This window comes from Centrocercus urophasianus, unplaced genomic scaffold (genome assembly GCF_019232065.1).
Source record: "Centrocercus urophasianus isolate 14NV4802_14NV808 unplaced genomic scaffold, USGS_Curo_1.0 seq_831, whole genome shotgun sequence".
NCBI classification, from domain to species: Eukaryota; Metazoa; Chordata; class Aves; order Galliformes; family Phasianidae; genus Centrocercus; species Centrocercus urophasianus.
Genome location: NW_024885457.1, coordinates 1 through 52,843, shown reverse-complemented (window position 1 = coordinate 52,843; position 52,843 = coordinate 1). Strand labels below are relative to the sequence as shown.

At 53.2% G+C, this 52,843-nt stretch overlaps 1 protein-coding gene across 11 annotated transcripts; it reads left to right on the top strand.

The window, feature by feature from the left end:
• Positions 1–11,636: 11,636 nt before the first annotated feature.
• MBNL1 (muscleblind like splicing regulator 1) lies at positions 11,637–43,159 on the top strand. Of its 11 annotated transcripts, XM_042838530.1 has the most exons (10): positions 11,637–11,931; positions 22,312–22,482; positions 24,105–24,305; positions 29,125–29,382; positions 30,249–30,302; positions 31,217–31,370; positions 35,123–35,158; positions 35,851–35,945; positions 38,835–38,909; positions 39,897–43,159. In XM_042838530.1, the coding sequence occupies exons 1-9, from the start codon at positions 11,758–11,760 to the stop codon at positions 38,889–38,891; spliced, it is 1,200 nt and encodes a 399-aa protein (XP_042694464.1). In that variant the 5' UTR covers positions 11,637–11,757; the 3' UTR covers positions 38,892–38,909; positions 39,897–43,159. The 11 variants fall into 11 exon arrangements, with proteins under 11 accessions (XP_042694464.1, XP_042694475.1, XP_042694468.1 ...); XM_042838535.1 differs by lacking the exon at positions 24,105–24,305 and having other exon boundaries at positions 11,638–11,931; XM_042838532.1 differs by lacking the exon at positions 30,249–30,302 and having other exon boundaries at positions 11,638–11,931.
• The last annotated feature ends 9,684 nt before the right edge of the window (positions 43,160–52,843 follow it).

Below are 52,843 nucleotides of genomic sequence, written 5' to 3'. Positions count from 1 at the left end.
ATGAGTGAGCGCCGTGCGGCTCGGCACGGCACTGCGCCTCGCCCGCGGCCTAGTGCGGGGCGGGCGCCGAGGGGCCGCGAGAGGAGGGCGGCGGGAGGCGGCGGAGGGCCGGAAGGGGGGGCCGCGCAGTGCCGGAGGCCGCCGGGCCGAGCCCTGCCCGGGCGCGGAGCTGCGGGGTGCTGCGGGGCTCCGAGCGGCCTCGGGTGGCTGCGCGGCTGTCGGCGCCGGGCACGTGGCGCGCTCGGTGCGCCCGCTCCGCGCTTCGGGGCGTTCAGTGTCAGCTGGGGCGGACGGAGCCTCTTGGCTGTTCCTTTGTTGTTTTTTTTTTCTTCCCTTTTTTTCTTTCTCGGCGGGGGTTGGGGGGGGGAGAGGGGGCTGAATTCGGAGCTCCGCTTTGCAGCTGGGGGCTGGCCGGGAGGTGAAAGGCCGGTGTGCGGGAGGGGAAAGCGCAGGGGTGGGCAGCTCAGGGAGACGCGGGGCGGCGGCTTCGAGGGAGCGTTTGGCGGCAGCGGGACACAGGTGTCAAATAGAGAAGGAGACGAAATGGAACCGTGAGAGCGGCTTTAACGAGGAGCTGCGACGGGAAAGAGCGATGTAAAAATTAATAATGCATTAAGTGGCTGGACTGCTTATTGGGTACAGCATTTAAAAAGGGTCTCTGCCATCGCACTGCATCCCAGGGCGCTGAGGAGGAGGCTCTCTGTGTAACGCTACGCTAACGGCGGTGCTGGGCTGTTACTGCGGGGCCGGGTGACCCAGCGCTGGCAGAGCAGCGGCACCGGGCGTCCCGGGTGCCTGCGCAGGGTGCAAGGCCGCGTGTTGCCAGGTGGTGCTGGGCTCCCCGTGTGCCACGGCCGGGCTGCTGGGCCCCAGGGCTGCCTTGCTAGGCTTAATGCAGACAAAAAGCGGTGGCAATTTGTAGTGTTATAACCAAGTCATCTCTAGACTTGAGAACATTTTGAAAACATGCCACCTTGTGCGTCGTATGTGTAGATTTATGGTAATTGTGACATGTACCTGGCTTACATGCCAACTAAAATACAGGGCTGTGCAACCACTGTTTCCTTGTTGAGGGAGGATGTGCAGGCAGCATGTTTTTTGGTCTGATGTATCAGAGAAAAAGCCACAGGCTTATTTACTGTGTTGTTTGCTTAAAGCCATCGTTAGATTAAGTGTATTTTGAAGGGCAGGGTAGGGTCTGAGCCCAAAGGTACTGGTTTGGAGTGAGGCAGTGGGATAGATGGGCAAAGCAGAGTGGTGTGTGAGCACTTTGTAGCTCACCTGAGGCACAGAGCAGCACCGAAGCTGTCCTGTAAGAGCCGCCATCAACTGCCACAGGTGGAGTTGTGTCTGTATGCCACCCCACAGCGCTGGCACTTCGCACTGTGCAGTAGTGCTGTCATTTCCTCTTTTCCCAGCAGATCCCCCTTTGAGTTTGCTCCTTGCAAAGCGCTGTGAGGTGCATCGGGCTGTGTGCTGGAGAGCCGTGTGCTCAGTGTGGTGCCCTGGAAGCCTCCTGCAGGCACAGCAGGGCCAGACTGATTGCTGCCCTGCGCACAGAGCTCCTGGTGGGCGGCCGCGCTCCTCACCCTCACAGCAGCAAAGGGCACGGCTTTGGGTCCTGTGAGCAACGGGGCCACGGATAGGATCCCTCTTCAGGAGCACTAACAGGTCACTTCAGCTAGTGGAAGCAGAGAGTTTTAGTATTAAATTTCTCTGCTGTACGATTATCTAACTGCTGGAGGAGTCATAACAGTCACTCAGAACAGGCTGCGTGCAAAGGCTCTGTGGGTAAACGCGGCCAGAGGACGTTTCCTTCCCGTGTGGCGGCAGTCGGCGTGCGGTGCTGTGAGCGCGCGTTGGCCGGGCCAAGGAGACACAGTGCTGAGCTGAAGGTGTGAGTGGCTGTGCAGTGGGACGCGAGGCAGCCAGCAGCCTCTTCTGGCCCTGGGATTGCATGGGAAAGGCTCGGGGTTCGCTGCTGATGTTCGTCGGGCTGGGAGTGTCAGGCAGTTGGTTCACCGTGCTTTGGGAAAACTAAGTAAGGAAGGTAAAAATAAGTGGGTGTGAACTGAGCTGTTCCAGCCGAAGTTCAGAGTTTCATTTTCAGTTCTGGGGAAAGGTTAGCTCTGTTTTGTGGTGTTCCATCTCTCAAATTCTGGCACTCTGACACCTTGTTAAGACTAAGATACTGTTCATCATTTGCTGGTGATGCTCAGCAACAATTAAGGAGTTCATCTTCATTCCACTTCCTATGGAGTGGCCAAGGGTTGAATTAGCTGACACCCTGGTGACAAATATCACGCCCTGGCCGAGCGTTTGAGGGCAGTGAATGATTTTCTTGCCTTCCTTTAAGCCCTGCCCTTTCTGGAGGGCTGTACTGCTTGCTCGGTGTGCTGCCCAGGGAGCACTGCAGATGTGCTGCCCTGTGCTTTTGAAGCAGAGAACATGGTACTGAGGTCAGTAATGCAATGCAAAGGACTGCAGTCCATCTTGCAAGAGATTTGCAGAGGGCTGATAAACCTCTTGTTCTGTGCCCTCTGTACAGTGTCCAAGCTGCACTGTTTTGCATCACGGCATCCTCTCTCTTTTTGTTTCTCTCAAGGACTCACTTTATTCTGCTTGCTCAGGTTTAATGCAGAGGTAGCAACCATGCAGGGATGCCTGTGAGGACGGTGAGCCCTGGCACCTCCTGCTGCAGTGCTGCATGCACAGCAGGGGCAGGAAGTGCTCCATGCTGCATGTTGTGGTCCCCACCGCCCTTGGGGAGCAGCGTCCTCAGATTTTTATTAATAATTGTCTATTGTAAACTTAGTTTCCCAACTAATGCAGCAAAGTAAACAACATTTCCTTCCTACTGGCCCATAATTATTTACCAAAAGAAAAACATCTGAGTGCTTTTTTATTGCTACCCACTCTGCAGCGAGCGTGTACCGCTGTAATTCCCATCGGTGTCAGTGAGAGCTTGGAGCACTTAGCAGGGCAGGAGAACGGCACTCATAAGCTCACCACAGTCGTGAGGCCTGAGCAGCTTGTGAGACAGTGCAGTGCACTTCTGGTGCCTGAAGCTGGGAGCGTCCTGGCAGGGCTCAGCTGGGCTCCCAGCAGCCGGCTGCACTCCATGAGGTTTGGTGTGGGCCGGCTCCGGGTGAGCCCAGCCCCAGGGCAGAGCTGCCATCCCTTTGGGTGCATGTCTGGTTTGTGCATGTTTGCGTGCTGTCAGCTGCTATGTGCTGAAATTTCTCATGGTTTGAGTTATGTGTGCATGTTGCGTTGTTACAAAAGAGTATCTTCACCTGAAATATCCTTATTTATATAGCACTGGAAACTCTTTTTAATGTACTGTAAAAGCAAAACGTCTGCTGTGGATCTCATCTGTTTCTTCTCACTGGGTCTAAGCATCCACTAATGTGGCTTGAATTGCTGTTTGTTACCAATTAGAAGCAGGAGCAGCTTATAAGATAGAACCATACTGATGGCCCTGGGATGCTGAGTGCACTCAGTGAATTTGCATTAGAATCTGCAGATTGCACAGAAAACGGGAAGCTGGGATGGGGTAACCCTGAGCTGTGTGTGCTTTCTGCAGCCTCAGACAGCCTAAAATCAGAATTTTATGTCATTTGACATTTGGAAAAGTGAGGCTTCAGATAGCACTGGGTTGCCAGCCCAGCTGCATGTGCCTCGCCTGTCAGTTCTGTCTGAGCTTACAGGTGGCAGCTGGAATCTCAGTCTGTGCGGGGTGTTTCTGCTGGAGGTACAGCTCACTGCCTGCCTGGGTGGGGGCTTTTGTTGGAAGGGGGAATTTCTCACTTATATACTTGCCATAAAACAAACATTTTTTCACTTACATACTTGTCATCAGTGTTGTGTTTAGAGTTGGTTTGTACAGAGAGCTTTGCTTGCAGTCACGTGGAGAAAACGGAGGAGTGCGCACTGCATTTCCCCTTATCTCACTGTGCCACATTTTGTGTATCTCATGGTAAGATGTTTTGTTTCTACAGTTGCGGACTGGTTGTGTTTCAGAAGATTAATAGACTTATCCTCCCTGTTTGTTAAGCTCAGTGATGATAACACTGTCATAAGTCATGAGGCAGCCGTGGAGCATCAGGCAAAGCACAACGCGCCTTGGGCTGAACTTAAAGCAGGTATTTCTTGGAAGGAAAAGCGAAATGTTGCAAACGTAACTAACAGTCCCCAGCTCGGGTGGCCTTTTGGGAGTTCGTGTTTGCCAGAGGAGCCCAGTGGTGCCCACGGGTCAGGCAGCCCCCAAGCAGCATGCCCACGGTCGGGAGCAGGGCACAGCACCGCTGCCCACGTGCTGCACCGGGGGAGGGCGTGGGGCTGTGCCGGGTGAGTAAGGGCTCAGGAAGCCAGGCCGTGTCTGGGCTCCAGGCCCAGCCTGCTTCCAGAGAACTTAGTGGGAATTCACTCTGCTAAAAAAGGCAGCGCAGGCACAGAGCGCCAGCACGGCCACAGCACGCTGCACGGCCACAGGCTCCTGTGCTCGTGTCCTGGGGCTGTGTGGGCTGCGTGTGCCCGGTGGCACGGGGTCACTGCTGCTGCGTGGCCTTGCTGCGGAGGAGCGCTCCTCTCTCAGTACCTGGCTGCTGTAGGGGAAGTGAGCTCAGTGCATTTGTGGGTCTGGGCAAACGCCCGGCCCGCGAGCTCCTACATCCCCTTCCCATGGAGGTTTCAGGCTTTGGGGGCTCAATGACACAGACAGATCTGTCAGGTTTTCCAAGCAGGTTGAGAGGCTGAAGTGTTAGGCCTGGATTCACCGCAGAAAAAGAAAGGGCAAAGCCCCATCCCCAGACGGCCCCTTATCTGCACGCGCTCTGAGGGCCGGTGCCCAGCTCCCGCCTGCTGAGCCCGGCAGCCCGGCCCTGCGGCTGCAGCACGGCGTGCCAGCTGGTTTCCATGGCAGAGCTCCTGCCAGCCACGCAGGCTGATAAACACGGCGCAGCTTCCTTCGCACAAATAAACCATAGTATTTTTTCTGTGACTCTCAGAAGCTGGAGAAAAAAAAGAAAAAAAAGAAAAAAAAAAAGAAAGAAATAGCTTCTTCCCATGTTTGGAAGCTTTATTAGTGCCTAGACAGCATTCCTGTCTGTGGGTAGTTCCTGTCTGTAGGGTTCTGTATGGGAGCCCTTCGGTGCCCAATAAGGAGGCAGAACCAAAGTTGACTTGGGGGTTGGACTCGATGATCTCTGGAGGTCCCTTCCAACCCCTACAATTCTGTGATTCCTACAATTCTGTGACTTTGGGATCCCTTTCCCAAGCAGTGACAACAGAAGGCAGCAGTGCAGGCAGAGTGGGACCACGGCCCTGTGTTGCTTTGTGTGCGGTGTTCTCCAGGTGTGGGGGCTCTGCTGCCTGGCTCTGTGTGGAGGAGGTCCCTGGAAAATCTCTGGCTGCCCACCACTGCTTTGTTGTCTGTAGATGTCTTCCTTAAAGGACTCTTTACGAGTCTGCTTTCTGTGAAAGCACATGCAGCCCTGTTCCTTCTTTCAATGGTGGCAGCTCACATACAGTGACTTGAACTTTTTTCACTCATTTTTTGCCTGAGTGACAGAATTATCGCTGTGAGTTTTTTGTGTTCTTGTTCTCTATGATTTGTATGCATTGTCTTTTGTCATGGTAAGTGTCAAAACTACTTTGTTTTCCTTCAAGCTGTGCAGAAGCTGTTTGCAGGTACCGTGTTGGTGTAAAGGCAGCGCTGCAGTGTGCTGTGCAGAGCTGTTGGTGAGCTGTTGGTGTTGGTGATGCCAGTGAAGGAATGTCATCCTTCAGGGTGAGCAAACGCAACAATAATTCTAGCAAATTGATTTTAAGAAGGTCTCAATGGTGTTTCGCTTCTTTCCCCGAATAAAGCATAGCCATTTCTTGATGTTGTTGACTGATCAGAGCTTCTGCTATCCAAAGGCATGGCTCTGAGCTGGTGTGAGGCTGTTCAGAGGGAACCACATCAGGGTGTGTGCCCCGAGCACTGTCTGTAGGCATCTCTGTGGAGTCAAGGGAGGCTCCCCTACACCTGGCTCTGCCTCCTACCTGCACCGCTCCGCTCTTGCGTGGTTCACAAGAGCTGCCACAGGCACCTCAGGTGGGGACAAACCATACGGTTTGGGTTTTTGTCACAGAATGATTTGAGTTGGAAGGGACCTTTATTTTTCCGTATGTAGTGCAAGTATGTCATTTGAGGTTCAGCGTATGGGTTGTACGAGTTTTTACAACACCAGCAGGATATGCCTGACATAAATCAAATGTAAGGTCGCAATGTGATAAAAAATAGAAACTACTCTATTTTGGACATGAGATCCTTTGGGAAAGAGAGCTGGTTGGCTTTCTGGGCCTGGCAGCAGACATGGGAGCAGCTCGCAGTGCTTTCTCGTGCTTTGGCAGAGCCGTGCGATGGCCGCAGTGTCACCGCTGCTCCCCACAGCTCTGCACGAGTGGCCGGGCTGTCCGGGTGGAAGCTGTGCTGAAAGCAGAAGTACCCACAGCTCCTTCCTCACCACCTGCACCCACAGCCCTGCGTCCCACAGCTGCGGGCACAGGGGCGGCCGGGCCGCACGCCTCCTCCAGACAGAACCATCGCCGTGCCCTCAGCCGCTCCCGTAAGAATTGTGCTCCAGACCCTTCGTGGCCAACGCGCCCATCCCTGCTTCCTGAATGCAGTCGGCCTTTTGGTCTGTAGCTGGTCAGATGTCTTAATGTGCAAGAGCCTGGTTGTAAGTAGCATTTTGCCTTTTGGAAGTGCATAGTTGAATAGTTGATACAGTTGATCACTTTCGGTTTTGGAGTAGAGCTTCTGGTTATTACAGTTTCTGGTTGTTTCAATTTGTGGTGTAGCTTTCAGCATTTTAAGGTAGATCACTGTGTTTTTTTTTTTTAGTATAAAGCTTGTTTTTAGACTTGTTTGGGAAGTGTCATGCTTATTGCATGGCTTAAATTCCCCCATAAATCCCAGGAAAGTGCAGGACTTCCTATTTGTAACATACAGTGTAAATGCTGTGGTGAAGGAATAATCACGTCGGTAAGCTTTTACTACCAGGAACAACTTCTGCAATTTTAATGTTGGACATGTGAGTGCTTTGTAATACATCAATCGATAGCGATGGATTGAACGCACAGCAGTCCTTCCTGCTGGACAAGAGGCAGCCTGACCTTTTCTTGTTTTCATTTATGAGTACGCATCCATCGAATGCTTTCAGATAATGAGAACTATTACCAGTTTTGTGAAGGAGATTGAAATGTAACAACGAATACAAAAAAAATGTTCATCAGTCATATTTCTTTATCCTGCTGTATTTTATTTAGAGTTGCTCCTTGAGGAAAAGGGGCTTTTTAAACTTTTTTTAAAGTTTATGGACTTTGCAGTACAATTCCCTGGCTGGAAAATAGCATTAGTGTAAATTAAGACAAGACTGGGTATGGGCTTTGTACTTGGTACAGGAATGGCCCTGACTGCTGGTAGGAATCAGGTTGCAGTTTGATGAGGGATATACATCTTGGAGAACTGATGTCCGAAAAAACACCTTATTTCTGCACGAGGCAGTGATGGATGCACTCCTGGGGGCACTTTCTTTGTGATATTACCTCTTCATTATTTATCCAGGCTTCTCGCACCAAGCTGGATGCATTCAGTTCAGGTGTAATGCTGCTTTGAGGTGGCTGTGCTGAAACCGTACATGGGACAAAGGCATCAGAGGAGGGCTGCCTGGAAGCCCCCTGAGCTCTGGAGTTGTGCTGCCTTCCCACTACTGCCACAGCAAGACCCTCACGGAAATAGCCTTTAAAACACCGCTCCCAACACTGCAACCAGCAAAACATGTATCTTATGCAGAATATCTGGGTTGTCAGTGACCTTACAGTAATGTTCACAAGAATCACACGGTTGGAAACGACCTATAAGATCATCCAGTCCAACCATCTCCTCATCACCATTGCCACCACTAGTACTAAACCACATCACACAGCACGTCATCCAGATGCGTCTTGAGCACTGCCAGGGACAGTGACTCCACCACCTCCCTGGGCAGCCATTCCAGTGCCTGACTACTCTCTGAGAGAAGAAGTTCTTCCTTATGTCCAACCTGAACCTCCTCTGATATAACTTGCGGCCATTGCCCCGTGTTCTGCTCGTTGCCTGGGAGAAGAGGCCAAATCCCTCTTTACCACAGCCTCCCTTCAGGAGGTTGTACAGTGCAATGAGGTCTCCCCTGAGCCTCCTCTTCTCCACGCTGAACAATCCCAGCTCCCTCAGCCGCTCCTCATAAGGTTTGTGCTCCAGACCCCTCACCAGTTTTGTTGCCCTTCTCTGCACACGCTCCAGGATCTCAACATCTTTCCTGTAGTGAGGGGCCCAAAACTGAACACAGTACTCGAGGTGCGGCCTCACCAGTGCTGAGTACAGGGGGATGATCACCTCCCTGCCCTGCTGGCCACACTATTTCTGATGCAGGCCAGGATGCCGTTGGCCCTCTTGGCCACCTGGGCACACTGTCGGCTCATGTTCAGCCGAGCATCAACCAATACCCCCAGGTCCTTCTCTTCTTCACACTCATCCAGCCACTCATCCCCAAGCCTGTAACGCTGCATGGGGTTGTTATGGCCAAAATGGAGGACCCGACACTTGGCCTTGTTGAACCTCATCCCATTCACCTCAGCCCAGCGGTTCAGCCTGTCTAAATCCCTCTGAATGTTGGCTGGTATCTCACAATCTCGGTGTGGGACTTGCTGTGCAGTTTAGTGCTGATGTGTCTGCAGTTGACAGGGCTGTAAGTCGCTGCCGGGTGAGGGGCTCCGAGATGCATCTCGAGGAGCGGCGTGTGGCTGGCGGTTCCCTCGCTGTAGCTGTAATGGGTGAACACAGAAGCACTGGGGAGCAGCGTCCCTTTGGCTGTGCCTGCTGCCCTGACGGCACGGAGAGTGGTTTTGTGGGTGCAATACAGGGTGCTTGTTCAGCAGCGGGGTTGACTAGAGGATGTTTCTCTTTAACCGATCCTTCGCTGTTAGGTGGCCAAGATGTTAATTAGCTCATTGTTTCGGCTTAATTTTATGATGGTGCTATAATTGCAGCCCTCAGTTGTGCCATGAATAACTGCCGCATCTTTTCCAAATTTTATGCTGAGATATGTTATTGGTAAACTTTGCATTTGGCCGAGGAGTTTTGAAAATACTCTAAGGCAGTCGGTAATTTTTGTATTTCTTTATTTAAAAGACAGCTATTTGGCAGTTTCAGGCTTTGAACTGTACCGACAGTGTAAATAGGATATTGATTTTATCCCATTTCCTATCTCATTAGAGTCATTGTCATGAGGATGGATCCATGTTGTGTAATTATCTGCTCTCACTGACAGTTCCCGTGTCACTGAGACTCCTTTTGCAGCTTCCACTTTCTATGAGCACAAAAATAGCGCCCGTCGCTGCCGTGCTGTTATCGTTGCTCGTTCTGATCATGCAGCCTTGCACCTCTTTCTTTAAGAGACGTGTGTGAGTTGAGATAGAGAAGACAGGAATGTCCAGCCATCCCCTTACAGGAAGAGTGAAAACAATGGCTCCTGCAGAGCCACTTCCAGCGCCTTGCTGCTGTGTCAAGGACTGTAACGAGGAGGAAGAGAGCATCGTTAACCCCACTGCACAACATGTCCTTATGGAAACAACGGGAAGTAATAAAAATCGGACCCATTTAAGCAGAACACTGTAACCATGTGCTCCTTTTTCTGTTGGGCATTTTCAGATTGCAATTTCATTGATTTTTTGAAGCTGTTTCTTAATAATTTTCATCGACCCAGCTCAGCAGACAACTGAATCATCTCCATTACCCCCTTAAGGAATGACTGCTCAGTGTTACTTAGCCTACTTCTGCTTCTGCCCTTTCTGAGAATAGCCTCTTTATTTGCTTTTGATGTTTCAAACTTTGTTTTCACCACTTGTATTTATTTTTCTCAGTGAATACAAAGTTATACCTTGGCAGTCCCAGGACAAGTGGCAAAACATCTGGGGGAAAAAAAAAAAAGAAAAAGGCAGTTCCACATGGCCTGTGTGTGTGTGAAGTTCTCCTGCAGTAGGGACAGCCCGTAGGTAAATCACAAAGATGTGCATCCATTCTGCCCCGTGCTCCCTCACAGCCACTTCTGCCCTCTGGACTTGTTGCAGCGTTTCCCAGCTGAGTGCAGACACCTCCAAAGCGACATCTTATGGGCCTGCTGGCTTCTTAGAGACGATGGTATCCTTTAGGATTTGAGGCTCGCCAGGTGACTGCTTTGTTGGCTTGGAATCACAGGAGAATTTCAAAGTGATAGGAGCACAGTTTATGCAAATCAAAAGCTGTAATTGTGTGCCGAGGGTTTCCTCCAGTTTGCTTAGTGGAGAACTGAGCACGCGCCGCCGGCCCGGAGCGGTTTTTGTTCCTGCTAGAGGATTGCTTTAAAGGCTGTCGTTTCTGGCTGCTTTTGGGTAGATAACAAAGTCCAACAAAGCGTCTTTTCTTCAAGAAACTGCGCAGACAGGATTTCTTCTCATTCAGACGATTTCCCTGTGGGGCGGCACAGCTCCTCGGAACCGTCCTGCTCGGGGCCGGCAGAGCGCAGGGCGAAGCTCAGCGCCGTGCGTGCAGCCCCACTTGGTCCCGGCCCGGCCTGCAGCGTTTCCCTGCGGGCGGCGGCCGCTCCGGCCGCTAAGAGAGCGCGTGCCGCGGCTCTGGGGGCGAATCGCGCCGCTTCCTGAGCGTCACCGGATTTGCTGCCGCCGCAGAGCTCGGCTCTCATCTGCTTTCGCTCTGTAATCCGCCGCCTTGCCTTCGTGCGTAGCTTTCTTTCCTGGCCGGGGCGAGCTCGGCACGGCGTGGCTTTGACCTGGCTTCGGCTTTGGCGCATAGAGGACGCGCGGCGCTTCTCCCCGTGCACATGAGCGTTTGGCGCGGATCGGGGGCAGGACGTCCCACGTCGCTCCCCGCCGTTGCCGCGGCGCCGTGCGGGTCCGCCGTGCTGCGTCGCGCCCCGGCTCGGGGCTCCTCGTGGATTCGCTCTCCCGTCAGAGCGCACCGTGCGGAAGGCGCTGCACGGCGGCGCTTGAAGGCCGCTTAAGCGCCGGGTGCGGGCCCAGTGGTACGGACGGGGGAACCCGGCCCGGAGCTCCGGCAGGAGGGGGCGAAGGCGGCGGCGCTCAGCGCGTCCCGCGCTGCTGTGCCCGGCGCGGCGGCGGCGGCGAGCGTCTGACAGGCGCGACCTTTCATAAGACGGCCCACGCCATTGGCTCGCCGCCCGGAGCGCCGCTGCAACGCCGCGCGCCATTGGCCGCCTCTCCGTCGCGCGGCGGGTCACGTGGCGCGGCGGGCGCACTCACCGCTGTCCTCTCTCTCCGCAGGTCGGCCCTGAGGGCCCGCCCGACGCCGCGCCGCTTCGCCCCGCTCTTGCCGCCCGCAGCGGCACCCGGAGCCGCCGCCACCCGTAACCGAGAGACGCTGCCGGGCCGCCTCTGCGTCCCAGTAAAAGTTTGCCGGGAAAGCCGGAGCCTTCCGGCGGAGCGCAGCCGGCCGCCCCCGCCCGCTCCGAGCTGCCCGTGCCCCCCAGCGGCCGCCCCGAACGGCCCCGGCCCCGCCATGGGGTGCTGAGCCCGGCCGCCTCCCCTCCTTCCCCCGCGCGGTGACCGCTCGGCGCCCCCGGCCCCATGTGCCCCTAGCGGAGCGGGAACCGCCTGGAGCCGCTCTGCTCGGCCCCGCTGCTGTGTTGGACGTTGACCCCGTAGGACCTAACGATGGCCGTCAGCGTCACGCCCATCCGCGACACCAAGTGGCTCACGCTGGAGGTGTGCCGGGAGTTCCAGAGAGGGACGTGCTCGCGGCCGGACACAGAATGTAAATTTGCACACCCGTCGAAAAGCTGCCAGGTGGAAAACGGACGTGTCATCGCCTGCTTCGATTCATTGAAAGTGAGTAAGCCTTATGTTGTTTCCAAGGGTGTGCGGTAAGGAGAAGCAGGCACGGTGGTGGAGACCCCGGAGCCCCAGGGAGTGCGGCTGCCTGCTGGCTCGGGATGTGCTGCTGCTGCTGGCATTGAGGGCTGCTGTCGTTCTCCGGGCCCAGGGAACGATGGACTGGCACAGAATGAGCTCCGCGGGGCTGGGGTCAGCTGGTGTGGCTGCAGCCGGGAGTCCTCTGGCCCCAGATTGCTCTGTGTGTAGATGGAGTAGAGGGCATTTCGTTCAGAAACAGCTAAGTCACTGTGGGGACTCGCTGTTCTTAATAGCACAGATGCGTAAGCAATATGGTGATTGGTTCCCACCATGGCTGCAGGCAGGCTTGTGCTGTCCCCAGCAGCGGCATGCACATCTTGGAGCAGTGCTTTCCCTCCGTGTTCCTTGGGTGCCCTGAATGCTGTGCTTACGCTGGTGCTCAGGACACACAGTTAGTTTCTGTTTCCCACTGAGGCCCAGGTGTGGGGAGGGCTGATTCCCAGCAGTGCGTGGTGCCCCTGGGTGCAGGGAGGTGACAGTGCGGTGCTGGTGCTGGGGCTGGGCCTGAGCTGGGCTCTGTGTATCTTGGCTGTAGCAGTCAGTGCTGAGAACGTGTATTTGCAGCTCCTTCTCTTGTTTTTTGGTAACTTCAATTATCTTAGCACATAAAGTGCCGTTTGCAGGATGGGCATTTTAGTTCAACGTAAACATAAAAATCAAAAGTTGGGAAGCAGAAATATTGGTCTCTTCCTTCTGTGTAATTTTCTCCCAGTCAGCCCCAGCCCCAGGAGCAGTGGGCAGCTGCAGCAGCAGGGCCTGTGGTGGGCTTGTACAAAGTGACAGATCTGAACTTCAAACCTGGCTCAGGTGGGAAAATGTGGTGAGCCTTCAGGATGTCCCCAGGTCCAAAATGCGCAGCCTCACCGCGCCAGCCTGCTCTGTGTATGGGAACTGAAAGGTGTTTGTGTTGCTTCTTCAGTGGTAAAACAGCAATAATTATAGCACATGGTGTCCTCACTTTGTCGCTGATGGCAGAAGCCCATGCTGGGTGCTGTTGCGCTTGGTGCGGCCTATGCGCCCGGCTGGGTGCTCTGAGTGGCACTGCACTGCTGCTGCTCTGCCCCTCGGCAGAGTTCCTCTGTGCCTTAATGAAGGAGATAATTATCATCTCTGTCAGGAGCTGCGAGCCCTGGATAATGGCTGTAGGTGATGTTATGGTGCTGTGCTGCTTCAGGGTGTTCTGTTGAGGAAGGCTGCTCTGTTGCCCACATCAAGTCAGTGTGGTTAATTGAGTTGTAAGCCAGGGAGGATTCCCAGCCAGATATGTAAGAAATACACTGCTTCACAGGAGTGCTTACTTGTGCTCATGGTAAAGGCGTGCTGCTGGCTTGGGGCTGGGCCACAGTAATGGCTCTGTATTGTTTTATTCTTTTTATTTAGTTAGGTAGCTTGTCTAATGTGGGAGAGTGTCTTTATCAAAGAGAAAACAGAATATATCTCAGCACTGAATTCCCCGTCCAGTCCCAGCAGTTACTCCTTGTGTTTGTGTTTCAGATTTTTGCAGATTTCTGCACACGCTAAGCTAAACAAGCTCTGGTCACTGTGTTATGTTTGCTGCAGTATCACAAACATAAGATGTTATGCAAAAACAACTCAGAAAAGTGTTTTGCCAAGTTGGTCTGGCTCTGGAAGCTCAGTGAGTAGGTTACAAAAAAAGAGGTTTTTCGTTTGGGACATTGTAACTGTTACTGCCTCACTCATTCAATGTGGATCATGGGTGTCCAACCTTTGGGCTTGCTCTGGGCCACATCAGGGGAAGGGGAATTGTGTCGGGCCATGTATGAAGTATATAATATAAATCATGTATGTGAGTAACAAAACTTATATTTACTTAAGTTTTTTAATAAAACGTAAAAAAAGATGGCAACAAAAATATAAAACCTGCACATAAGATGGCAGGCTGGGCAACGGGTGTGTGTGGGGGCCAGCCCTTGGGTGGCTTTGGGGTCTCTTTAAGACAGAAAGGTTGAGGCTGAGCGTTCTGGTTGGGTGCTGGAGTGGCTGATTCAGCTCCAGCTCTGGCTCTGCATTGTTCAAATTCCATCAGATTTTCTTCCTAAATTTGGACGCCTCAAAGCCTGTTGAACTATCCACAACAAAAATATGCTCTTGAGGTCCCAAGTCAGGAAACTGGTTTGCAACAGAAGTCTGATTTTATGCATCATATTACAACGCTTTTTTTTTTTATATTTTCCTGGAAAAATCTGCCCAAGTAGGATTCACTGCTGAAGTTCTGGTCGCTTCCCGAGAGCCGCACTGGGGATGCTGTGCAGAGGGACGGCTGCGTGCCGCAGGACCTGCCTGCAGCCGTGTGCCACCTCCTGTGCTGCTCTGCTGCCTTTCCTACCGTGCAGTTCAGAAATTTAAAAGCACAGAGGAAGGCAATGGGAAAAGGAGTGACCTGGATTCAGAGCGTGTTTGCTGTGGCCGCTGCGTTCGGCACTGCTGTCAGCAGATGCTTCTCCACTCCTGATGGCCGTTCTGTGGAGTACGAGCTGCCTCCATCCAAACCGCTTTGGTTCTCGCTAATGTGAGCCCCATTGGTGTAAGGATGTGGTGTGATTCATTCGCTGCTTTACAGCTGGTGCACACTGTGGGCACGGCTGCTTTCAGTTCTCCTAAGTTCTTTGCCACTAGGGCTGCTGCTTCGTGTTTGTTGGATGTCCCAGTGCTGTGTGAGAGCTCGGCCGTGCTCTTCCTGCAGCAGAGGACAAGTCTCAAACATCCTCGTTCCTCTGTTATTTGCAAGTTGTCAGAACAGTTCCAGGCTGTCCTGTCGTGGCAGCGGGCAGCTCCCTTGCCCTGTGTCTGGCTGCTGCTGTGCCAGGTGTCAGTGTTTGGTTGGGGAACGGCTCACGTCTCAGAAACTCCTGAACTCTTTAATAATGACGTTTCACTTTTTGTAGAGCGGCCTTAAAAATGGCTAACAATATTGTTATCGCAGATGACGCTGTGACCGCCCTATTGCTGCCACCTCACAGATGTTGTTAGCATCTCCCTCCTTTGGCACTGCTTCAGAAAGCAAGAGTACATTTTTGACTTCTCCTTGCCTATTGCGTTAGAGTGCAGAAGAGTGCAGGGTCCGGACCCTACTTATTCACATAGAAAGAAAAGAAAATTGCAGTAAGTTGATTGCACCAAAGATGTGAGAATGGCGGATCATTTTGTCTTTCGTTAAGGCAGGAAAAAGATGCAGACACCTGCTTGAAGAGCATGGCAGCAGGCCTCAGTGCCTGTGTGTGCAATGCTGTGCTGCGCGGGTAAGGCACAGGCAGCACCCAGCAGCGTGCCGGGCTCGGGGCATGCAGCTCACAGAGGAACCATGGAGAGAAGTCTGAATGCGTGAACGCTGCTCAGATTCCTCAGTCAGCTCCTCTTTGCCGTAATGACCATAGCCGGGCAGATTTGTCTCCTCTTCAGCCTGTGTGTGCCTGCCAGCAGGACAGCTCCAGCACAGGGGGCAAAGGGGGGCGGCAGGCTGCTCGGCACCGGCACTGCCGCTCGGCTGCGGGCTGCTGATGTGTATGGCGAGGAGCTCTGCTATGCACGGCCAAAATAAGGAGGAAATTTCTGAAGTAATTTGTGGGAAAAAACGTAAGGAGGCCTACAATCAGAATACCTCATGTGAAAGGAACTCTGCCATTTGTCCTGAGCCTGCAAATGAGCCATCAGAAAGGCTGAGGGAGCCGGGTTTGTTCAGTGTGGGGAAGAGAAGGCTGCAGGGAGACCTCATCGCAGCCTTCCAGCTCTTTAAGGCAGCTGGCAGGTGGGAGGGGACCGGCTTTTTACACAGTGTGACAGGACGAGGGGAATGGCTTTACAGTACAAGAGAGAAATTGGGTTGGATGTCGGGAAGAAATGTTTTATCAGAGGGCGGCGAGGCGCTGGCACAGCTGCCCGGAGAGCTGTGGGTGCCCCATCCCTGGAGGCGTTCAGGCCGGGTTGGATGGGGCCATGGGCGCTGATGGAGTGGTTGGCAGCCTGCCCATGGCAGGGCTCGGCACGGGAGGATCTTTGAGGGCCCCTCCAGCCTGAGCCGTCCTGTGATTGGCAGCAGCCTGCCAGGCCTCTGTCCTTCGAGGCTGACCCCAAGTCAGAGTTCCTCAGTTCTCCCGAATACAGAAGCTCTGTTGCCAGGGCTCACACCTGAGTTTGCTGGAAGCAACAAGTAAATCACATCCAGGACCGAAGGATTACATCTGGTTTCTGACTTTGGAGCAGTGGAGGTGTATTTGCTGGGGCTGCGTGGTGCTGTGAGCCCAGCAGCATCCCATGTGGTTCTTGGAAATCCAGCTGGTGTTGGGCAGGGCTGTGCAGGGTGGAACCGAGCGCATGAGCCTTCCTTTGTGACAGCACTGTAGGGGAAGGGAAAAGGGACTTTGCAGAACAGGTGCACGTGGGTAAGTGCTTGGCTGTACTGAAGTGGTTATGGGCACAGCTTAACGGAGCTTCCAGGCTCCAAAGTGAGCTCAACTCTTCAGTGCATTGAAGGACACCTGTATCTGCCCCTTCCTGCTGGCATTATCAAGGTAATATCAGTGCAGGCTCAGCTGATGGCTTAAAATATTGCCAGAAAAAGCATGTGCTGGCATTCCCCAGCAGCCCTGTGCCTTCAGCCAGCCCCTGCCCATCATTCTGGGCTTGGTGCAGCACCACTGCTTCCCGGGAAGGCCCTGCTCTGCCTGCCAGTGCCGGTGTCAAAGTAAACAGTCAGAGGGAGCTCTGGCTGCAGAGCGCTGTTCTGGCACATCTCGGGATGGTATGACTTTAGAAAAATAAATCCTGCCGGCTGTGTTTGCCACTGATTCGTACCCAGTGACCTCCATTCAGCAGCTCGAGCAGAGCAGCAGGGACAGCTCCATCCTCGCATCCTTACTCCGTCGGAGCCCCAGCGTGCTCTAAGAGCTTCCAGCTGCCGAGCAGTGCTTTCTGCTGTTTGTCTCCTTCCTGCCCATGCGGTTCCCAAGCTTTTTTGGGCTCCTGGCTCCCACATTCCCTGCTCTGGGCTCAGTGTTAGCAGGCTGCACCAAGTGCTCGCTGCTGGGCCTATCCACATGCGCTGCAAGTCCCCTGTGGGTCTCTGCGGAGTGCTGCGAAAAGCCAGTGCTGTCCAGGGCTGCTTCTGTGTTTGGGAAGCTGTGCTGTGCCGTAGCACTGCCCTGCTGGTCCAAGCAGCCCTGCTATGTCTGCCTTCATTCCCCACCTCCCTTCATTTGCTTAAACTCTTTCTTCTTTTAAAGGCTTCTGACTCCCCTTTCCCTGGCATTATCAAACATACCAAGGTTACTGGTTCTCTGCTTGCCACCGAAATCCAAACTACACAGAGATGTTCACTGCAGTAGCTTTTAAATCATAAAGTTTATGGTCAAGTCCTTTCACTTCTTGCTGTGTAACCATTTGCTCATTATGTCCTTTTCTTCCTTTGTTTGCCTATGCCATAAAAAACGATTAACCTATCTTGTCTTTGTTTTGGCTTGCTGTGATTGCTTTCCCTCTCAATCTATTATTATTTAAACTTGCCTTTCCTTCCTGCTGTGTATGCATGCCCCGCAGGCTATGCAGTCAAATACTGAACTGGTTTTCTGGCATTGCCCTTTTACCAACATCTGCTGCTGTCCCTTCACTGGTGAGTGCTGCAGTGTGGTAGCAGTGTTTTCTGTGCAGAAGATCATCACTGGGGCAATCGGATCCTCCTTTCCCCCCACTTCTGAAGCTTCCACAAAATGCCATTACAGCATGGGAAGCACGTAGCTCTAGAGCCTCCAGCACTGCTCCGTACGGCAGCAGGATGCTCTGTGGGCCGGGTGGTGTCCCGTGGTTGTGTGGGATGTGAGCAGCTGGGGGCTGCTGCCCTGAGCCGCTCTGAGGCTGCATGTGGGCCGCATGCCTTGCACTGCTGGGGCTGCTGCGGGGGTGCAGGGAGCGCCAGGGTGCTGTTGTGTGGGTGCTCCTGCAGCACACATTGCTCAGTGGAACTGCTTCTGCCATGAGTGCCCGGGGTGGGTGGTGGTTCTCTGGGTGTTCGGTGCACCTGGCAGGAGCAGCGGGCTGCAAGCAAGCTTCAGATGGCACTAAAGCTGATTTTGGTAGGTAAGCACTTACTGCAGCAGTGCAGTTCAGAAGCAGCCTCTGAGTAACAGGTGATCAGGGTGACGCTCCTTGGGGCAGCTGTATGCAGTGTAAGGGAGCAGCCACACTGCTCTGCACCCACACTCAGGACTGAGCCACTGTGAGCACATGTGTAAAAATGGCAGCAGGAGCCATAAAGGTGCACTGGAGGCAATGGTGCGTGACTGCCAGCCCTGCTTGGCTCTGCCCGTTGGGCTCACTGTGTCACCTGGACTTGGTGACAGCATGGGGCATTCCTCCTGGTGCTGGGCCAGGTGCGGTGCATTGCTGTGTGCTGCGGTGTCTGGAGCACTCCGTGCTGCTGGAGGTCGGCCTGAGTTAGCTGATGAGACACTGATCCCTGGTTCTGTAAGTGGCAGTGTTGGTTCTGCTGGCCTCAGAGCTGGAAAGGGGAGCAGGTGCTGCAGGGCTGTGGCTGCTGCAGGGTGCTCAGCAGGATGTGCTCTGTAGGCAGGACTACAGCTTGGCTTTCCTTCAGAGAACCTTTTTCTAAAAGTTAAGGGACATAAAGCTGGTAGATAACAGTAGTGCCCAGCTGGTCTGGAATGATATGGAATGTAAAGCAGTTTCTCACAAAATTGCAAGTCCTGGTGATCTACAGCATGCAGGCCTGGCTGAGCATGGGCAGGAGCCTGTGCTTTTTTTTTTTTTTTTCCTTTTGACTGCACCATGGCACTATAAAAAGTACTAATTGCAATTGTTTTAATTTTTGCCTGCTGAATTCTGCACGTTAATAAATTACACAGTAAAGAACACATCCCCAGTTAAGTTCCACAGTTCTTGTGGTGATGAGCGATGACCATAAAGCAAAGCATTCCTCTGTGCCTGCTGTCCAGATCATGGCTTTGTCAGCACAGCTGCACTCCTGCCTGTTTGTATTGGAGTGCTGCAGGAACTGCTGCTATCCCTGCCTCACACCACAGCCAGCAGCCCTCAGCCCTTCTGCATTCCTGTGCCCTGCTTTGCCCCACACCCCAGGCAGTGACATGGCCCCTGCTGGGGCTTTGCAGCATCTTGGTGGCTGCGCTGTAAGCAGCTGTGCTCACGTTCTGCATCCCAGCTGTATGGCACGTTGCACCTCGCTGGGTGCTGCCAGCCCGTGGGTCTATCTTCAGGTTTTGAATTAGTCCTAAGTGCACTGCAGTTCTGTGCCTTGAGAAACAAGCGCGCATTTCAGCAGTTATGGCGAGGCATAACGTGGTAGCTCCAGGTACTGATTTATTGCTAAGAATTCAATGGCTTCTGCTCAGTTTCCTGCATTATTTCTGCATGTTAGAAATGCTATTACGTGTTTCACTCCTTGAGTGCTCTAAGGTTTTGCATTTAGTAGCTGTTTTTCCCCCACTGCAAAGAGCACCAAAGCTGGGTGCTGCTCAGAGGGCAGGAGGGCTGGGGCTGCCAGGGCTGGGAAGGGGCATCCATAGGAACATCATCAGGGCAGCCAGCCTAGTCTAGTGGTTGGTGACCCTGTCCACAGGAGAGGTTTGGAACCAGATGATCTTTGAGGTCCTTTTCAACCCTGGCCATTCTATGACCTGACCTGCAGCAGAGCTGCACTGCAGCAGGGAGTGGCCTCAGCATTTTACAGTGCTGGGAAATGAGAATGTGGGCAGCTGCATGGTGTTTCCTGAAGGACTGCCCTCGGGTGGCTGTGGGTAAAGCAGGTGGGTGCAGCGCAGTGTGCTGGGATGAGATGCAACACTTGAAGAGGGCCATTGGTCGCTTGTGTAATAAGAAGCACTCTGAAAATACTTCGTATATTTGCAAAGGATGATTTGGCTGAGCAGTGGATATATGGGGCTGCTCTCGGATGCCCCTGTGCAGAGGGAAGCACAGTGCTTTGCAGCTGCAGCCCTGCAGTGTTGCTCACGGCACAAGTGCTGCAGAGCCGTGCGCCGGGTCCTGCTGTGCACTGTCTCTGCCTGCTCCTAAATCACAAAAGCAAGGTTTTATTTTTGTATAATAGCAATTCAGTTTTAAATATAGTGTCCATAATGGTGAGTGCCAGCGTGTTTACCCATGGTGGGATCACCAATGACCGCTCTGCCTGCCCTCTGCCTCCCGCAGGTAGCACAGCCACACACCGCACCAGCGCTCCACTAAAACATGTGCAAGCAGTTGCATCTCCTTTTTCAGACCTAGGAGTGCACGCAGCCTGCTTCAAAGTGGAGAAAGAAAGCAGTGCAGGCCCAAGGGGAGGCAGGAGGCCATCCTGCTGGGGCTGCAGGGCAGCAGCCCCACACAGAGCAGCAGGCTCATGGCCTGCAGGGGCTGCTCTCCCTCCTCCCAGGGCAGAGAGCAGTTTTTAGATCTGCTGGCTGTTTAACAAGTGTATGATGCTATCCATTATGCCATCCCTCTTATGGTGCTCTTTCCATTAACTTGGAGTTAGGTAACGCAGAACTGTTTCCAGGCTCCTCGAAGCAAGGTCCCTGTTGGGTGCAGGGTGTGCCAACCTGCCTGCGTTCTGTCCTGTGGCACCAGGAGGTTGGGACCCTGGACATCACACTCAACGTTAATGCTGCTGCAGTGCAGCCTTTGGGCAGCTTCAGCAGAACCCAGCAGACCTGCAGCTGGTGGCAGTTGAAATAGGGGAACTAAGCAGGAGGGAGAGCGACTTGTTATCACACTGTGCTGAGCTGTGCTCCATGCCTGCAGCTGGCAGCCAGGTGCAGTGTGTGGGTCTGCAGTGCTAAATAACTGTAAATCCATTACACCTTGCATCTGCTTCTCTATCCAGACACAAAGATGCCCCTTTTACTCTCAGAATGTTGTGCATTATGTGCCTGAGTGAGGACCATGAGGTCACAGGGACAGCTTCTGAAGCACTGCCCACGAGCATCCAGCAGCTGACCTGGCCAGGACAGCTGGAAAACGGGGCTGTTCCTGCTCATCCTGTGCCTGGGAGGTGGGACCAGCACCCCAGTGGAGCGGCTGTGGGGCACAGGGGGCAGAGCAGCACTGTCCATTCCCGGGGTGAAGCTGGGGGCTGGGCCAGGGGCAGCCTGCAGTGTCTCGGTGCACATCCTCATTTGCTGCTGTTGCGCTCAGTGTCAGGGTGGCTTGAATTTGCAGAGGTGAGTGGTTTGATTAGACCACCACAGTGACTGCTGAGTGTCAGTAAGCACCCATGTAGGCCCCGCTGTGGGAAGGGGAGGTGTGACATTCGGCACTGTGCTGTGCTGACACAAATCTGCCTTCCCAGAAACACAGTGTGCATCCTCACTGCTGGGAGCCAGCATCAGGGCTGCCGCCCTGTGCATCAGCTGCGTCTTCTGCGCAGGACTCGGGCAGAGCCAGCGGGCAAGCCATGAGATTGTGTTGTAGGAGCCTGGGCCTGCAGGCAGCGCTGAGCTGGGTGCCCGGGCTGCAGGGCAGAGAGCAGTGCAGGCTGCTGGCAGCTGCTGCAACGAGAGCGCAGTCAGTGTTCTGAGCTGAATTGCAGGATAAGGTCAAACTGCACTGAATTGATTTGTTTCCTGATAAAAATGTCTTTTTTACTGAACGTAAGGCTCTCTTTTGCCTTGTCACTGTTCCTGCTTGGATTTGTTTCAAAGAGGAATGAGTAAAGGAGAAGAACTGTAATTTGAAGGATCTGTTTTTCCAGAAGAGGATTCAATTCTCTTCTCCCTTTTAACTTTTTTTTTTAATTACTTCATTATCTCCTCATCAGTGAAAGCTGAAGCTGCTCTGTCACCCTGCAAGCAGTGCATGAAATGTATCTGCTCAGTGCATGCAGGTGACCCCTCTGTCCCTGCTCTGAGATGGCTGCAGTGGCCTCAGTGCCACCCGGTGACCCTGGTGCTGTACAGTGGCTCAGAGCTGCTCAGTGTGGGGCCAGCACCAGGTGAGCCTTTTCCAGCCCCACTATGTGCTGCAGTCATGGGGCAAAATGCATCCCTGTAAGGAATGTGCATGGTTTACTTTACAACCATTGCTGCTTGCCTGGTTTCCAGCAGCAGCAGCATTTTATTAGCATTGCTCTGCAGAAATGTGTGGTTTAGAGAGGCGAGTGTGAGACCGCAGAGCTGTGCGGTCACTTCTGTCCACACCTGGCTGCCCTGGAAGGGGCTGGGGCTGCATGGTTGGCTGGGTTGGGCTGATGGGGGCTCCCCAGGAGATGTGCCTCTGCCTGCCTAAGTCTCCTGTGCTCCTTCTCTTCCTCAGGGGCGATGTTCGAGGGAGAACTGCAAGTACCTTCATCCGCCGCCGCACTTAAAAACGCAGCTGGAGATCAATGGCCGCAATAACCTGATCCAGCAGAAGAACATGGCCATGCTGGCCCAGCAGATGCAGCTTGCCAATGCCATGATGCCCGGAGCTCCGCTGCAGCCTGTGGTATGTGCCTGGGGCCAGGGCAGTGAGTGCTGGGGGGTGGGAGCCTGTAGGAGCCCATAGATGTCAGGAACCAATGGGGAAATCCAGTGCTGGGCTGCATGTCTTTGTGCTACTCAATTCCTCCTTGCTTGAGACTACACTGTTTCACTTGTTAATTTAATTCTCTTTTTTATAATACATTTCTTAATTTTAGGAATGTGAGCGATGTGTGTGTGATTTTAGTAGACAGCTATTTCCTTTGCAATTTCATATGCTTTGAGAAATTGTGGGGAAGATTCCTGCTGGCTGTATTCCACCCATTTAGGGGAGCCCTCCGGGTGCTCTGTGTGGGCTTTGGTTTGGCTGCATGCTGCGGGGCAGAGCTCAGAGTGTGAGTCACGCATGGAGCTCAGCCTGCAGCCATGGGGCTGGCAGCAGGGGGACAGATGCAGAGAATGGCCCTCTTGCACTCTGTGGCCTGTTTGGTTTATTTAATACAACTTCTCCCATAGAACTTTATGCCTCACCTATTTCAAGAAAAAGTGTATGTAGCTGGGAAGATCAGAAAGCGCTGTGGAGGGATCTTCACAGTGAATTGCCTTTGGTTGCAGTTACCACAGTGTGGGAAGACAGGGCGTTCTCCGTGCTCTGTTGAGCATCCTTCAATACAACTGCACACCGAAGTGAGGGAGCGAGCTGAGGCCGTGCTGCCGTGTGAGCACCAGTGAGGCCACACTGTGCTGCTGCGCGGGCGTTAACTCCAGAGCTGCCTCCCCGTATGTTTTCAACTGCACAGTATGCCACAGTTTTGTTTTTCTTTCCTAACTGGAGTACAGTGATGCCACACTGGTGCCAATGCAGTCTTACTATGAAGGGGGCTATGAAGAAGCTGAAAGTCAACGTACAGCAGATGGTGAAAGCCATTGCTTAAAAGATTCTTCTCTATCATCCTACTAATAGGTTCATTATTGCGTAGACGATAGCACAGTAATGAAAAGTATGGTTAATTAATAGCAAATTTAATATTATTTTGTTTCTTGTGAAATTTACATATTTCTTCCTTGTTCAGGTGGATGAAAAAGCAAATACATCGAAGAGAGCCCTCTGGTTTATGCAAATATCAGGCTTTCTTTCTCCAGTAACCTTTGCATATATTTTTGTGCAGTGTTTCAGACAGACTTGCTCCTTGCTTGCAAACAATTGGGTCATTTCCTCAGGAACTCAAAACCATGTGGTGCTCTGTGCTGGCTGGCCTACATAGATAGGAAAAAGAGAAGAAAGTTGCATTAACTCCGTTGTTTTTCCTTCTAAAAATTTATGTGGAAGAAAAATGGAAACGCCTTGAGCAACTGCTTTATTTGGATCTGGAGACAAAGAGCTGGGCAGAGCCGAGGGGCCGTGCCAGCACCGTGCCCTGCCCTCGGTGGGGCAGCAAGTCCCGATCCGCGCTGCAGCGCTTGATCCTGCAGCTTGCTGCCGCGTGCCGCAGCCCTCGTGCCGGTCCTTTCTCACCAGCACCAGACACCTGCACGTGCTTTGGCTGCGTTCCTCCAAGACCCGCAGACCAGTCCCGTGCCCACGAGCGCCGGGTGGCAGCGCGGCAGGTGCCCGTACTTACGCGTGTGTCTCTGTTCTGCTTGCAGCCCATGTTCTCCGTCGCGCCCAGCCTAGCCACCAATGCCTCGGCTGCCTTCAACCCCTACCTGGGGCCTGTGTCCCCAGGGCTGGTGCCGGCGGAGATCCTGCCCACCGCGCCCATGCTGGTGGCGGGCAACCCTGGTGTCCCGGTGCCTGCTGCCGCCGCTGCTGCTGCGCAGAAGCTGATGAGGACGGACAGGCTGGAGGTAGGAGCCCAATGGTAGCTGCTCCCGCAGTGCCAGCCGCTGCGTGTGCCAGGGAGAATGTAGTTCTCTGGCAAAAGCAAACCGCAAGCGTCACTTCAGCTGATGGTGTCCTGCCTTGGCTGAGGGCAGGGAGAGCGCGCAGCCCCATGCCGTGCTTGTGGCTCTGCTCCTGGCCCTGCAGCCCAGAGGGAAGCGGAGCACTGAGAGTGTCCTGAGGCCGCATTAATGTGTGCGCAGCAGCTGCTAATGGGCACGGGCGCAGGGCCTGCTGCAGCTGCCGGCTGGGAGCCGCTTCCAGCTCTGCCGTGTTCTTGCTCTGGGCACGTGCTGCTGGCATTGCCCGGCGCCTCTGTGTGCTCCTTTGCTGTGGCCCTGGCAAGCGCTGGTCCTCGCTGGCTCTCGCTCCCCCTTGCCCTGAATCTCTCTGATCTGAAAGTCTTGGCCGTGTCCTCGGTACCATATTGGCGTCGTGTTCGGAGGCAGCGCTGTGCCATGCAGTCGTTGTACTGGGTGGTGCAGGTGGGTGACGTCCCAACAGGCAATGTGATGCTGTGTGATGCTGTGTGTGGTGCCCTTGGTGCCAGCACAGATGTGAAGCAGCACCCAGCAGCTCCCGGGGTACCCAACGGCTCCTTGCACCACAGGTGTCTGGGGGCACAGGGTGAGCTGATGTTGTAGAGGTCATCCCTGCGTGTGGTGGGAGCAGTGGCAGGGATCTGTTTTAGAGTGCAGCCAGCCGTAATGGTAGTGCCTTTCTACCTGCCTAGGCGTCTGCGGTGATGGGGCATGCGTCTGCTGATGGGAGCCATGAGTGCCTTCTCCTCAGTGGTGTCACCTCAGAAGCAGCATGCTGTGAGCGTGTGGTGCGAGGCACAGAAGGCAGCAAGCTGCCCGGCACTGCTGTTCCCAGGCCACATCCACACAGGTGCCCTCCTGCAGGGTCACAGCGCTTCCCCATGGAGTTGGTGTATCAAAGGAAGGAGCTCCATGGAGCACATTCAGGTTGCAGGAGGGGCAGCTTTCCCGGGCAGGCACGTCCTCCACTGTAAGAGATTTCTCCTCCGCCTGCTCTTTATTTCACAGAAGAGATTTAACGGAAAGGGATTAAAATAAAATGCTGTCAGATAAACTCCTAAATAAACCACATTGGGCTCAGAAATAAAACTTGGAGATGGGTATTTCCAAGCACCCTACCTGCAGCCAAGGGTGCAGGGGAAGGGGCTGCAGCAGGTGAGCCACTGCCTGTAGGCCCAGCCCTCTGCTGGCAGCCTATTCTGTCAGAGGTTCTGAGCTGCTGGGCCACACTTTTCCATGCGTCAGGGAGCTGTGAGAGTGTTACTCTCACAGTTAGAAAAAGGTCTGCAAAAATACCTGAAATCAAACAAGTTCCCTCTCATTTCCTGACATCCCAGCCTGCCAGCATCTGGCAGCTTCTCTGGTGTGATTGCATGTACCTCAGCTGGCTGTGCATCTCAGTGATGCCTTTGTCCTTGAAGGAGAAGCTATCCCACCTCCTCTCCCCTCAGCCCATGCCTCCCTAGCAGGCCTTCCCACGGCCCTGCCTTCACCCTGCAGCTCCCTGAGCCTCCTGCTCTCCTCAAGCTGTGTGTTCTGCTGTGACAAGAAGCCTGCCTCAGTGCAGCCGTTCTGCAGCTCCACGCCTCTCCCACACACGTGCAGTGCCTGCTGTGGGCAGGGGCTGCTCCTCCTCCTTTTTTCCCCTTGGCAAATGCAGTTTCAGTAGTTTAATATGTAGGGAATGTGGCATTGCTGTCCAGTGTAGTGGCTGTTTAATCTGAGCTGTCAAGATTTAGTGTACAAATGATGAATCAACGCATATTTTTTATGAACAGTAAGTCATTGTTATGTATTTTATTGATTAGAAGAATGCAGAGCAGATTGGGAAGATTTTACCTCCCAGCAGCTGGCACACCGCAAGCAGCGCGTGGCTTCTGCTCCCTGCACTGCCACCGAGCTGCCGTTTGTTCTTCCTGACTGCAGAGCTTTATATGGTTGGCTCTCTCTCGGAATGAGCTGTCCCATGAAAAAATAACCATGTGATGTTAGCATCTAATCTTGGAATATGATTTGTTCTGGTTAGAATTTTAAATACTTATTTTCAAGACTGATGTACTCGGTTGTTAATTCAGCTGGCACACGTGTTCCAGGCTACTGAATCACACTGTCCCACAGCGGAGAGATCTTTGCACGCGTGCCCAGGGCTCAGGAAGGCAGCAGGGCTCAGTGTCGTCCTGGGCAGCTGTGGGTGCTGGTGGGGCTGGGCTGGTGCCTGCTCCTGCAGCACGGCTCCTTCCAAAGCTTTTGGGGTGCACTGCCCATGCTGATGGTGAGCAGATGTGCAGGTGGTCAGCAGCCACTCACTGAAGGCATTGGGCTCAGGGTGGAAATTTCCTGGGTTCAGAATTTCCTTCAGCTCCCCTCATGTTCCTGCCCAGCCATGGAGATCCTGAACAGAAGTTGGCTCTTCTGGTAAGCAAGAAGAGAGCCCTCAAAGGAGGGGAGGTGGAGGAGGAAGAAGCCACTCACCGCCCTGTTTGCTCCCTTTGAGTGCTATCTTTTTATATTCAAAGTATTTGAAAATCAGAGCAGCCACATGTTTCCTGCATGCTTCACAGATGCCACTTTTTTCTGGATAAAAGCAGCTTATAAGTTCTCAGAGACTTGCAGATACACACAGCGTGCTGGATGACAGTGCAGCCCTTGTGATAAGTTCGGTGCAGGGAAGGAGGTGAAAGCACAGGCTGCTGGGGGTGGGCTCGCGCCGCGCCGTCCAAGTGAGATGCGGTTCCCTTGGCTGGCAGCTGGAGTCCTGCGGCTCCCTGCCAGCGTCTTAGGTTCTGTTTGTGCTTCTTAGCTTACCAAGTGGAAAATGATGATGCTAATTACGGAGCTACTAATAAACAAACAGATAAACACTCTCCAGATTGAAAGGCTAGACCACATCTCGTGCTTCCATGCTTCTCTGTGCTCCAGCAAATGAGTGGTATATTACTGTGTGCCTATGGCAAGAAGTAACACCATTTTCATTGTTTGCTTGTAAGTAAACAAGAATTGGAACCACTTGGCTAGCATCGTAGTGGCTCCAAAGCCAATGCAGGTCATCCTGGTTAGAAGGCACAGTGGCTTCATGGCTTGTGTCTGGTGCTGTGAGTTGTACTCAAAGATGGGCAAGCAGCGCTGTGAGCCCTGTTGCCCTGTTGGCCACCATGTGACAGCTCTGTGAAAGCTGGCACTGTGTATGCCAAGGCCTTTGCCCAGCTATTCCAGGCTTCTGGTCATTTTCCTTTGGCTTTTAACTGGGTTAAGTTTCCTTACCTCTATGTGTGTTTTCTTTTTCTCTCTTTTTCTGTGTATTTTGTGTGTCATCCTTGGGTTATTTGTTGAGCAGTTCCTGCTTACATGCAGAGTTGTTCTGAGACCTTGGTTCTGTGCATTACCAGCGCAGAAGATGAGCAGAGGCAGCCAGCTCTTGTTTGTTGCATCTTTTATCTTCAGAGCAAAAGGCTTTTCTAGACTTCTAGCAAATAATCAAACGAAATTATCCACTCCTGTCTACTTAGGAGGCCTGTGTTTGGGTAACAGACACTGATTTACAGCCCAGAAGGGAACTAGGGCCTGGTTAGGAACTAATCATCCCAAAAGTCATCCAGCAAGCAAGTGGTTGTTTGCTAGCTGAGGAATGTGCCCAGCCTGTTCCATGTGTGCTACAACAACAGCCTGCGAGCATCGAGCTGCAAGCAGCCGGGCGGTGGGGATGGAAGAGGAAGGGAGGTGCCCTGGCTGGCTTTCATGGGTCAGTGTGTTTACTGCCAAGCATACATCCACAGCCTTTGTCACCATATGGAAAAAAGACTATAAATAGGGATGACTGTGGAGAAAGGGTGCTCCCTGCAAGCAGGTCTGTGCGTGGCAGGATGCCTGTCCTTGGGGTGTTGTTCCCGAGCTGTGGATGATGGGCAGCTGGGCCTGAAGCAGCACAGCGGCTAGAAAGCAGCCAGCATGCTGGCAGGGATGGAGAGGCAGTAATCAGCTGAGTCTGGTTTGTTGTGTGGATCGGAGCCAAGGGTCTCGAGGAAGTGCTGCTGATCCAGGCTCGTGGCACCCACTTTTAAAAGGAAATCCCACCTACTAAAGCAGTTTTATTTTTTAGGAACTTGCTTGCTTTTGTTTCTTTCTGTTTCCTACAACTTTGGAAACTTAAAATGACAGATGTGTTTTTGTCTGTGGTTTCTGAAGAGCTGGCCTTAGAACCCATGCCATTTTCTTAAGGAGAATGTTTCCAAGGTGTTTGAGGTGGGGCCACCACTGTTGGCACCGGGATGCAGCCAGTGGTGGTGCCAGCTGGTACCATGTGGTGGTGGCAGTGACATGGCTGCACTCTGCAGCCTCACTGGTCCCCCGGCACGGTTCTGCTGCTCTGCTCATGGCGTGGCTGTGCCAGGCTGGTGGCTGCTCTGCTGCTCCATGGCCTGAGCCCCATGTGCAGGTGCCGCTCCAGGTTGCTCTCTGATGACAGCCATGGGAAGCCACCAGTGCTGTGCACGCTCAGCACAGCACAGGGACCTGCCCAGCACGGCCCTGCTGACTTGTGGATGGCCGGGTGGCGGCAGAGAGCCGCGCTGCTGGGCGCTGCCCTGACTGGGGCTCAGTGGGGCCAAAGTAAGGCCTGCTGTGTGTGTGGCTCTTGGCACCGCCGCTCCCGGTGTTCCCTGGCACCACAAGTGCTCCTGTTGGCGCTCGGTGCTGTGCTGGCAGGGTGGGATGGCCGCCGGGCTGAGCTCTCCTCCCGGTGTTGCAGGTGTGTCGGGAGTACCAGCGCGGGAACTGCAACCGGGGCGAGAACGACTGCCGGTTCGCTCACCCCGCCGACAGCGCCATGATCGACACCAACGATAACACCGTTACGGTCTGCATGGATTACATCAAAGGGAGATGCTCACGGGAAAAGTGCAAATACTTCCACCCTCCAGCACATCTGCAAGCCAAGATCAAGGCTGCCCAGTACCAGGTTAACCAGGCTGCAGCTGCCCAGGCAGCAGCGACGGCGGCTGCCATGGTGAGTTGGGAAGCCGCATCCGACGGTATGAGTGCGCCGAGAGGGAGTGAGCAGTGTTAGCTACTGTTACTGGGATGTGCTTGGGGTCCCGGCTGGTATGGGGCACAGCGAGCTGCCCCAGCACGTGGTGCCAGACCGGCTCTTGCAGAGTTTCAGACCGTTACAGTATGTCACTAATTCTGCCTGCTGGTGTATGGAGTACATGTACATGTACATGTGCATATGTGTGTGTGTGTGCATATGTGTATCTAGAGTCTGTTGTATGTCAGTGTGCGGGTAGATGCATACCTGTGTGGAGGCACAGACAGACCCATGGTGGTGAGCAGCCACCAGGCTGCGTGCATGGCAGAGTATCTTGAGGCCACAGCCACCCTGCACCCGCGGCGGGCAGCATGGGCAGGCTGCTGGAGCCCACAGCGCAGGGCCCGGCTCTGACAAGCGGCCGATGCGGTGTGGGGTCCCCGGCCACATGCAGACCGTGGTGACACTGAGGCCCTGGCCGCATGCAGGCCCCGGCCCTGACCATAGAGGCCGTGACAGCACTGAGGCCCTGGCCACCCAGGCCCTGGCCGCGCCATCCATGTGTGTGAGTGCAGGGAGGGTGCAGGGAGCCGGGCTGTGGTGCGGGGCACGTGGGGGCTGGCTCTGAGAGCCCCCGTCCCACCGCCCCCCGCTGCCCCGGGCCCGATGTGCATGCCTAGTCTTGTTACCGTTGTACACGGCATCCGGTGATTTGTTTTTATTTGTTTTTTCTCACCTACCCAAATGCACTGCTGCCCCCATGATGCACCTCTGCTTGCTGTTTATGTTAATGCGCTTGACCCCACTGGCCATTGCCATCATGTGCTCGCTGCCTGCTAATTAAGACTCAGTCGGCTGTCAAATCACTGAAGCGACCCCTCGAGGCAACCTTTGACCTGGTACTATGACCTTTCACCTTTTAGCTTGGCATGTAGCTGTATTGTAGAGTCGAGTTGGGGGTTAACGTGCAGAATCCAAAAGCTCCCGGATCCCTCCCTCCCTGCCTGATGGGCGTGGGGGCAGTGGGACCAGGCCCCACGGCAACCTTAGCCTGCGCAGGCCCTGCCGCCCCCCGCCCTGCCCTCCCATCCCCATCCCCATTTCTATGCCATCCCATCCTTCTCATCCCGTCCCCTCCCCTCCGGTCCCCATCCCATCCCCTCCCATCCCCTCCCCTCCCATCCCCATCCTGTCCTTCCTGTTGCTGTCCCATCCCAGTCCCATCCCCGTCCCTTCTCTGGGAGCCGCGAGGGCCGGGCCCGGTGCAGGGTGCGTTGGCATGGCTTGGCGGCGCTGCGGTGTGGAGGCGGCCGGGGGAGCCGGCATGCGGCAAGCTCTGCATGCCAGGCAGGCGCTGGGGCCGGGAGTGGGGTAGTGCCGGCAGCGCCGCGCCGTGCCGATTAACATCGCTTCTACGTGTTGATCCTCATGGAGCTCTCAGCGCTGCTTCCCCCCGCCCGATAGCCTTGCTCCTCGCCCAAGCCCTGAAGCTTTACCGTAGTGTAATGGTTACTCCAGTTCTTACAACGCGCGGCTCCGACACGTCTCCCTGTACTGCTGCCATGGTAGGCCGAAGTAGTGCTCCCTTGTGAAGCTTTGACCTTGCCTTTTATTTGGTAGTTAAAAGTCTGCTGCGCTGCTTGCTTGCTCATGGATAAACATGGTGCTGCCCGTTTTTTTTTTGCCTTCTACTGATTTTTCTTTTCTCCTTTCTCTCTTCTCTTTTTGTCTCCCTCCCATCTTCCACATCCCACACCCTCACCCTTTTTTTTTTTTTTACTGGACTTTATTTTTATGCCCATCCACCATTCAGGGAATTCCTCAAGCTGTACTTCCCCCCTTACCAAAGAGGCCTGCGCTTGAAAAAACCAATGGTGCCACCGCAGTGTTCAATACTGGTATTTTCCAATACCAGCAAGCTCTTGCCAACATGCAGCTGCAGCAGCACACAGCCTTTCTCCCACCAGGTAAGTGCCAGCGCGTGCCTGGCGGGGTGGGAGGGCGGGAGCTGTGGGGCAGCACCAGCCGCCGTGCGGTGCCGTAGTGCGGTGCGGCCGTGCTGAGCGGAGGATGCTGGCAAGGAGGCTGCTTCCCTCCGGTGCTTTTCAGAGGCTGGGTGGGTGTTTTCCTCTCTAACAAAAAAATCAGCACTGTGCTCTGTCCTCCCAAATCAGAACTGGAAATCTTTTCTCTTGTTCCTCTTTCCCTCAATTAATTTTTCCTTATGACACATCTCTTCAGCTCCTGTGTTTGTTTCTGTTTGCTGTGAGACCCCTTAGCCTTGCTGTGCTTAGAGGCAGGTGTGAGTCAAAACTGGAGGGCTTTGTTTCAATTTCAGTGCAGCGGTCGTAAGGCCCAGCCAGGCAGTCTTGCAGGTAGCTGACCGTGAGCACACGCAAGCAGGATCCACACTTCTGCTGCCAGAGCTTCGGGGCTGAGTTCAGCTAAGCAGAAGTGAGGTGTGCTTGGTTTTAATCCAGCACAACCACAGTTACACTCATCCTAGTGCAGCTGCTGAAGCATTGATGTCTGTGCTACACACATAAGCAGAAATCCCTTTGAAGTAAACAAGACGCAAAGCTTGAATATGGCTGTGGTTCTGCCAACAGCACTTCACGCAGAAGCGTATTTTAGCCCACTCTGTGAGCTTCTGCCTGTATTAATGCAGGCGAGTCAGGTTTTTCCACATGAGCCAATGGTAGAGCAGCACCGTCAGTCTAGGAGGTAAGTGATGGAAAGCTGGGGACATCTGACAGGTACATACTCAAAACTGGAAGGAGGCTGAGGACAGCCCTTTGTAACTTAGGCTAGCTAGGGGAAGGGAGAAAGAAGAATGCAGCTATTGAGTCTTTACCCAAGCATGTTCAGCATGTGCATTCCTGGGAATTTGGTGCAATGCCTTTTACCATTCTTTCTTACTGGTAGAATTTTGGCATACAGTGATTCAAATGGCACAAAAATTATTTGTTTGATGTAGTGAATGGTAATAACTTACTTGGATTCCAAAATTTAATTGCAACCTCTAGTGTGTATTAGCAGAAGCTTCGTGGGGTCAATGGAAAGGCTTTGACTGAGCAGACATTAGGCCAGGACTCAGACCACATTGTAAAGTACAGACCAAATGCATAAGCAATCACTGCCCATCCTGCTGATGTTAACAATTTCACAAGCTTTGTAACGAGTGGCTGATGTAGTTATTTGCAGAGGCTTCCCACTTCCATTAAGTCAAGGAAGTACTCAAACTGCTCTGAATTATGCCCTTTAAACTTAGAAACACAAGTTATAGTTTGTGTACACCAGACCTTATCAACACAGCCTACCTTCTTACTTAGCCAACCTGCTGTGGAACCTGTAGGAGTTTGGTGCTTCACTTGAACTGTCTTGGCTGCTCAAGTGCAGTGGATGCCCAGCAATAGGAGTAGGGTCAGGGCAGTGAGGGGCCAGCAGAGCCGTGCTGCCCCGAGGGAGCCGATGTCACAGGGCCTGCTCTCTGGGCTGCTGGGGCTCCCCATCCTGGACAGTGGCTGGAGGTGTTCAGCACGGAGAGCAGCGCTGATGGCGCTGGCTTGCGGAGCTGAGCTGAGCTGAGCTGGCTGTACGGCTGACCCTGGCCTGCGCACGCCCGCTGCACACAGGAGGGCTCTGAGAGTAGATATCCCAGCAGGGAGGCACCTTCGTGTGGGCTGCTCCCAGGGGCTCAGCCACTGCACTGCTGCTGCCTGTGGGAGCTGCTGGGCGCTGCCCTGTGGGGCTCCCAGGGGCTGTGGAAGCACAGAGTTCCGTGTGTGACGAAGGAAAGCACCGGGTGTCTGCAGTCCTTGCCCGGACAGGAGTGCTGGTGCTGTGAGGTGACACATCCCATTGGGATTTTCTAGACTGGACTGAATATAATAGGCTGAAAGAAACAACGTGAAGGGGAGAAGAGAAGAAACTGCTTAAGCCACAGGTGAACATAGAATATTCAAGTTAGCTCAACTCCTCTGCTGAAATGGTTGGGAAGGGAGGCGGCCATCAGTTACTGGCACATCCTTGCGTTAACGCTCTGCCTTGTGCTGAGCAGGTCGGGAATGTCTGCGACTGGGCATCTATTATTCATGTGTTCTCATTAGTCAGAGCTTCTGAAGTCAAGATGAATATTAAGGTCACAGCAAAAATGGTTTTTATTGCTGGTAAGAGGGCCATACAGCATTGTGTCTTCATATTTGCACATCATTGCACCCTAGTTAGGATTTTCGTCTCTGCCTTAAGTTCATCTGCTGCGATTCATCCAGAGCTTTGTGCACTGGTTATAACGCTAATGATGATAACTCAGACTGCAATTTTGAGCTGAAATCTTCACAGGGACATTGCAGAGAGTCATTACAAAAGTCTAACCTGTTTTTAGCATGTAGGCCTAATTATCCGTGGAATGATCTAATGTTCCAGATATAATGAAGACTGCACTACCTTATAAATAGGGCTGTTCTTTGGAGAGGCAGGACTCGAAGGTTCTTCTATAAATCCCCATTAACACCTGAGTGTCAGGAACATGACTGAGAAAACAGTTCTACTCATGTTTGTACTTCATGGCCAAATGTTGTTCCATTCCTTAATCTCATAAGCGGTCCCACTGACATCAGCAATGATTCACACAGGGGGAAATCAGGAAAGATACCCTTCTTTTAACCTTGCTGTGTATTTTTCATCTTCTCCATTACACAGAAATAGATCAGTAACGAGGAAACAGAATCATTCCCTTTTCTTTGTAGCCCTACAGACACAGTGTTGACAGGGAATCGCCTTGTCCTTGGCAGCAGTGCTGATGACTGACTCTTTTCCTGCTTACTTCAATGCTTCTGAAGCAGTGTGTGCCCCAACACAGCACTGGGTCCCCTGCAGAGCAGAGCTCTGTGCCACAGCTCTGCAGAACACCAAAGCAGCACTGCACCACCAACAGCTCCATCTCCATTGCAATTCCCGGACTTCAGGACTTACTGTCTGCTGCATCAAGCTTAATTAGATATTAATGGATTAATAGATATTCTGAAACATCAGTATTCGCATCAAAACAGAATCAAAAATAGAGAAGCCTGAGTTGAGTGGTGGAAGGTGTTTTGCTGTGTAACATAAGCAGTTAGCAGCTTACTGTCATTTTAAAGCTGATACCTTCATGTTCATGAAGTTCCTCGTGGCTCTGTAGCTGAAGGGAAGGATCCAGCAGGTGGTGTCACCTGGCATTTATGGACAGCCCAAGGAAAGCTGCAGGGCTGCAGAGTGCCCACACAGCACGGACCTGGGCTGCTGCGGGCAGGTGCAGTTGAGTCTTTGCTGTGTCTGAGGAATTCCAGTTAGAGAGCATTGCACACTTGTGTCGACAGGCAGAGAGATGTGGGACAGCAGTGAGGTTCAGCTGCAGGATCCCCACGTAGCAGTGCTGGTGCTCCAGTCGCAGAGGCGAGCACAGCCCCACAGCCAGCTCAGCCCCATTTCCCAGCTTAGCCTCAGCCCCCAGTTCAGCCCCACATCCAGGTCAGCCCGCTTCTCCCTTTCTGAAGGCCAGTTCTGATGGATCACTGTGCTGTGTGTGGTTTGATTGTGCTGACGGTTACGTGCCACTGTTCCCATAATAACAATTTTTCTTCTTTGTTCAAATGGAATTTTCTAATGACACGTGTGATGGGTTGTTTTAATTCTTTTCCCTTTCCAAATCCACCTTCCTGTTGCAATGCATGATGGGCAGGCTCAATATTGTGCATGACACCCGCTACAAGTGTTGGTAGGTGCCAGCTTTGTTTCTTGATTATCTTAAACCTGTGGTGCAGCTCACGGACCCTCAAAATCCACTGCTAGATCGTAACTTGTAGCTCCTGTGCCAATCCATGCCCTCAGCCTCCCGCACTAACACCTGTCAATTAAATGCAGTCGTTTTATTTAATTGACACAGACACGTAGATGTTGTCAGTCCCCTATAGCACTCGTTTGAATTGCACAATGTTCCTTGGTGGATTTTGATTGGACTATGAGTTCCAGTGTTCAGAGACTATCTCGTTTTAAATAAAGACTGTGTCTTGCTATAGCGACGTGCGAGTATACTGTCCTTCGACAAGAGTAATTTCTGTTTTGAGTAAATATTTGGGTTGAAATTTTAAAGACAAAAACATGTAAGTGTAAGGGCATTTTAAAATTCTTCTGTTGATTTTTGTACTGAAATGATGAAGCTTGTTTGTGTCGATTTCTCAATTTGATGGTAACAAGCATTTCCCCTTTTTTTCTCTTTCGTTTCCCTCCCCTCTCTCTCCGGCATGTTGTCCTGCTTTGCACTGTGGTTGCATGTCACGCGCTGCCAATGACGTCTCGGGCTTTTTGCTGTGATAAATACCATGCTCAATGATCCTACCACATGTCGCTCTGGTTCCCATACTGCTACACTCTTCTGTATGTTTGCTTATATGATTTTCCTTCCGAAAGTTCCCATGGTGCACGGTGCTACGCCAGCCACTGTGTCTGCAGCAACAACATCTGCCACAAGTGTTCCCTTCGCTGCAACAGCCACAGCCAACCAGGTTTGCTAATTTACAGCTTTGTTCCTTACAGACATCTTGAAATCAGTGCTTTAATGAGCATGGGGGTTTTGATTATGCCTCTTGTTGGCCTACACATTCTCTGTAAGATCTGCGGCACAGCTTAATAAGCCTTTATCCATGCTCCAAAGGTGCTGCAGTTCCATTTCTGTTGCTAAAAATAATCGATAATGGAGTTTCTGACTCAGTCTCGACATTTATGGGCCGTGCTGCTTATTTCTGCTCTCAGAGATGCAAAGAGAAAGGGATAATACAAGGAACCCATTACTTATTTCTATTTCTGTGAAGCCTACAGTTCCTCTTTGTGCAGAACTCCACTCAGATCAGTACAACTTTTGTGTGTGGGGATGGCAGGATCAGGACTGTAACTCCGAGCTTAGCAGCCTGACCGTGTTCTGATTCTCCTCAGCTCTTCCAAAAGCAAAGCAAAGACATTTGGGGCTGGGCCATGCAGAAGCAGGATTTAAGCCTTTTTTTCTACTTACGATTCTGCTAGGCAAAGGCCGATTACTTTCTGCACTAGACAAACTTTTGCTAATAAAATGCCCAGTAAGATTTGACTTTCTTTCCAGACAGTTACCCCACTTGTTCCCATGTTCGGATACATTTTGGAAAAAAAGAATAGTGTTTCAATGAATGAGCAATTGGAAACCCTGCCAGGAGCCCCAGAGAGAGCCTGCAGTGGGGACAAGCACCAGGGCTGGGGAGCAGAGTGGCCCCAAGGGCTGCACCTGCATGGCTGGGCTGTGGGCAGGCAGTCTCACACAGTATGTGGGTGAAGGTGCACCAGCAGAAGCTTTTAAATGACAGTCTTGTTTCTCTTAGAAAAACAAAAGATTTTGTGAGTTGTACTAGCAAATGAGAATTGCCATATGTCCTTAAGCCGTCAGTTCTGCTCTGAGTGAGGGATCACTACGCGCCTTTCAGAAGAGGAGAGGAAACATGGCCTGTAACGTCTTGCAAGTGTGCTACTGTATGGGTGTTGATCCCGGTGGGGGAGGTCAGTTTGTGAGGGAGGCTCCCTATCTCCTGCAGTGCCCTGCCTGTGCCGTGGTGCTGGGGCCACTTAGCGAGGGCTCAGAGGTGCCGTTCCAGAGGTGATTCTACTGCAGGATGCACAGGGCTGGCAGCCAGGCCTTAGTGTTGTGCATCCCAAACAGAGCTCCTGTGCCTCTGCCTTGCAAGAGGAGATGTTTGCCCAGTGCCCATGTCCTGGGTGCAAACCAGTATGAGAACTGCTGGGTGTTTGGCAAGGCCAGCCTAGAGCTACAGTTGCCTCTGTTGCGTGTCACCAAAGCATCTCAGTGCCACAATGGACTGCACTGCATGGTTCATTTCAGGATTTGTCCTTAGGTTCTCCGTTAGAGCAAAGGGAACAAGTCAAGAAGCCGCAGAGAGTCATCATCAGTTCTAAAGTTTTCTTTGTCCAAATTGCCATGCGTTTTCCCAGACAGATCACAGGGAAGCTCTCTGTTGTAGAAATGGATCATTTCACGCATCTCCTCCCTGGAGCCTCATAACACACTTAGTGAAGTACCGCAGCCAAACCTCAATATATACATATATTATGGATATATGTATATACCATGTGAGCAATGCTAAAGTTATTTACTGCCACACGATGCAATGTGCATGCATGCCAAAGTCTTCAGATCTGGCCCTTCATCTTCACTGACTGGTGTTGGAGGTCCCTGCCATGTCCCGCCAGCACCGCCCCGATGCTCTCCGCAGCTGGGTGCGCCAGCCTGCCTGCAGCAGTAGGAGAATGGTACGAGACAATTCCTTACCCTCGAGGCATTTCCGTGCAAGTTAGCAGTGCGGTGGAGCTGTGTGACACTGCTAGGGGAGGAGAGGGAAGAGGGTGGAGAAAACAGCACCGAGACCTAGCGCCGGTTTGGTTAGGAGAAGTCCTCTTCATTGCCTTTCGTGCTTGGGTTAATAGACTAGTGTTAGTGCCATTAGGAGAGAGTCTCTTCAAGTGCAGCAGCTGTGTGTGGCTGTACGGAGCTGTTCTGTGTGCTGTGCCACGTCCTCCTGCACGCGAACAAATCTATTTGCTCCATCCAGCAGGACGTCCTTTTCCTCTGGGTAACCACAGTTCCTGGTCCTGTGTGCATTAGTGTCTCCTCACAGGCCGGAGCTGTGCTGGGGCGCTGTGCTGCGTGGCTGCGCCCGGCGCGGGGGGCAGGGCGTGCGTTCCATAGCCGCACTGCTGGTAGCCCGCTGGCATCTTCACTTCGTTTTGAAGAAGAGAGGAAAATGAGTTGATGGGACACTTAAGAAGCCGTGCAGTGAATTCTGTCTGTGCACATGGAGATTTTGAGAAGCGTTCTGCTGCTTGGGGCAGTCCCAGCTCGGGAGCCAGGCCTGCGGTGCCCAGCGGTGCCAGGCAGCCCCAGCTGTGCCCCATGCTGTGCTCTTCTCCAGCCCGGGGTGCTGCAGGGCTGGGCCCAGGGACACGGAAAGCAGGAGCACTTCACAAAATTGGGCTGAAGCAAAGCCAGGGTGGGATTTGTCATTTTAAATGACTTGAAATGATACACTGAAAGCACCAAATTTTGTGTAGGCCAACAAAAAGGGCTATTTTCAATTACCGCACTGCATGACTTTTGTAGATTTTAACTTCTGTTATTTCCTCAATGACCAATAATACTTATTTGTATTTGTCAGTAGTACTTAGCACAATGTTTTCTCATTTTAAGTTGCTATTGTAGCACTTCAGTTGACTTTAACTTATAGTTACAATGTAAAATCCACCAACTCACAGCTGATGCTTACTTTTCCAGACTGTTGTGTTCTGTAGCAAAATACTGCCTCTCTGGGTTGGCTCGTGGCACGTGTTACTCATTGTTTACATTTTTTTACCTATAGATACCCATAATATCTGCCGAACATCTGACTAGCCACAAGTATGTTACACAGATGTAGACATTTTGTCATCAAACAGTAAGTTTCCAATGTGTTTCTGCTTGCAGTTTTCTTACGCATGCTTAATTTGTCATTTGCAGGGGGATAATGTTTTTATTTCCTTTCAAAGAAAACTACTGAGATATGAGGGAGGAGGCTGAGCTCCCACTGCTGCCATTCTGTGAAGGAAGAGCCTATAGTTGGCAGTGCCCCTCCAGCCCGTGTGCTGGCCTGGTGTCAGGACAGACATGCATGGGGAGCACTCTGCGTGCGGATGTACTTTTGGATAGCAAAATAGAGTCTCTCTGATTGGGGTTTTGCTTCCTATATATAAAGGATGATGATGCCAGCTCTAGGTGAAGGAGTCATGCCAAGCTCTCAGTAGAAAGAAGCAATTTTAACTCTCCACATTTGGAAAGGCAGGGTTAGTCACCATGTGCAGGGTTAGTCACCGAGCTGCAGCCCGATTGCTGTCTGCAGGGCCTGTTGCAGCAGTGTGCTGCGCAGCGCCGCTGTGGCCAGGCAGTGCAGCAGGGGTGTCGCTGCGGGTGCTGCTCATGTGTTGCTGGAGCTGTGCCCACAGACAGTGTGTGGCAGCACATTTCTCCTCCTGCACAGCCTGAGGTCAGTGCCTGAGCTGGAGAGGTTCTCCCCTCCTGTGTCTTCCTCTGAGCCAGATGTAGTTTTCAAACTGTTGCTAATTTGCATGCTGAATTCACACTATCAGCAGCACATCACCTCTGGGTACCATGCTGTTTGTGTTATCCTTCTCCGTTTTGTGTTCTGTTTCTGCAGTGTTTGCCACTGCAGGGCCTGGTCCCAGCAGGGCATTGCTTTGGGTGATGGCTGGCCAGTGCCATGCTGTGCTTATGGCCATGAGTGCAGCAGGGGTGCCTTGCAGTGCTGTGCTTATGGCCATGAGTGCAGCAGGCAGGGCGCTCAGCAGACAGCCCCGCTGTGCTGTGTGCTCTCTGGCTGCTCCCTCGTCTGGCCACAGGGATAACAGCACTCTTCTTTCCTTTCCAGATCATCACTGAGGAGAAAAGGACAGTGTGTTTGGGTTGAGGAAGGACAAGTTCATTAGCCATAATGTATATACCGTCAAGCCACACTCAGAACCCCCTCAGCAGTAAGACATCCACACATTGCATGTTATGGAGACGAACGAGAACTTGGAAATCCACTGCACACTGTTGCCTATATACTTTGTACATTTAATTGATATTTGTGCTGAGGTGATCTTCTTGTCTAAGAACTACAACATTGTCTATCTTTTCTAGCACAGCAGTGTGCGTACGCGCTCGCATTCGCGTGTGCGGCCTGTTTGCCACATAATCATGTGCGTCACCTTGAAAAGACAGACTATGATGTAACCATAAATCTATTATGTATTGGTACGTCTGTAGACCAAGATATAATTTTTTAAAGTAAGTTTATTTCTTTCAAGGTTTACAAATAACAAAGGTGCACCTTGTATTTAAAATTGCCATTATAGATGAGAGCGTGCATGCACAGTAATTTTTGTTTTAAGAGTAATATTTTTAATGTAATAGATTGTAAGAAGCGGTAAGAGAGGTATCTGACAGAGATGAATGTGCCAAGCAAAACCACAACCGTGTCTATTTTAAAGCGCGTCGATGGCTTTAAGTACCACGTTGTTAAGGATTCTCATGAAGTGCCATAGACTGTCCATCAGACCAGAGTGTTATTTTGCAGTGTTATTTTCAGAACCACGTTTTCGCTTTCCTTGCTCGTACCGATCAGGCAAAGGGCACCGTTCTGTTTCCAAACCAAAGCCGTCTCAGAAATGGCGCTCGCTGTGCTGCCGCGCGCCGGAAAGGGAAAAGCCATTTCTGAGACGCGGTGACAAGTGTGTGAGGAACTTCTCCTGCTTCTCTGTATGGCCTCTGTCAGAAGTCAAAGGACTCTAAACGCTCTGCAGACGGGCTGCGCCTTCCCTTCGCACAGTCACGCCTTAACTGGTGACTCTAAACTAAGGCGGCGGAAGCACTGGGTCAGATGCACGACAAACCAAAACGTGGCGAAACGGAGATGTTGATTAGCGTAGGAACCGGGTGGGGTAAATACTCGGGTGAGTTTTATATGTGATTTTTTTGTTCAGATTAACTGCTTATAGCCTTAGAAAGCCTTTACAAAATAATAATAAAAAAAGAGATAGATGTGCATTCAAGTTTTAAGAACGGATTCATCCAAAGGAATTCCTCTTTGTGGTTTGGATGTTGCAGCTCGTAAAGGGTATTTTTGCTCTGTTCAGCAAAGTGCTGACGTGGGGGCCAGGGCACTGGCAGCACAGCGGGTGGAAGAAGCGCGGGTTCGGTTCTAGAACCCTCCATACTTCCGAGTTTACGGCGAGTTTTTATGCTTGAGAGAGATGCTTTATAGTCTAAGAATGACGTGTTGATTTTACTGATTGTACTGTACATCTATTAAAGCCTTAGATTATTACATTACGGGTTACAACCCATACCAATGTAATTTCAATCGTGTTAAGAAAGTATAGGTGACTTCACATGTTATCGTAGTTACTCGACATTATAGAATATTGCTTATTTTCTTCTCGTCGGAAGTGTAGTTTTCATTTCTTACATTTATTAGGTCGTTTCGTTTCCTATTACCAGCTGAGTGCCGTTTCAGCTCCTGGGGTCATGTTTTGTCAGAGCTGAGCGATGAGTTTTCTGAAATAGAGAGCAGTTTTCTTCATCACGTAACTCAGTTTTGGATCTCTGTAGCGTCATCCGAATATTCGTATTCTCGTTGACAAAATGACTTCTATTTTGCCAATTTAATATGACAATGTAAGAATGTCAGTCATCGTTAGTTCTTGTCTAGTTCTCATTGAAAGAACAAAGATCTTTTATATGGATATCTTATAATTATATAATCATTGCTAAGTAAGGAGTTAAGTTGTTGCTATGGCAACGATCCTGGCAGACAATTGAGTAATATTTTGATGATTTATTTTGTTTGTAATTAGTTATTATGAGAAAATCTAGTTCCTAGATATTAGAATAAAATTTATTTTCTACTGTATCCATTTCAAATGTTAAAATATTGTTTAACTATTTTTTGAGATCCCTGGATATCAGGCCTTGTTATAAATAAGCTGCATAATCGATAGATCAAGGGACTTTTTGTTGATAATCCAAATACTCAAAGTTTACGTAATGAGAATTATAGCGTGTGTGTGCAAACTCGTGAGGGTTGATTATGCTGCAGTTGAGCATGTGGGAACGGACCGGGAGAAGGTTGACTTTTTGCACTTCTGTATATAGTCAAAAAAGAGAGAAACCTGTATAATAGTAAGATCTTATTTTGAATAAAAATGTCTATAATTACAAGGAGTTTTGTTAAGGCTAATAAAATGACAGGCTGAACAAAATTGCTTGCAAAAGTGGCACAGAGTTAGCACTCCATACCCCTTCGAAAAAGTTGCTTTGCTTTATGTGGACAGCTTGTAGTTTGCCAGGATTTTTTCAGCTGGAAAGATATGCCATCCTTCCGAGATCTCATGACTGACAAAAGCTCCACTGGTTCAGATCTGCCTGAAAACCATTACGAAAAAAGGAAAAAAAAAAAAAAAAAAAAAAGGAAAAAGAACAAAAAAAAGCCGGTACTTCAAACCATCAAGGTGAACCCATGGATCCAGTATTCCGTACATTACTCAGAAACTACTGCATGTTTAAAGTATCAGAGCTATATTAAAGGTATATACTACTCCGACCAGTTTCTGACCATTTCAGTGGTTTATTGTTCACAAAAAAGATTCTTCAAAACCGATACTGACTTTCACAAAAGAGTTGAATCATGAACAGGCAAACCGAACAGCACACCGTAGCTGTAGTTGATACGTGATTATTTTTTATTGCTGTAGTGGTCCTGTTCTTTTAGCAGGTGAAAAAAGAAAAAAAAACAGGCGAAATTTTACAGTTTTAATGGGAAGCACTCAATAAACCTCGTGGTTGTCAATGCCAAAGCTGGAAAGAAAAGGCGGTGGGGCCGTTCCTTACCTCCCTCCGGTGCTCAGGCGCAACGAGGGGTAAGCTGCACTTATTTGCAACCCCGCAACTTTCATCTGCTGAAAGGACAGATGTGCTTGGTTTTACTATTATGTAATCACAAACTTACTTTTGCTTGTAGTTGCTCCGAATTATGTACTCTGTCCTGGGCTGCAATTTGTTTTTATGCTTATTTTATTCTTACTGCTATAGTTGACCTTGCTGTATGGAAAAATAAAGTGAAATTGCCCTAATAAAAGTTCTCTTTCTTAATTACGTTTTCTGATAGCAGGTTAAAAATTTCACCGTTCTCTTTCACACAGCTGTGTCCGTGTGTTCGTGCGTCTGAGGGAACATCCTTTACCTGCGGGGGAAGAAGCCTGAGGTGCCCCTGGGCTTTGGTTTCCTTCGCCAGCACACAGCAGCCGTGGGCTCTGCAGGGCTGAGCTGCGGCGGCAGTGGGGCGGAGATGGCAGCTTTGGACACATAGCTGAGCCCCACGCGCCGCAGGCTGCACTGCTGCAGGCGCTGGGCTGGGACACAACTGGGGTCCCCAACCTGGAGTCCCACGGGAGCTGCGGGCCCCAAAGCCCCCTGTGAGCACTGCTGCCCACAGCCCCGTCCACCCGCTGCACGATTTCGTCTTCTAAAAGCACGTCTCTGGTCCGGGAGTGGCTCAGCAGTGGGCCGTACCTCTTCCCACCTGCCCCTCCAGTACTGCTGTCTTTCAGGGCTTCGAGCAAAATGAGCTGGGTGCCTCACTGCGTTAATAGTGTGCGGTGCCAGGGGAGGGCGCTGCGGCGAGCCGACCTGTTCCGGGGGGAGTGCCTTGCTCAGGTCAGCACCGGGCTTTGTGCCCTGCAGCGGCGTGCCCAGCGTGCACCAGGAACCATTGGCTTCCATCTGTGCAGAGGAAAATCTCCTGGTTGCTCACCTGATGAGTTCCTCCTGGAATCTCACGGTCCCACCAGAGCTGCCCAGGGGGTCCTGCTTTGTGCAGTGCGGCGCTGCAGAGCGCAGACACCTCCACAGGGCTCTGCCTGTCCCTGCTCCATCGGGGACAGCTCACAGAGGCACGCTGCTGCAGCCTGGTATTGTGGGTGCTGTGTCCTGTGCAGTGGGGTCCCAATGCTGCACAGCACCTCTGTGGAGAAGGAGTGCAGAGCTGTGCCAGCCCCGGCCCTGCAGGCTGCCTCCCTCTCCCGATATGCACTGCTGCTGAGTGCTGCTGTGGCGGCGTGAGCTGTGCTGCTGCATTCACAAGGGCCTGGCTCAGAACGGAGCTCGCAGACGCTGAGCTCTCAGTGCTGGATAAAAACCCGCATCAGCCACTGAGAGCCGCTGCGTCCCCGAGATGTGAGCAGCCCCGCGCTGAGCAGGCGCTGCTGCTGTGCTCACTGTGGGGAGCTGTGGGCCTGGCCTCAGGAGGCTGTGCTGCAAGTGCTGTGTGCCTGCAGATGGGGCTCCTTTGCAGCTCCCTGTGTGGCTCAATTGCTGCATTCCTGCCGCCCTCACTCCTCCCGGTTGCAGCACATCCTACAGCAGAGCTGCCGGGAGCCGCGCAGTGCCTGCACTCGCGGTGCTGCCCCCACAGTGGGTGCGTGCACTGCCCTGCACTGGGGTGCTCCTCCTCGGGGTGCTCTCTGGGTGCAGCCCCAGAGCTGAGAGCTGGGCTGGGCACCGAGCGCTGCCAACCCCAGGAGCATTGGCACGTTATATACTGAGCAGCTCTGGCTCATAATGAAACATGGGGAGCTTTTGTTTTTGGAGTGCAGTTGGTCCATAAGTGCCAAACTCAAAGTGCCACCTTTGTATCCCATCCCACGGGTGCCGGGTGGGAGATGCTGCTGTCCCAGAGCCCCCACCACCCCATGCAGACCCCTGCTGGGCGCACTGAGCGCAGGGTGCTTGAAGGGGAGCGGCCCCGATCCAGTCTGCTTCTCAAGAAAACCCTGGAACTTGGCTTTAACACTGACTTGCCCTGCTTGGAAGGAGGCCACAGTGCGGTGCTGCGCTGCTTCGGCAGTGAGGCCGTGCATCAGGGACAGTGCCAGCGCCACCAAAGAGACACTTCTTGTCTGCACCATTGCCTGCATGCTGCGGTGCGTGGCTCCTGGGGCTCTGGGCACAGCTATGTGGGAGGGGGTTTTAATTGCACTCCCAGCTCTGGTGCAAGTTCAGAGATGGGCTCAGGCTTTCCAGGTCCCAGCTCTGCCATTTCTCTGTAGGTGGCACCAGGCCGCCCCTCTTGGCTGCCGCTCGTGGTCTCTTGGCCAACCCTTTGATTTTTTGGTCTTCACTTCTTTTCTCAGCTCCCACTTCTGTTCCAGTTTCCCACTCCTTTTCAGCCTCTCCGTCTTTTTTTTGACCCCTGTTTTTTTTTTCAGCCTTCCACTTTCTGGCTTTAGGATTTTTGGCCCCTGCCCCCCGCCCTGGCTCCCCGCTCCCCAGCCCCAACCCCGGCCTCCCACGCCTCAGTGGCCTCATTTCCAGGGAAGAAGTCCGATGCACTCTGAGCTGTAAATAAAACCCTTTCACAATTGCCCTGAAGTTATTTTCTAGGTTTCCATCCCTCCCCCTCCGCCCCCCCTCGGGTCAGTGCTGCTCTCCCGGCGGCTGACCTTCGCACCCAGCACTCAAGACCCGGTTGTTGTCCTTTGGAGGGGCCGCAGCAGATGGAGGCGGGCGGTTGGCAAACAGGACGTTGGCCTCCAGCGCTCGGCGATAAACGCAGCGGCAGCGTTGGCGTCTTAGGGCGGGTGCTCGGCACGGGGCAGCGCCGCTTTGTCCCGCTCCCATTACCCGCACCCAGAGATCTGCTGCCCCACAGCCTGCCCGCAGCCCGGCGCTGCGCGGGGCCACGTGTGTAGGGCGGGCTGTGGGCCCGGCCGCCGGCCATGGGCAGCGGTGCCCCTCGAGCAGCGCGTGTGGCTTTGAGCTCCGTGAGTCACCGGTGGGCACGTTGGGCAATCCTGTGTTTCCCAATCTGTTTTCCTTTGCAGGAATCAGCCCCCGCTCTGCCTTCAGCACGGCCAAACCCAGCCCCGCTGCCGCTCTCTGCCCGCGCGCTTCTCCTGCCTGCAGACACGGGCACGGCGGCGCCCCGGGCACAGAGGTGAAGCCTCTCGGCAGCCCCCGCCGGCCCGGGGCGCGGAGCGGCTCTCTCCTCTCTGTCCCATCAGAGCTCTGCAGCGCTGCAGCCTGCGGTCCCTCCGGGTGAACGGCCGCCGTGCTGCGGTTTCTCTGTCAGTCCTCCCCCGGCAGCACGGACATCCACGGCTGTGTGAGCCGCGCTGAGGTCTCCTGCTTTCCGAGGGGCACCGACTCACCGAGCTGACGGGCCGGACTCGATGAAAAATTTGGCAGCTGGTTCAGGCGTGCTGTGACAGCCTCTCACCAATCAGAGTATTTACTAATTTCAGTCCGCGATGCTTTGCCCTTCCGAGGCGAGCGCTCGCTCTGCAGAGAAATCTGTGCAATGAGGCACATGATTTTCCAGCAGCACCACTCGCAGTTCGGTTTGAGATGGGAACAGGAAGAAATGTGTCAACACTTTCGTGTCTCTGCGTGTCGGAGCGGCGTGCCTGGCCCGGCTGTGTGCTGCGGGCACACGTGTCACGGGCAGCACCAGGGCTGTGCGCGGCTGTGCTCCGCCTGCAGGGCGGTGAGCCCGAGCCCCACGGCACCGCAGGGCCCCTCAGCACCGCTGTGTGCAGGCGCTGCCGTGTCCCAGCAGGGCAGGCCGTGCTCTGAGCCTCTGTGTGAACATGACAGCGTGCCCCACGCACTGTGGGGCTGGGATTAAAAACAGACTGTGTGCAAACCGTGTGGGGCTTTGTGTTAATCACGTGCTGTCTCGTAAGGTGCGTGATGGGATACGGAGGCTGCAGGAGTGGGGCTGATGGCAAAATCAGCTGCTGACCAGGAGGACCACGTTGGGGGGGCCCTCACCAGGGGGCCAGGTCCCCACTGCAGCCCCACGGCCAAAGCACAGAAGCCACAGCCCTGCTCTGTTTCTCAGCCCCATCCCCGCAGCACTGCCGCTGCCAGCATGGATCTCCTGTTAAGTCAGGACAGTTCTGGAGTGGAGACAGTTCTGAGGCACACGATGCAATGCTCAGCTCTGGGTGCTGGAGCTGCCAGGTCCTGCTGGCTTCACCCACAGCTTCGGGTTGCATCCATGTGGGACATCCATACTTCCTGCCCCATGCACATGGACGTTTTACAGAGAAATGCTGTCAGCATCCTGAGGAGCTGCCACATTCCGGCATCTCAGTTTTAACACCACTCAGTGTGAAAACATGAACATTTTGACTCCAACTACAGAATGACAAATTGAGCACCAGACATCTGCCACTCATTTCAGAATGTCGCCGTTCCCCACAGCACAGCAGTGCTGGCACAGGGCTGTCTGGGGCCCCAGGCGGTGCTGCTCCTTTGCCCCATCCCTGCCCACAGCAGACGATCCCAGCAGGAAAGCACCATTCACACTGCAGGGTCAGGAGCTCAACTCACCCAGCGGCCACAGTGCTGTTTGCAGAGCTCTTCGTGCACAACAGCTGCATCTGCTGAGCAGCAAACTGCATGGGAAGAACACCGATAAATTAAAAGTTATTAGATGTAAACAAAGGCATTACAGGAGCAGCCGAAGGTTCAAAAGTTGGGACCATCGTAGACTCCTTTCGTCATCCCTTGGGAACCAACTGGGACTTCTCAAGAGGAAGAATTGCTTTCCTTCCCTGCAGGCCCACCTGAGCTCACTCCCCCTTGCTGCAGCCAAGTGCAGACAGAGCTGTGCACAACTGGGGGCTCCGTGGGGACACGGGGCTGCCTGGAAGGACCTCCTCCTGCAGCACTCCTCCATTTGGGAGAGGAGGAGGTGAGCAGCACTGCAGTGGGGTGGCAGCACCCAGCACAACGTGCACTGCTGTCTGCTCTGCTCAGTGGTGGTGGTTCCCGCCGGCTGTGGTCAGGCTGGGGCCCACCCTGCACTGCACTGCTGCAGGAAGGAGCTGGCAGCAGAGGCCCCAGCGTGGTTTGCAGGGAGGAAACCAAAGCTGCGCAGCTCGCAGCACAGCATGGGCCAACATGCATGAGCAGCAGGCCAATAGCCATGGCCGCAGTGCATGGAGGGCCATTGCATTCCTTCCCCCATGTCACACTCTGCATTTGCTCTGCAGTGAGTCATGGACGGGAATGCTCAGCCATCCCATGCAGGTCACTGAGAGCGGCCATGTGCTGCAGGGAATGCCACCAGTGCTGCCCCATCACTGTGCTCTGCATCCTGCGCTGCTCTGCGAAAACAGGAGCCTCCAGCACAGCCCGGTCCCACTCAGCCCATTGCTCACCCCAAACCCGTGTGTCCCCCAGTGGGACCGTGGGATGGGAGAGCCCATCTTTCCCAGGCAGCGATGGGATCAGGAGGGGTTGTGGTGGGAGACTGCTGGAGAGCAGCCGGCCCCTCTGTCTCCACTGTGTGCAGCCCTGTGAGTGTAGCGCTTTTTCTGCAGCTGCAGGAGATGCAGTGGGGTTCACATCCGCTGCCTGCTCGCTGTTTTTTTTCAGCTGGCTCCGAGAAGTGTGGGTAATTAGGAAAAATCTATAACAAGAAGTACAAACAAGTCACGGTCTGCCATTAGTCAGAAAGTCTGCCCTCTGCCTCAGCTACAGCTTGATTCAATCAGAATAATGAAGCAGAAGCTGTGCAGAGGGAAAAAGCACTTGGAGAAGGTCTGAAAACACAGACACACTGCACAGAGAGCATGTATTGCAATGGAACCTGAAGTGGGGGGGAAGAGGGGTGGGCTGACGCTGGGCCAACATCTCTGTTGCACAGTGCAGGGGGGCAATGGGGAAAGGCAGCGCGCACTCACTGGAGGAAGCAGAGCCCTTCCCCTGTCCCACTGCCCTTCCCCTGTCTGGCTGCCCAGCTGCTGTCCCACTTGCACCCCTCAGGGCCCTGACCGCGTGCACTGTGGGGCTCTGCCCCTCTCTGCATGTCCCCCTGTGACCCCTGAGGGCCGCAGCAGCTGCAGAGCTGTGTGAGGAACACCCTCCCGCCCTCCCACGCCGGCCACATGGAAACCCCCACACAGGGGACTGAGCATTCATCTCTTGTGCATTCTATAATTCCAGGCTTGTTGTTCTGAGGAGCACAGTAGTTGCCAAACACCAGTTTCAAGCACAGAGTAACTAATGGTGAATGTGGTTCCGTGCATTCGCTGCAGCCCTGAGGATCAGCGGCCGTCTTGTCTTCACTGCCCACCTTTGGACACCGCACCCAGCCCCAGAGCCATGGAACCAAACCTGCTGTGTTTGTTCTGACCCTGCTCAGTGCCCGCACCGCTCTCCTAGCAGTGCCCATGCAAACATGGGGACACGGCGTGGGGACCCCGCAAAGGGCTCGTGTGGGGACGGGCGAGGGGTGGCACTACGGCCACCTGCGGCTGCACTCACAGCTCAGCTGCATCCCCCCGGCACCACCAGCACATCACAGCCGCTCTCCTGAAGCTGTGCCCTGGGATGGGATTGCACTAAGAGCGTGGCACGAGATGAAAGCAATTTGTATTTACTGCTCGGCCACATCCCGGTCACTTCCTGTAAACCATGTGGCCGTGGGGAACCGACCTCTTGTGTTTAGCTGACCTGGAGTCTGTGAAGATGGGTGGCATCGTGCGGTGACACAACTGCTGGGGGTCCCAGAATGGGGTGGGGGCTCTGGGGCCAGGGGAGCCCCTCTGCACACCCCACAGTACTGGATGGGGAACCCATGGCCGAGGCAGCGTGCCCCTCCCGCCAGCGCTGTGCGCTGAGCCAGATCTGCCCCCATTAAGTACAAGACATTAAAATCAATCATTAATAACTTTAAGAGGTTTGTGTAACAGCAAACATACCCGCTCATGTCTGAACATTAACAGAGGTAATTTGCCTTTAATTTCTCGTAGATAAATTCTAGAGATTACAAAAGATTTTGATAATTCCAACTGTTTTCCACTGTATTTTCAGAGTAGACTCTGCACCAGGCTGCTGGGGCTCCAGCCCTGGGATCAAAGATTGATCCCCAAGAGACCCCCAGCCCAAGCAGCTCAGGCTCTGCCTGGAACAGCCCTCACCCCCAGTCCTGGCTCTGCCCACCCATGTCACAGCAGGGCACTTAGGGTGTGCGAGGCAGCTGGTCCCAAGGCTCGGCTCCCTCCCTACGCAGTGCCCACTCTTCTGCCTTCCTCTGCCAGAAGCTGAACCAAATACCTTATCTATGGAGAACAGTAATTCCATTTAAAATGGCAGTACGGGAAGGAGGCAGAGTGCTCCATGCTGAAATGAGAGCAGTTCTCCAGTACTCCTGTTATCTTTAGAACCCAAAGCGCGGCTGCTCGACTGGGACCATGAAGCCACTTCCACTGTGCAGCACGGCAGCAGAGCAGAGCGGGAGCCATTCGCATGCTCTGAAATTCAGAAGGCACTCCAAACTGTGGCTCAGATACCCTTTGGATTATGGTATGAGGAAGTTTTCGTCAGAGAGGGAGAGGAAAAGACACAGTTTGTATAGGAATGCGTGACAGTCGTGCTGGGTATTGTGCAGTATGGACTATGACTCTGAGTTCTCAGGTTACCCATTGCTGACCATAAAATTGTAATCTATAGATTATGGGACCATACTCTATACCCTAACTGCCACTACCAGACCCAGCCCACCAATGGCTTGTGTTGTTGAGAGTCAAATGTCAGCTCGGGTACAACACAGCAGCACTGCTCCCACCAGATGGGACGGGGCATGGCAGTACAGTGCACAGTGCCCCGGGCTGGGGGCACCGGCCCACCAAGTATGGCCAGGCACAGCAGCCAACCCTGGGGACACTGCTGGGCTCTGCTCTGCTGCAGCGTGTGGGTAGGCAGCAGGCAGGCTGCTTCCTGGCAGCAGCTCAGACCCTATCTGCTGCAGACACCCCACAGCCCTTATCAGCCCCACACTGATATCCCTGGCTTCCTTCTCAGCCCCGTCCCACAGGCTGCGCACAGCAGGCAGAACTCACTCACTGCCCGTCCTTTGCACACCTGTCTGCTCACACTCATGCTTCCCAAATGCATCACTCCTGAGCCAGGGCCGAGCTTGGGCATTCTCAGCAAGAAAACCAAAGCTGGCAGATAATGAGAACTGCGATGAGCAGCCATTGCTAACAGCCTGTTGTTAAGCATTTTTAAACGGACACAAATGAGTCTTGCTTCTCTTGCACGGAGTTTGCCCACATCCGTTAAGCCAGACTTTCCTGAGCCTGCACATATCTGCACACACTCTCCTATACACAGAGATGTGCCCACACCTTCACCACCAGCAGCTGTTGCTGTGCTCACACCCAGAGCCCAGGCACGAGCTCAGGCCCACTCGTCACCCTGGCTCCCCAACACACGGAGCTCTGCACACCCCGCAGGCTGCGCCCCGCAGCAATCCCAGGCCATCCCCACACACAGAGCTGCAGTGCAGCACTCATCAGCCTGGCTGGGAATTTCCATGTGCTCTCTGGTGGGCACTCATTTCTCATTAGGGATGTATCATCCCTTGGAGTTTAATCAGCTGTTAAAAGAACAAAACATTCGTTTTAATGGAAGTCGGCGTCATAAAGCCCAGCGTGTGCAGGAGGGGAGCTGGGAGGCAGAGCTGCAAGGGGCTCAGCCTCACCGCAGCGGTGGGAAGCAGCTCCCAGCAGCACATGGCAGAGCACGGAGGAAAGGTGCAAATGGAACATGTTGGATGGTTGGGCTCCAAAATAAGAACAGATCAGTGGCACAAGCAGGAAGACGCTAATTCGCTGCCTGCAGATGAAGTCATGTAACAGCATGGCTGCTAAAAAACATGCCTCGTTCTTCTCTGGTGGAAGCGCCGGGCCTTTAACTGTTGCAGTACTGCAGCTGGAATGAGCAAACTTTAAAGCAAAGCGTGGGACCACCGGAGGAAGGAGGCAAGAACGCCGGGGACTTGAACACTGCATGAAAACGACCTAAACTCTGCACGAAAGGGACATAAACACTGTGTGTAAGGGGCTTAAATGCTGTGTGAAAGAGAATGTCTCAGTGGCAGCTGCTGTCCCGCAGTGCTTTGCGTTCCTCCTGGGTCAGCGGGGCGAGGTGGGCGCGGAGCAGCCGAGGGCGCTGTGCAGGCAGCAGCATCGCAGCGCCGCGTCCGCTCTACAAAAAGCAACAGGGAGACGGGAGCACTGGAGGCACGGGGGGGCAGAGACACCTTGAGAATCCCGCCCAGCACGCGGCGGCGGAGCTCCTCGGAGCCCTCGGGGCCGTCAGCGGCGGCCCAGCGGCACCTCGCCCGATTCGTCCGGCCGCACTGCCGCTCTCCTCTTATTTACGTCTTCACATCCATCCCCGACTCTGCACGCGGGCCCCACCGGAGCGTCGCACCGAGGGCCACCTCTCCGCGCTGCCGGGACGCAGTGGGGAGCGGGCGGTGCCCGGAGCGCGGCTTATGTGCATACAGCGGTGCTTCGCGTTTCAGTGTCCTTCCACGAGCCCCGTCTGCCTCCAGCAGAGACCCTGGTTGCCCGCGGCAGGACGCGGCTCGCACAGCGCGGGGCCGGGGCTCTCCGTCTGAGGCTGCGGCTGAGGGCACCGCCCCGCACCGCCGCGCAACGCCCCGCGCCGCGCCTGGTCTTTCTCTTCCTTTGGTATTAAACTTAAACAGTCTTCAAAGCAGCAAACGTGCAGTTACAGAAAAATGGGTATACGAGACGGAAAGCTCTCATTAGGACAGAACTCCAGACGCTTCAAAGTGGCAGAGCCGGGCGGACGGCCCCCCCGCACAGCGCAGGGCGCAGGGGGTGGCCCGGTTCGGCTCGACGGAGCGCTCCTGTAATTGAGCCAGACTCCGAAGTTTGAGGGATGAATCCATATGCATGAGGCACTAATAACGCTCCGTCTGAGACGCAGCTTTCATCCCGCAGCCGCTCG

Excerpts from the sequence above, each read along its gene's own strand:
- MBNL1 (XM_042838530.1), top strand. The coding sequence starts at position 11,758 with ATGGCCGTCAGCGTCACGCCCATCCGCGACACCAAGTGGCTCACGCTG. Across the intron at positions 29,383-30,248 it reads CAGCGACGGCGGCTGCCATG|ACTCAGTCGGCTGTCAAATC; the intron begins GTGAGTTGGGAA and ends CTGCTAATTAAG. Across the intron at positions 35,946-38,834 it reads CAACAGCCACAGCCAACCAG|ATACCCATAATATCTGCCGA; the intron begins GTTTGCTAATTT and ends TTTTACCTATAG.